Source organism: Falco rusticolus, chromosome 5 (assembly GCF_015220075.1).
Source record: "Falco rusticolus isolate bFalRus1 chromosome 5, bFalRus1.pri, whole genome shotgun sequence".
NCBI lineage: Eukaryota > Metazoa > Chordata > Aves > Falconiformes > Falconidae > Falco > Falco rusticolus.
The window spans coordinates 82,784,834-82,842,684 of NC_051191.1; the positions used below are offsets into that span (position 1 = coordinate 82,784,834).

General features: G+C 38.7%; 2 protein-coding genes across 4 annotated transcripts; one reads left to right on the forward strand and one right to left on the reverse strand.

Annotated features, from left to right (window-relative positions):
- Window positions 1-6,750: 6,750 nt before the first annotated feature.
- C5H12orf4 (chromosome 5 C12orf4 homolog) lies at window positions 6,751-29,219 on the reverse strand. Of its 2 annotated transcripts, none has more exons than XM_037388376.1 (14): window positions 29,107-29,219; window positions 27,609-27,803; window positions 27,202-27,347; window positions 25,677-25,858; window positions 23,948-24,047; window positions 23,735-23,856; window positions 21,428-21,534; window positions 20,499-20,696; window positions 16,978-17,085; window positions 15,777-15,845; window positions 14,011-14,213; window positions 9,212-9,269; window positions 7,942-8,009; window positions 6,751-7,001 (listed from the first exon to the last, which is right to left on the reverse strand). In XM_037388376.1, exons 2-14 carry the CDS (start codon window positions 27,784-27,786, stop codon window positions 6,909-6,911), a joined length of 1,632 nt encoding a protein of 543 aa, XP_037244273.1. In that variant the 5' UTR covers window positions 27,787-27,803; window positions 29,107-29,219; the 3' UTR covers window positions 6,751-6,908. The 2 variants fall into 2 exon arrangements, with proteins under 2 accessions (XP_037244273.1, XP_037244274.1); XM_037388377.1 differs by lacking the exon at window positions 29,107-29,219 and adding an exon at window positions 28,681-28,698.
- An 80-nt stretch (window positions 29,220-29,299) lies between these two features.
- On the forward strand, window positions 29,300-36,820 carry RAD51AP1 (RAD51 associated protein 1). 2 transcript variants are annotated; one of them, XM_037388378.1, is made up of 10 exons: window positions 29,300-29,374; window positions 30,180-30,229; window positions 31,588-31,729; window positions 32,483-32,592; window positions 32,915-32,989; window positions 33,641-33,790; window positions 34,947-35,102; window positions 35,642-35,788; window positions 36,332-36,517; window positions 36,689-36,788. In XM_037388378.1, exons 1-9 carry the CDS (start codon window positions 29,355-29,357, stop codon window positions 36,466-36,468), a joined length of 987 nt encoding a protein of 328 aa, XP_037244275.1. In that variant the 5' UTR covers window positions 29,300-29,354; the 3' UTR covers window positions 36,469-36,517; window positions 36,689-36,788. The 2 variants fall into 2 exon arrangements, with proteins under 2 accessions (XP_037244275.1, XP_037244276.1); XM_037388379.1 differs by lacking the exon at window positions 36,332-36,517 and having other exon boundaries at window positions 29,308-29,374; window positions 36,689-36,820.
- Window positions 36,821-57,851: the final 21,031 nt, after the last annotated feature.

A 57,851-nucleotide genomic window follows, 5' to 3' on the forward strand; every position in this document is an offset into this window, starting at 1 on the left:
TTTCCTATGGGTATTGATAATTATCCCCACTAGAGAAACTTTCTCCACCTTTTCTCAGCCCTGCATAGGGCTGGTTGAAAGCACTGTTCTGTATCCGTTCTGAAAGCAGAGAAAGCCAGTGAGATAAGAGCTATGCATCCTGTAGTTAAGACCATAGTGCATTTTCCAATAAAAAAACAAAGAAGTGGTGAGAAAGAAAAGAAAGAAAGAAAAGAAAGTGACCAAAGGAAGCTTTGCTTGTTAAAGCTATCTCATCTTCCCCAAGCTGTGCTTGCCACCCTGCTCTTTATAGTGTCTTCTGCCACCTCTGCAGTCTTTTTTGTGGCCTGCTCAGTCCATTCTGCTATATTCTACAAAACATACAGCGAACGTTTCATGGTTGCAAAATTACATCCGTTATTTCCCGGCCATATCCTTTGGCCTTGTCTAAATCATGTTGCTGTTCCAGCTGACTTCCTTGTACTGTCACTCCTCTGCTGCCACAGCCAGAGACTGTTAATGCGTTTAAGTTAGTGAAGTTCGGACTGTTAAGTGTTTTTCCTAGTTCAAAGGCATTATTAAATTTAACAGAAAGAGAGCTGACCGTTCACGGAGGAGAAGTTTCTCTGGGCTGTTTTACACTGCATTCTTCCACTCCGTTAATTTTCCTTATGCTTTGCCCCTTAATACCCTTATGAGACAGGGTTAGTGGGTGCCCTCTCTTTACTGCCCACTCAGCCCAGCTGTTCCAGGTATGATGCCTGTTGCTGTGTGAGCTGCCATCATCTCTGCAGGTCATCCACTTTCCCAGCCTTCCCACCGGCCTGATGACAGGGGCCACCTCCCAGGAGGCTGGTAGATGTTCTCTCCTCCTCCACAGACAGCAGCTGTACTTGTTCAATGGGACAGAGGCAATGGACTAAACACCTTTTCCCTTACCCAGGGTACACTGATATATCTGTCTGAGCTGATAAGGGGGTCACTCCTGCTGTAGTCTTCTGCTGTAGATCCTCTATAATGATACTGTTGGTAGGTCCTCCTAAGCCACAGACTTTGGACGTGACACTTTGTATGGAGCAGCTCAAATAACTAGGCAGAGCTTGCAAGACTTACTTCACATCTTACGTTGACTAGTTTAAATGCTTTTTCTCTTTCAGAACCTTTATTAAAAAGGGTGAACACTGTTTTCCTCCCTTTCCAGCTTATTCTGATGGATGCGGGAATGGAAATAAAGAACTATGAACCACCTTTCTTTACCCAGAATCTGGTGTAATCTCCAAGAAACAATCTTAAAAAGAGCTTGACAATTTTCTTATGGGTTCCTCTATAGCCTAAAATCACCAGGACAGCCTGGTGATGGGGGAGCACAGAGTATGGCAGATGAACTGATCCCACCCGCTGACCATCCTACCTGTAACGGCCCAGCTTCCTTGCCCTCTGGGCTTGGTCCAGCTTTCCAAAGTAATTTTGGAAACAAATAGCTTAAGCCATTGGCAGGACAGGCTGTGCTCACCTAAGGACTCCTTCCCGCACAGAACACCAGCCCGTGGCTGGAGGTATCCCTTTCTCTCAAGGGTAGGAAGTTTTACCAGGGTACTCGGTTCATCACGGTCTTGCTTCTGGTGACTGTTGTGGCTGGTCTCCAGGTGCTGCTCCTTGTGATGTGTATTTGTTTTGTTCCACTGCTAAATGTTGGGGTAAGATTACAAAATAGTGTTTAAATGCTATTATAGCATAAAGTCAAGCCCTTCAACTTAGACAACCAGAAATAAGGTTGTTTGTACTTGTGCATAATAATATATTCTTCCAATTCTGTGGTCACACGGGACCACAGTTCTGTGGTTGCTACTGATTTCTGCCACATCCAGTACACAGTATGAAGTAATAAATTTATTTTTATGCAGCACTGATGGTTTGCCCTGATACCTCAATGTGCCAAAGATACAAGAAGAGGCCAGGCATCTCTTTACACTTCTGACCTGGTGTGAATACCAGGGAACAGCACTGTATTTTTGGATATAGTACAGGCAAGAAATAGGAGTAAATGTGGAAATGTAAGCTAACGTTCAAAATACTACACAAGCATAGATTAAACTTTCCTCTGAGGGGGAAATGAGGTACAGGTCAAGTAAATTGATCAACTTCTAAGCTTGCACAAATAACAGGACTGGGCTAGAACACGTAATCTTTGTTGTAACTTCCTCCTTTAAATTATATCCCCTCTCCATAATCAACTTCTGTGGCTTCACTCATCTCTCTTACAATAGGAAAAGTTATAAAATAAGGTTTTTCAACTGTGCTTCATTAACACAGATTCTGCTATCCAGAGTGAACTATTGCAGAAGGGAAGACCTCAGATGCAATTCTTACTCTCCCAACAGTAACATCTACTAACAGTGAAATTTTTGGAATTACAACAGAGTAAAAGCAGTCTGGTCGGGACAAGGTCTGTAAATCTGCTTCTCAGCTGTTTTCTTTCTTCTCCTCCTGTTTGTCATCAGTCACCATGTAAGCAAACGGATACAGATCATATAGATGAAGACAATAGTCTGAAGGTTAGTAAGCTATGTCCTTGACAAATTGAAAATCTCTACTTTTCCTTTTTTCTTGTAATAACCTCAGTTCAGATTCTGTAAAGGGCACCTGCAGTTCCTACTGGTCACCATGGGCAGTTTAAAAAAAGTTACAGTGGCATCTGCTTCTCATTTCTTTTAGTGGCAAGAACAATTTATTCAAGACAAGCCACATGTACAATTTTACACATTTTCAAGGCATTAGACACTGTCACCCTTCCAAGGGATGCTGCACTGCGTATACAAATAGAAAACCTCATGCCTATTGAGTCATTTTCCCCTTAATCTCAAATAGCTTCTCATGACCCAAACAGGATTTCTCACATGGCTGTACTCCATAAATTGCAGCCTGTACACTACCGTCCTGTACAGCTGCCAGGTACAGATCAAACAGAAAGTACAGTTTAGGTCATCCCATCTCTATATTCTGTTTCTCTACAAAGACAGCTAAAAATCTGCTGTTAAGCACTACTTCCTTGGGAACAGATATGAAAACCAAGAACAATAGATAGATCAAGAATCCTTTAGACTAAGATTCAGTCTGGCAAGTCAATCCAGTGTTTACAAGCGCCAGGCTTCAGTACAATTCTAAGCAGAACTAATAGTTTCCCCATACCATTCCTACCACTTTGATTTTCCAAAACCTCACCTGAGAGGTGTCTGTCCTTTTTAGTATCAAAGACCAATCGGTGATCATGCTGAAAAGTTTATACGCAACCTTCTGGGGATTGCATTACACACAGATTCAAAAAATGAAAGGCAAAATTATTATTTTCTTAGAAATTAGTGGCAGTTTTACACAAGTGGTACTAAATGAAATGGTGTTTTTGCACTCTGGTAAATTAACAGGAGAATTCAGGCATAATTTTTATTAACAAAGGATCTAAAAATAGAAGCAAAATTATTTACTCAATTTTTGTTCTGTGGGCTACTTGTTGGTAGATGCACTGAATGAAAAACAAAATAAAATAAAAGGATCAAGTATGTAACACAGACATTTTTCACAACATGGATGAGTTTAAAAACTTAGGAATACTTCTGCTGCCGCACCTTTCACAAACAGAATAGTGGTTAGCGCACTTGCTTTTCTGGGACCAGAGTTTGATTTCAGCTTAAGGCCAGCAATGTAAAATGAGCTCTAACAGGATTAATCCAGCTCCTTCTAGATGAATTTACATCCTTCTTTTCTAGAACACCAAATTAGGTCACATTACGTGCGTGATTCTTCTAAATTAGAAGTTGCTGGCAGAGGAAGAGAAAGCGTTTGACAGTTCAGCAATAGATGTTTGCTGGGTCACTTACATGGCTTCAGTACAGCATGCAGGACCTGATAAAAATACTAAGCTAAGAGTCTGTTAATTATATAGTGACTTTAAAAACATCATGAACTCATTAATATTTCTTGGATTCACAGTGAGAGTTTTAAATTGTGCAGTATCCCCAGAACAGAGCTTTGCAATCTTCACATTGATCAAACTAGATAATAATAAAAATTATAATTTAAAAAAAAAAATCACGATGAAAATAGATAATAATTTGTGGGGTTTTTAGTTGGCTTACAGGATCTCCAGTTTTCAAGCGCAGAATTTCAGCAATACATAGGAAAAGAGGAAACAGAGCCCAGATTCCAAGCCAGCTCTGCCCAGATCCCTGTGCTTCCTACCTAACGGAACTGGGGACTTCAGGAGGGTCCCCCTCCCCGCCCCACTCCTTGCTGAGAGCCTGACTCTTCTGGCAACCCTGAGAATCCCAGTTTCAGACAAGATTTTTCCTGTGGCCAGTCTCTGCACTGAAAGATTGCCTCCAGCCTCCTGGGTCCACAGCTGAGTTTAAAAATCCTCGCCTGTCCAAAACAGGGGAAAAGCAGTTCCCAACTTAGCCCTCACCCCCCATCATGGGGAGGCAAGGGGGTGTGGGCTTTTTTTTGTTTTGCTTTTTTTTTTTTTTTTGAGTGAATTCAAGTTTGTCTCAAGAAATTTCATAGCTGCATCTTGACCTGCCTCCCTGTCATCTCTGATTAGATTGTTTAGTCGTGAAACATTAAGAACTAATAAGCAGCAAAATACACCTGTACCACACTCCAGAACATAATAGTTTTCTTATAAAGTTGTTCATGTGACAGACTTGTCAATGTGAAATCTCAAAATAATGCAAATACTTAACGTACTAAAAGAAAAAAAAAAAAGATAATAATTAAAAGTTTTAACTATTGTCACAGGTATGTTATTTTGATTATTTTTTTTAAACTCTTTTGTGGGAAAATTACTGAGGAGGTGGGGGATTAGAGAAAACTGGGACATAACAGAAGCGTAGTGTTACAGAAAGCTTTTTAGGGTAAAATAGAGCTATCACTTTCAGGATGGTTGGCATGCATGGAATCTACTTTACCACGGCTCCCTAAGCAGCACACCCTGCCACCTCAGCATGTGCTGGCAGGAGTAACGGAGGTGGAGACGTCGCAGCCAGGCTCTGTTGTGCTCCCTGCAGGAAGGGGAGTCTGATGGTACCACACAGCTGATAAGCTGCATGGCAGCTGTCACATGAAGAACCTGAGATGTCTGCTGCTGAGCCGACCATTGTGGTGAAATTACTTTCCTCAGATGAAATAATCCATCGTAATACCAACGCACACCTCCATCCCAAAGCTACCCGCCTCCAAGATACCAACACCTCACTGGGTACGTGACACCAATCAGTAACAAAAATATGTATGACTACAGTTACTCAAGCTCCACTTAAATGTAAAGAAAACGGACTGGTGTTGGGCTAAAATAAGTCCAGGAATGGGGAACTGCTGTCTAAACTCCCAAATTACCAAACTCTGATTTAGTGTTTAAATGTATGTTAAATCAATCTGTGCATAAAGCTCGGTCAAGTTGACCCACTGTCTAAAGCTGTTATGAACGAAGTGACTTCTAACCAAGGGAGTCAGCCTTGGGAATGATGAGGAACAAAGAACAGGGAGCGAAAAGACGACCATTAAGTTACACAGAAAGAAGCCTTCAAGCGAGGAAAGTTCTGGCTGTAAGAGGAGACAAGCTGATAAACTGTCACAATCCACTGATGCCAATAGCAAATTAGTTGAAAATAGGGGAAAGATAATTGTGGCAATGGAAGATCTCAACCTCTGACTCAAATAGGCCCCCCAAAAGAGGGCACGACCCCACCTAGAGAACATGCATAGCTAGTAACGAACTTCAGCAGTGCTATCTGAGGATGCATAATAATTTGCATTGGAAGTGAGAAACTTTAACCCAACCCGTGTATGCCAATGAATACACAACATACTACGAAGTATAAAAAGCGAGCAAAGGAGGGGAGAAGTTAGGGAAGACTCCATCGTAGCTTCTGGGATCAGCTGGCAGGCTGAACCTGCCTTCTACCCCGTAGGGCCACCTACTGGGTAAGAACTTCAGCCTCTGACTAGCACACGCTAGCTGTTGTTAGGTGTATCGTTCTAAGCTTGTTTTGCAATCAGTGTATTATCACCAGCAATCTTCAAAACTTACTCTGCCACCAATACGTATTTTGCATAATAAAAAATCTTCATTTCAAATCTCCAGCTGAAGTTCATTTTGTACAAGTCTCTGGAGGTTTGAGTCATTGTTGTAAGGGATTTGACTGAGTGACGCTGTCAGCGGGGGTCCCTGAATAGGTTGGTCACATCCCCTCCGATACAGCGGGCTGTCACAGCGCAGGCAGCGGGCAGGCTGGGCAGGCACAAGGGTCTCATCTCTCCTGGGAAATGGACAGGCTGATCTAACATAAAGGGTTTGAGGGAACCCCCCTTCTTAACATAACTTCTGTGATTTACAAAACATAGCACGTAAAATGCTTGTTTCATGTCTTTGATTTTGTAACAGTAAAATGAGGCAGTAATACATTTTATTGTGCAGTCACCGTGACAAATTACATCAGTTATGCTAAGGAGACACCTGACATCGTTCTTTTTTCTTTTTTTTAAATGTCACTGAACAAATTAATAAAGTATGTTTTAAACTCAACAACCTAAAGACCACGCAGAAGATCCTACTCCTACCATAAGCTCTTATTCCTACTACACAAGAATCACCTATATTTCTGTAGATAACATACGATAAGTTATATTTGAATGTCTTTCAGATACAGGTGAGGAATTCAATATTAATACTGTGCTGAAACAAAGCAAAAGGCAAAAAATCAACTGCTAATACCCAAGTACAGACAGCATTTATCTTTTATTAGGGTGACATGATTCTTGAAACTGCAACAAATAGCACTTCAGGGTCATCATCCCTCAGAAGAGAGACATTCCAGTCCAGAATCTCTGTAATCGCATGCTTTGTCAACAGGATACGTCTCACTGCTGCACATAATTCAGTGCTTAGAGGTAAGAGTCAATGTAGAGGATACTCTGAAGATTTGTGGAAGCATATTACTGAGCTGGTAAAACATTTCCTCAGAAATTGTCTGGGAAAAAAAAAAAGAAAGAATTAGAAAAAATACCCCAGTAAGCTTTGGCTTTTTGCTGTAGTTGGGAAGAATTAAGTGTCTCTCAGCTCTTGACAGTTAAGAGAACTGCTGTTTTCTCAGAAGTTCACAAGGATTGTTTTCAAACTATGTGTTCTAATTCAATCAAGAGACTGACCTAAAAATACTGTTTGTGTCCTATGTGATGTCTCCGTTTCCAGTAATTGATTATTTCTGCCTAGCATACGCAGGACAGTGCTGTTTCTTATCTATAGGACTCCTACTCTCTGAATTCCAGGATTAGATTCAACTTCAGCACTTATTCTTGGCTTCCTCCTTGCCCAGCAGTTAACATGTATTTCTTGATAAAGTAGTGATTTCTCTCCTAAAATAACTCTGATTTTTATATTATTTCCAGTACTGTTTTTTAAAACAAAGAAAACTTAGTGCTGGCCACCTTTGGCAAACTGCCTGTTTCTGAAGATTAGCTAGAACTCCAAATTAAATCATTTTGGAATCTTAATTACAATTAACTTCAAATTTCTGGAGTCATTAATGACTCTGTGGAAGCATGACTGAACTCAGCGCATTGCAACCTTCCAAGTTGCTGGACAATATGATTACTAAATGCCTAAACTTATGTAATGCAAGGTTAGCCCACCTCTTCAGAGTAAATAATAGTAAAAAATTATCTTTTTCAAAGGTGATGTATTCACCGTTTGTAAAGGTGAACCTCCCAGTTTGAAATGTTAGCATCCTCAGAAGATACTACAGGACATCAAAAAATATAAACCCCTCATTCCTGTTTTATAGGCAAGGAACCAAAACTACAGTAATTTAAGCTTACACAAAAAGAGCAGGGCATAGCAAAGAAACAAAAACTAGATCTGCTGACATTTAACTTCAAGTTAAATGTCTGCTGGAACAAGGTTTAACCTACCTGTGGTACCAAGAATTGTACAGTCCGAGAAATTCCTCCATCCCACGAGGCCATCTCCATCATGAAACCTAAAAACCAGCATTCATACTGTATGCATTACCAATGCAATCTTCCCTGTCAATGACACTGTTAGCAAGCAGTGAGGGAGCTTTCACGTACAATTAGGATTTTAACTGCTGTAACTAGGGATATCGTTAATCACATTTAAATCAGATTTGGCCAATGTCCTGGCTGAAATCTGCTTCAACTGGAAAATCTAATGAGGTGTTACAGAGAAAATCAATATACCCTTGAAGAGCAGAATAACCAGTGCTAGCCAGCAAAAGTGAGAGGTTTCTCTAAATATACGTGTTATGAGTTCTTTCAATGGCCTGCTTTCATTGAGAAACAGCTCTTTCCTTTAGCTCTGATGTACTCATTAATGTGGATGTGGTCACAAGTCTGTTGCCAAAAGTACGCTGACAATCTGGCAGCAAAAGAAACTACCTGGACCTACTTATGTGGCAAAAGCTCAGCGCTCGTTTGTTGCTCAAGTTATGATATGGCATTTTTATGCTAGCATATCCTTACAAATGAACTAAATGCGTGTCCACGGAACATGCAGCAAATAAAGATACTCAGAAAAATATTTGTTTAATGAAAGTGGCTACATGGATGATATTCCATCGTGAATTAATAAAGGTCACAATAGAAAGAGGTTCCTCAAGTGGGTGGTAGGAAAACTTAACATTACTGACATTTTAAAAACTCTAAATGACTGGTTCAAGTATTTGAGTGCAGCACAGAAGAATGCGGTAAGTAATAACACCACTTGGAAAGACAGAAAACCAAGATGAGTCATGAGGACTTTCCAGCAAAGAGATTAATTAGTGTATAAAGTAGTCTTGGAAAAATGCAGGGAGTCTCTTTGTCTGAAAAAATAAAACTAAAAAGACGACACTGGAAATTATACTGCAGAGAACCACCAGCTCTTGCCTTCCTTCAGAGACTGCTCAAGGCAGCAGTAAGGGCTTTTCCTTCTACTGTCTACATTGTAAAGATCTTTTAGAATAGAGACTAAAAATGTTTCGAAGTGTCTGAGCCTATTTCCTGGTTAACAGTTAACTAATGATAGTTAGCAATTTTAAAGAGAAAATGTAAGTGTATGTTTTAAACAAACAACACCTTATTGAAAAACACCTTTTTAAGAAAATACACAACCTAAGCCAAGGCTGGATGTCACCACATGTAACACAAACCGCCCCCCTAGCTGAAGCACCCACTAACATACCTTTGACACACTTGAACACAAGTTCCGCCCTCTTCAGGCACCACGGGATGGTCATTTCCTAAAAATTAATAAATGAAGACTCAATGCCCAATGATCTAACCAAGAGCAGCAATAGGGAAGTTACTAAAAATAATACATTTCTGCCACAGAACCCCATTTTCCAAGCAGGTATTCAAGCAACATTACAGGCCATAAAAAGGGATTCAGTTTTCCAGACTACTCTAGGCAGGTAGTATATACCCTATAGGTGACCCTAAAAGCATGCCACTGCTTATTGGTAGGACAGCCCACTGTCAGAACAATCTACAAATTTTTAAGCTGCGATATTGAATAAAAATACTGTTGACAATCTTACAACTGTCATTGGAAACAGGGTTATTAAATTCCCCTACGGAGCTACAGAAAAATGTATAATGTCCAACAGATAACTGTCAGATTCACGCTTCAGCTAGCCAAAGAGGAATCATCGGTTACTGCTGGGAAGTGCGGCCAGGAGCCTAACTGTTCTTGGTGATTCTAAGTTTTATTGACATACTCACTGCCTGCCCGTGGGGCAGGGACACCTTCCACTAGACCAGGTTTCTCAAAGCTTCACCCAACCTGGCCTTGAACACTTCCAGGGATGGGGCACCCACAGCTTCTCGGGGCAACATGTGCCAGTGCCTCACCATCCCCACAGAAAAGAATTTCTTCCGATTATCTAATCTAAGTCTACTCTCTCTCAGTTTAAATAGTACCTATTTGTTCTGATGTACTCTCCAACATGAAAATCAGCACCTTCTGGTCTGAATGCAGGAATATAGATGTGGAAACAAATTTATCCATTCTATGTACCTTCTCAAATTTAAGCTTTAGATAATTTTCTATTCAGTAAAGCCAGCCTTTTTTTTGCAGCACCAAACACCGTACAATCTGTCAGTATCAAAGAGCTTAATTTCAGGACTCAAAATAGTTATTTGAGAAACAAGGTTATCTAAGCATGCTAATTGATAACACTGCAACAGTGCATTGAACATGGCTGCATTAAACAACTACTGAAAGCCAAAAGTTCCTACTTAGGTGGGAGTATCTCCTGCCATCCCGAAAATGTGTAACAACTTAAAAACAGAAAACAGCGTAAGTTAAAAATATCTTTTCAGAAAACTGTCTTTCATTATGTAAATCACTACCATCAATAGACACTGCTTTTAGGGTATACAATACATTAATCTGAACAATGCTGGACATATTTTTTTTTTTCATTTCTAAGCTTTCTGGAAGAATTTATCTACTTATGTGTGCTTTCTGTCACAAGTAACGTAGGCATATATTGGTAGCTTTGATCACTGTTTTGGCTTAGGCAAAAACCAAACATCTAAAAAGGTCCTGTTGCTCTGAAGGCAACTCAGGAGTACCTTACGTAATCAATAAAGGGAACTAAGCCTTAAAAGGATTAAACCAGCAGGATATGACACCATTCCTTGGGCTATTTCAGAGGAACATAGATGTTAAATCTTGCGGGCACACAGGGAAATAACAGGTTGGATCCAGAATGTCACTCCATGCAAGCCACAAGAACTGAAAATGACACAGTAATGTTTCAATTCTAATCCATGTTTGAAAATGTAAGTTCTCATGATTTTGCCATGTTATTTGGATTTTTCTCTACATGCAAACTAAGAAACAGTTGTGGAAACGATGAAGTATTTGTTAAGTACCGATTGAAATTACAGTGCAGGAGACAGGATAAAAACAAACAAACACCCCATCTCCTATAATGGGTTTTGTTTAATAGTATTCAAGTAAAGATACACCTTGGACTTCTGGTTTTATTCACCAGCACAGACCACATCCCAGCTACTTTTTAGGATGCAAGTACTTGTTGTCAAATTAAGATTTCTTCTGCTTATTTAATTAAAAAAAAAAAAAGAGGGGGTCAGCATCACTGATCAGAAAAATGTGTTGCAAACCTCTTCATTCAAACAAATTTGTGACAGACTCACTACATGGGACTGCTGCTTTTATAAAGCTAAAGACTTATGCCTTTGCATAACCATGTCATAACCAAGTAATGTAAACAAAATCCATAAATGTCTCATAAGACAAAGATTTCAAACCAAATTTCAATGTTAATTTTAATAAATTAACAATCAGCAAGATGTTTACTCAAAGCATATCTATGCAAACCCTAAACACTGTATGAGCAGCTATATATTTAAAAGGTGGGAAATTCAGACAAGAAATATTTGAGGTTAACACACCCACCAATAACCTCTCTATATACATAAATAGTGTTCATAAATATTTGTTACACGGCTTATACTCCCTTAATTTCTACTTTTTTCCCAAACATTTTTCTCTTAACTTATGGTAATAGATACAGCTGACTGAGATCCCTGAAAAGTAACATTTTTCTCAGTGTAGCTGAGCAGACGGCAGCAACGGCTTCTGTGCTGAAACTACCAAAAAATTGTGCCAGCTCTAACATTTTCAGTTATGCCATGCTACTGGAGCCATTCTGTTCCCCAGTTTATATTAGATCCAGAACAGTGATCAGACAGTAATGCCTCAGTTGTCCTGAATTTGGACAAACCCAGTTTCTTTCCTTCGTTTAACTTAACAATAAAAGCAGAGAAATGTAATCTATTTTTGTTGTTCTCATCGTAAGAAAAACTAAAGAAAACAGACTAAAGAAAACTAAGGAATGAAATGTAATAGCTTCATTGAGATAATACACTCGTTACTTCTGTGAGGTTATAAACACCACGCTTCCATCTATAGGAAGGAGAAAAACTTTGGGAAAAGCACAGAGAAAACTCACGATGGATACCCGTCACATTGAAGCATGCAAACATCTCTGCAGCTGTGCTCCTGGTTAACCACTTTACAAAACTGTTTTTATGTAGGTGGTAAATGTGTATTCAAAACTGGGTCTGCAGAAGGCACCAAGTTCAAGTTAACTTTCAGAAATCTGTTATTCACTTTTCCGTCAACAACATTACATATTTTTGTGTTTGAAATGAGGTCAGCCAGCTGCAAAGCACTGTAATACACAATGCTGCTAATGCAATTCACACAACAGAGTTTTGGCCAAACATACACTTATCGTACAGGTCACTTTCTGCTTACTCTACAGAGACGTGAAATTTAATATAAAAGGTAAACTGTTTTACTAGGACCTTTTAAGAATCCAGTGCTAGACAAGAAGGTAATTCTTCAGCTTCACACATCCAAGCAACAACACACTCAAAAGCATGTGAACACCTGGTCTTGTGTTTTATTTGTATTTTAAATTACAGATAAGCAAATGAAAGCTAAAACTAGCAAGGTATAAAGAAAAGAGAAAAAAAAAAAAGGAGAAAAAGAATATAGTCAAATGGCAACTTAAGGAAAAAAAAAGGTCAATAAATTTATGAAACACAGTAACTGAGTCACTGGGTCCCACGAGTAATCCAGGCTGCTGTCCTGCAAGCTGGTTACTTGCATTTGTGCCCCAAAAAAGGTCTTGATACCAGAAATGAAAAATTTCAGAACTAACATCATCTGTTCCTAAAAGTCTACTTTTATGTATGGAACTATATCCTTTAGGAGCTTAATTAGTGGACACTTAAGTTTTGCATTGCTTGCACTTTCACAATAATAGACTCCGATCTTGTAAAAGATCTGGAACTGCGTTCCAATCAAATTCTGTTATTAAAAAGTCACTGTTAGAGGTAATCCACTGGCGAGCTTTTATCTTGCTCTAAGTCAGGCATTTTCAAAGGAGGAAAGGCAGCACTGAAATTTACAAGTGAAAAATCAAAGGGTTATTTAAAAATCTCCTCACAACAGACTACAGTTATCCATGCAAAGGTATTGGTAATATCATTATCTTATTTTTATCCCCCCCCCCCCCCCCTTTTTTTTTTTTTAAGTTTATAGACTTTTCACCTCCTAAGGAGGTGAGGCATATGGCTGTACTACCTGTCCACTGCTTCTCTCCCTTCCTTCCCATCCCCTTTCTTCTCTGCTAGTATCTTGTGAGCCAGATGTGATAGAGGAAAGAGGTTTTCAGTGGTATTACATTAGTGTGCACTGTGAAAAGTTACAGTTGAGTAAGAGGCAAGCGCTACATTAGTGTCCCACCGAAAAAGAGAATACAAAAGCTCAGCACAATAAGTAAAGCACACTTGTATCTACAAAGAGCCTCAGCAATATGCTGCTTCTTGCCTAGTCGGTATTTGGGGGGCTTAGGGAGGAAACAGGGATAGGAATTAAGGATGCAGTTGATTAGGCAATGAAGGAGACAGTTCACAGCAAAAGGTGGAATTTGGGTGCTGCTGCGTAGGGCTGAGAAGGTAAAGAGTAGTGTTCGGGGATACAGAACTCCCAGCCAAGCTTTGCTAGTTCTGCTGCTCATAAAACTTACTGTTAAGGTTTTCTAGCTAGCAACAATTAGTTGGGGTTCTAGTATCACTATCACATCAGTGACTCTGAAGTCTTAGTTTCTAAGAAAGAGCTGCTGCCAGAGACTTCCAGGCATGCGGTCCCATCTTTCATTAATACTGGTACAATTGAGCTGGATCAAGGAAGTGTCCAAAATGAGGGGCAGGAATAAAAAAAACTGAAGTGATTCAGCTGGCTGAAATGTTTTTAACTGGTTTAGTTCCTTAATTTGGGTCACCATATAGATATGAGGGCCAGCACAATGATGTGGCAGGAGTATGTGACTGGGATAAACTGTCCTATTTGGCCTAAACCAGCATGAAACACCCTTTGAGAAAATCTCTTTTGTTGCATCCTAGAAGATAAAAACAAACCAAATCTTTACATTTACTTACTTCTGACATATCATGCACCAGTAGCAGAGGAATACTAATGGTAGTAATGTCGTGTGTGCAGCAAACTTTGAGAATGTTTCTCAGTCCCATGATTGCAGGATCCCGAGCAGTTACGTTACCAGATCTTACGTTATCATCCACACAGAGGTGAAAAGCAACATGAATTTCAGAGAGATTTGAATGGCGCGTGATGTAGAATTCTCCTACACAGCAACATAAACCAAGAAGGCAAGTTATCATGGTAGTGACCTGTACTGAAATACAATTTGTTAGGTTATGTAAGGATAGGGTCAGTTAAGACAAAGGCAAATACAAATATACAACAGAGATCAGAACACATACATAAGGAGATAAAAAAAGTTAGAAACCAACTGATCTAAAATCTCTTGGAATATCATTGTTTTACATTCATCTTACACTCGCTTCCCTGCTTTGATGGGTTTCACTGGCATCAGGGACACCTGGTGTAATAAGACATAACAGTGCCAGTACAGGCGGATATGATCTATATATAGCATGAAACAAAAACAAACAGAGAGGAGGTGTAATACTCAAAATATATAATGTAAGCACTGAATTGCAGACAGATGTGGGAGGCGGAAATAGCAAAAATGGATGGGTTAAAATAAAGGATGCAAAAAGTCTGTGGAAAAAAGATAGTGGGTTACATAACAACTGAGATACGTACTGGAAGACTAACGTATCAATAAATTATTTTAAATTCTAATTATTAACAATGGCAAGATTAGTTACAGAGCTGTTTTCAAAAAAGTTACCCAAGACATCTTGGTGAGGGCATTTTTAGACTTTATATTCATTTATTAAAGGTAGAGAAAGAGTAAGGGGCAGCAAAATGCAGGTGTCTCCATCTCACCTTTCCACTGGAGATCAAAATTCTATACTAGAGTCAACAGAAAAGCCAGTATGCAATATCCCTACTGTTTCAGTGAACAGACAAACACCTTTCTTCAAACCCATTCTCACTGGTCGTTTAAGTTAAGATACTACCTTTGCACAAGGACAGCTGAAGAATAGATATATATGCTTTTCTGATGACTGCTAAGGAAATAGTAATGCCCAGCAATGATCATCTAACAGTAGCAATACACAAACCACTGCAGCAAGATTGACCTGGATTTATCTGTTAAGGACCTAAGCCGATTTATAATCCACTTATACTAACAAGATCTAAGACAGTCATGAAGGCAATTTTAAGAAGCCCTCTTATTCGGCCATGGGTTGTATGGATTTAACTCCTCCCCCCTACAACTGTGTATTAGTCTTCAAATTCCACAGAAACTTTCCTTACTGAAAATCACAATACATACAGAAGATAATTCCTCTTTGAGGGGGACAGATTTGTACATTCTCAAAGTTAAAAAAAAAACTTCTAAAACGCTTCATTGTATCACAACAGTGATATATATATAATTATTTTCAAAAACAATATTAGTTGCTAGTATTTCAGTTTCACCTTTTCCCCAAGATGCTCAGAGATTTTTTTTTCATCTTCAAATTCTGAAAAGAAATTTTAGGCATAGAGAAGTGATTTGCCCCAAGCCACATGATGCGGTGGCAAAGCTGGGAATAGAAACCAGATGTCCTGACACCCAGTTCCCTGCCTTAGCCACAAGAACATCCTTCTCCTCTGATTGAGGTCAACTCAGGTTTAGTTTATGATTTATATTCTGACTTCAGAGCTAAAAATGTGCATCTATAAAACACAACTTGCTTTAAGAAGAGGGGGAAAATGCAACAGAACTCACCTGGCAAAATATTTGACTGGTTTCGTTCAATATTCTTCAGTTTCTCTTCATTTCCACTACTTTTGTTTTCTGTATATAAATACACAGCACATATATTAAATACACTGTCTGTTAATTGTGCTTTGGCATGGAACTTCGATATTCTGAGATGCTATCTGGCTTGAATTTTTACCATGAAGTCCCCAAAAAGCAGAGGGATGCACAGGAATTGTTTTTGCTGTCTTTAATAGACACTGAACCAAATTCTATCTCAAAGCAGTAACTTTCTTAAATCATCCTACGATACCTCTTCATTTGGATAAAACACAACATTCTCAGATGTAATACTAAACTTTCCAAATTGCCCCCACAACAATGTAGAACCTTCCCATTGCTTTTTAAATAACGCAACTATTTTAAACACATTTGTTCCTAGTATTACAAGAAAAATTTTAGAGATTTACATGTCAACAGTATAAAACCAGCTTTCAGTTACTTCCTCAAGACTACAGCAATATGCAGGTTCCTAAGAAAACTTGTTTTTCTATGTACTCTTATGAATCTATTCACGTTACTGAGGTATTTAAATCACATAAGTAGTTCTCTGCAAGGAAAACAAAGTTTCATGATGTACAAGTACAACCTTAACACCATGTGGTCAGAAAATTTCACAGCCATTGGTAAATATAAATGCAAAGTAAACCATTCAGAAGGATTTGGTTAGCACTAAAAAGCATCACATTTAGTCAATTTATTATTCAGTCTTTAGTGTTCACTTTTAAAGGAAGGGAAAGAGTCATAACTCCTTTCCTGCAATTTTTAAAGCTTTACTCTTTTATTTCTATTTAAATGTAAAGTCAGATAAAGTCTATGTTGCTACAGGCAGTTTAAACTGCAGAGGAAAGCACAATAGCCCTATACACTTCCCATGCTGTGACAGTGTGATCAGAACCTAAGGACTCAGAATTTAATTTTTTTTTTTTTTGTAAAGTTACACCTGTTATAGCAGCAAAAACATCATGTGAACATGCTGTCCATGAGGAGAGAATTTCATGCAGATTTCTCAGTATATCAATAATCTTGATCCTTCCATTTTATAGGTCAGGTAACTGAAGAAGAGTGAAATCAACTTGCCCATAACCATAAACATTCAGCTGACCACTATTCTATTTCAAGGAAAGTAATTTTGGTTGTCACTAACCACAATGTCTTTTTGACTTACTGCTACGCTGTGCTCTGGCCTTAAGTACAACCTTCTGGACAATTTCAAGCTGTTCTTGAATTCCAGGAAAATGGAAGTCTGTGCATTCTTGGCAAACAGTTGCAAAATCTAGGAAAAAATATAAGATTAAAATCCATGTTGAAAGGCTGTGGTTAGGAACATGACATAATTCTGCTCTACTGTTCAAGCAAAGCCAGTTACAAAGGCACCCCCACCCCCCCAAACCAGATAAAGCCCTGCTATACTCCTCTTTAAATTCTAAAATAATTACAGCAGAGCCAAAACAGTTTTTGAAATAAATTAATTGCTTGGGGAAGAAAAAACCCAAACCTTGAGTGTTGCTGCTTTTCAAACAAAACCACCCAGACCAAAAAATTCCCACCAAAATAAGAGCAATAATATATGAACATTAAAATGCAATTGTGCTTTACAAATGCTGCCTTATTACTAACAGTTCTTCAATCTGTGATATTTTATTAAGATATACATAACAGACACTTCCAACAGCAACAACAGCATTCCAGTTTGTTTTGAAAAATGAGAGCTATTAACGAAAATCATAAATAGCGTATCTCAAAAGCTGGAATTACAGTTGTTTCCTTTTAGTTCCCAAGACACAGATCTGAAAGTTAAAGAAAAGTGTCATCAGCTGAAGAGAGCTGCAAGTTCCTTTTGCTGATAAGTATTACGTCAGACTTGGAAATATTATACTGATAATCAGGATCATAACATACTGCCTCTGAGATTGGTGTTCTAAGCTTCTTATCCTAATGTCCAGCCGTTTCTCCAAGCAAGTCAATGGGAGCCAAAACAAGCTATTAGCAATGAGCTGGACTATACTAAACAATTGCTACTTACTTCCTGCTTTGAGGTACCTGTTCTAATCCTCCTTACAGTTCTTAATGTATTCTGATTGCCTATCTGGAAAGCACCATATACTCCTGTGAACAGGCTGCAACTGGAACAGGCAGGGCAGAGAGAAAAATCTTAATGTATTTTATCTTTTTACATGCAGTCTCTTACCATAAAATCTATTTTCAAAAGGCTTTATTAAATTATGATGTCCAAAACCAAGGGAGGAAGAGGCTCATATTCCAGAAGATTGTATCTTCCGTGTGTATAGAGATAAAACAAGGTCACAAGACATTTTAATTGAAACTAACAACTGAAAAATCTCTGATATTTAAATTAAAATTAACGTTAGTTTTAGTTTATCATTTGAGTGTGCTACACCTACTCGAAACCTGAGCCACAGTAGCCCCACAAAGTCCTAATATTAAAGACTTGAGCTAGGCAATGCATAAATTATATAAACTATTTATCTAGCTTAGAAATTATAGTCTGAATTAAATTGGCATGTTGAAAGTTCACATGTAAATTCAACCTTCTGTTCAAGGCTGTTTTCTAGAGATGTGTCCAAATTAAATTTCAAAGGTATATTTTGATAGTTGCTTTTTACACGTTACAAGAAATACAGAAAACATCGTAGCCATGGTTTTCAATCTTGCAAATACCCGACAAACATCCTGAATTTTGAGACAAATTGAACCAAATGGGTAACAGATTTACCAAAGATGCAACCTCAAAACGTTTGCCAGACACAACAAAACTAACAAAGTACACTAAACAAAGCACATTCCTAGGCTTCCTCAGGCCAGAGCTAAACAAACAAGGTTAACCAAGTAAATTGCAGGACTTCATACCTCCATTCAGTGCTTGCTGAGTGATTGGTGTTGCTCAAAACAATGTAAAATGCTTGGATAAGTAGCACACTCACATGAAGTTAATTAATTCCAACCATCTTTGAAAATCTCACAGAGGTTTGAGGGAGCTTCTAGCCCATCACAAAATAAAGGTTATGATGTTTACATTTTTCCCCAGCTTTAAAACAGAAGCAGAAAATTGTGTCTGCACTTTTGCAACCCAGAAATTTGGACTGCACAAGCCACCAACACCCTACTTAAACAGCAGCATCAATTTATTATTTAAAGGTCTTCTGTATAGCAAATTTATGAACCTTTGAACCCCCTAGCATATTTATCTTTTTAAAGAGCCTTTTAGGAAGGAGAACTGGTTCCGATTAGTGCTCTTGCAACAAACAGCTCTTACAATTTAAGAGCAAAGTCTCCTCTCAAAGGTGTTTATTACTGCTCTTCTGTCAGAAGATACCACTGCCACCACAAAGTGGATTTAACGAAGTGTACCCAAATGTCAGTTGCCACCTATAGCAGTTTAGGGTCTCAGTACAACCAGACATTCACTGATGGTTTAAAGTAATACATCCAACTAATTACGTGAGAGGAACTGAGACATGGACACATTCATTTCTGCAACGTTTTTAAAAAGAACAGTGGTACAGAGAGCTGTGGAACGTGCCCACAGTGAAGTCTGTCAAGTTCCTTTGGAACTCAAAGAAATGAAAATTTATTGAGGATTATATTTTAGATTGTGATACAGTTCCTTATTTTCCCCTCTACTGTGGCTGCAAGATCTAACTGGTGTCTAGAACATGCAGTTTTGTGTTTAACGGTATTACTTCAATGTCTGTCTTATCACCTTTATCAAGACATAGCATAAAATAAATCTTCTATTTGTTATGAATTTAAATATTTAAGCAGAGAAAAAGCAACTTAAAATTAGTACAAGTGTGAAACAAAACTGTCAGAATTAAGCAGCTTGGAAACCATAAACAGCACAAATACAACTGCAGTTTTTACTGGTACACTTCCCTTTCCTTCTTGCTACAAGCCTCACTCCGCACTGTTTTCAGAGAACATCAACCCAAGTATTTTTTTTACAGTACACAAGAACAGTGACAAGTAATAGTGGCTCCAGTCAGAAAGACATTTCAAATGTAAATATTTTGGTATTAAACATCAAGAGGAAGGTGGAAAAGTCAATAACGTGGCCCAGAGAAAGCCTCAGTAACCAAAACTGGAATGAACACATTTCATTGGTTAACCTTGATACAAACCACCTTCATCATAGTGTCCCATTACTTAAAAGACATGCATTTACAATGGCTACTAATTAAGCTTTCCAGGAATAGGCAAGTAATATTCCTATTGTTCATTTTAAATTGAATTAATAGTGCTGCAGATACTTAAAGCACATGGTATTTTTATACATTTACTTATCGATTTAAAGTCTTAGCATATTTCATTTTCATCTTTGCAAATAGGTTTCAGCATGCTCATCTGACATTAAAGCGTTAGAAGCCCCTATAAAAAGCCAGTCTACGGCAAGGAAATCACCATTGAAGCGTTCACTCTAAACGTTCTTTACTCAAACACAAAACCTAGGAAAGAGATGAGAGAGATAACAGCATACCACAGCACAACACTGTCCCCCGTCCTTATCCATCTCTTTCTGCATTTGGACATGGTATTGTGAAAAGGTAACAAAACATTAGGGTCTTCAGTAAATTTTAATTATACAGGGAATATGTTTTTTTGAGAGAAGGCAGCAAGTAAAGTAACATTAGTTTTCACTGACACAATACACACTGTTAGAGGACTCACCTCTTTTGATGCCACTATATGAACTGATACGGTTGTCTACCAGTAAAACTAGGCCACAGAGAGAAGTTGAATAGAGAGACATTGCAGTTTGAAGTCTGTGAAGTTTTACTCCGCTTCGATGGCTGCGCTTATGTTTACAGAAATCCAACATATCCGCTCTCAGTAATCTCAAGTTATGCATAGTCTTCAACTGAGCTCCTGTATGGAATATAAAGGATTTTAATACATACAGTAAAAGAGGAAACTCAGGATTGTTAGTAAAACACAAGGATCAAAGTGCTCCCTTGTTTTGTGAAAATATCTAAGGGAAATATAATCAACAGTACTCAAAGAAAGTTCTTAGCCATATATTCAGTTTTACATACATATCAGTAATTTACAAAGTATGAGTAAAAATGAAGTATTTTCACATGCTGTCACAAAGCAAGGCTTATCTGTACCTGAAATGAGCCTTGATCCCTATTATAAGGCTACAGATGAAATACTAATGTAGTCAGAACAGACAGCACAAGAAGCCTCTATCGTATAAACAAAAAAACCCCAACCTGTAAGTATCTGTTTTTCTGTTAATTGATCATGGGAAATGAATTTAATACCCATGTTTTCTTACCAAACATAAGTTAAAATATGATTTTTAATTGCTACGCCTTCTGATGTTAGTGTGTTTTCTATACTAGTCACCTTGCTAGAGTGGACAAAAACTTGCCTCTAGAATGTTTTCCTTTATGTATATTTCAGGTAGCTAATACTGTTTGATACAGTTTACACACACTGTACTTCTCTTACAAACATAAAGAGCAAATACAAAACAGTTACAAATTGTATACACGATATACATTGACAGTTAAATACTGTAAATAATACATAGCTAAAATACATTATTTATTAGCATCCTTTATCATCTTTGGTTTTAGTGTCAGTTTACTTACCCAAGTGAATAGTAAAACTTTCTTCCAACAGCCTTTGCTCTTCATAAATTCTTCCATTTCCTTCTACAGATTCTCTCAGTTGGCTGGGCTGAACCTTAATTTCATCACTAAAATAATGAGAAATGTATTGAGAAGTTCATCCTAATTCTTTTCAAGACCAACAATATTGTGTGAAAACCGTCTAATGTTTTCTCAGCTGCTTTGTGGAAACCAAGAGACAACCTATTTGCATGAACTCCATTCATGGGAGGGTTTTCTGGCATGCAATACTCCAGGTGCAAACCAGTAGGAAGAATAGACCCCACTGTTAGATTTACATTAACTAGCTCATTTGCAAAGCATCCTGAGACTGAAAAATAAAAATAAATCACAGTACCTAGTTATAAGATAATAAGAACATAAGAATAAAAGGAAAAAAACCCACCTCTTCTCAGCCCATTTATAACAGCCAAACCCTTAATCATGAAGTGACCAGATAAAACATTTATTTTTTCTCTATACAAAATGGAAGGTTAAGAAAAGCTAAACGAAACATGCCACAGTGTTCAAACAAGCAGGAAGTATTTCAGACATCAGTTTTAATTTTTTTTTCCTAAACTAATCTATCTGGTATTAAGTAACATAAGTAATACTGTTTCTGTGACACAAAAGAACATGAACATCTCTCCTATTTGTTTCTGCATTAATTAAAAATTTATCTGTTTTCAAAGTGCCTCATCTTCAAGTGTTTTATAAATTTGCAAGCAATTCCACTAATTCCAAATGCCCAGTGGTGAGGCAGAACTGAGATACACCATTAATAAATATATATACACATCCCTAAGCAACTAGATGCATAAAGATGTATATAGACATAAAAGGGAGAGGTGTATGGAACACATTTTTCTATCTCTCTCAAGTTTCTAGTTGCCCTACTATAGGCTTCCCGTGCATTATTTTCAAACGTACTAGGGGCCTACAGTTTTCAGGACTCGACACAGAGATATCACGCTTTCTGCTACTGTATGTGAGTACAATGACTAAAATACTATCACTTCACATCTGTTATAAGCATCCAAAATTATGAAGCTTGACTCTGGACCTCTAGCAGTCCATTTCTTCTAGCTTTCAGCTCCAAGCAGCTTCATCTTGGTCTTATCACAGTAGAAGGCCAGCACATTGGAAGAGGTTCACAGTGGTAAGTATGAATAGCCTTTGTAACGTCACTACCTTTAAAGATTCGTGGAAAAAAACCTGACAAAGCTAACAAGAAAATTATGTAGAAAAATATTTTAGGATTTGGCTTAGAGCTTGAACAGACTGTCACTACTGCAGTAATCTTTTACCTGCTCACTAGGTTAGAAAGAGGCCAGTTTGCTTGTGAGCTATGCAGTCCTAGAACATTCTGGGATAAACCCAAGAACTGCAAAAGACTTCCAAAACAAATTTCCAGACAACAAAATTCTGAGGAAAGTAGTGAGAAATCTATACAGCATCATCTTCCAATATATTTCCCCTCCTCTCTCTCTTCCCTCATGTTCCACACATTCAGCTTCCTTCACCCAGAAGGAAATACTTAAGTGATTAAATACTTCATGCATTATGATCCATGCCTTTTCCCTCTTATCACTGGCATCCACTTTGTTCAAAGGTGTAGTTTCCCTTGAAATTCTTTACTGCATCCACCTAAATCTACTCAGACAGGCTCTTCTACTAATGTGAGGCATGAGAAAGCATCAGGTTTTACTTCTGTTTTCCTATTAGTAGCAAAGATGGTTACTAATGGTGAGGGATCTCCCCAAGTTACAAATTTTGATTTCCTTGCCGTTTCCTCAATCAGAAAGCTTTTCATTCAACTCTTACAAGCGTTCACACTAAAAATTGCCATTGCCATTTTTTAGCTGTCCAGCGATGCATACATGAAAAAAAACAAAAACAAACAAAAAAAAGAGGCTTGTTAATTCAAAACGTGTGATACTGTTACTATTTATCAAGCTACAATTATTCTACAGAACATCCTTAGGTAGCACCAGATAGCCTTGTGAAATAGTGTTAAAGCTAGGTATGGTAAATAAAGGCAAAATAGGAGGAAACCGTATTCAGCTCAACTTGTAGTTCAGTGCATTACAACACTTTCTGGTAAAGAAAGGCTGTAACATTAAACAATGAATAAATGCCTACAAGTAAACGGCTAAAAATAAAATATTTAATTATGATGGTTTATGTGCTGTGACTATCCTATTTAAATGGCTAATTTGAAATAAAGATTATATAAAAGCAAATCCTTTGAACTATGACAGACAGAAGCCTCTTGGTTTAATTAAATACCTGACTGAGCTGTTGTTGGGATTCTTTAGGTCCTGATGAAGCTTTATCACCCACTCCTGATATTCTTGCTTCTGGATAGCAGTTGACTGTTTTAATTCGTTGGTCCATTTGTTCTCCAAATCCTAAGAAAACATCAGTGATAGTTGAGTGTTTTGGGGTTTCTTTTTAAGACAATTATTTGTATGACATTCTAGTTCACTGAACTTAGTTTACCTGCTGAGATTCAAAATGCTGAGCTGCTAATGAATTTACATCTTGGTCTGTTAGCGATTTCCCTAGCTCCTGCATCACCTTATCCATTTCAGCTCCTTGTCTGAAAGAGAAGCAAATGCAACAAGGAACCTTTTCAAAAAAACTGGCAGAAGAATACCCATTAACATTGATACAGCTACCAACAGAATGATCCTTTATACCAGTCAGCAGGTCAACGCTCATCACAAGCAGAGATACAACTGAACACATAGCTGAAAGATATGTCATACATCACCTTGTCCATCTGCTCATTTTGGAATTGGAATTCATGCATTTAAAGCCTGCACTCACAGATACTCAAAAGATGGTATGACAGTACCTCCAGATGCTCTAATGTAGCACTTTGCTATCCTTATCATTAGGAGAGTTTCTGAAATGGACCTACTCAGTCCCTTGCCTTCATCCCACCAAAACCACAGTTGATGCAGACAGGTGAACACCAGGAAGTAGGATAAAACACATCTATTTTTAATAGTCAGATAAGCTTCCAGCTCAAACAACACTCAACAAGGGGACCTGGATCTGAAGTTAAAGGGCTGCCCTGCTATCATCAGTTCATCCAATACCCTGTCCCTCCTTAGCCTTCTTAATCCCTGGCTTCACTTACTCTTTCACACACATTCAGCCCTTTCTTCAGCAAGGAATCGATTTACCCTAACACAGACTTAGCAATGAGTATCCACAAAACAAATCTGAGGGGCAGGGATTCCAAGCCAACTCCTGTGTAAACAGAACACCACCTACGTTCATCTGGGATAGTCTCAGCTGCCACTGACCATATGGAGTTTCTCAATTATGACAAATAGATATGATAAATGCCACTGGAGTCAATACACAGCTATATCACAAAAGAGCTCTACATTACTGCTCTTGGGATTAAGTGCTCTTTCTTCTATATGCATACTTGAGAAGAGTCAATAAGCAGCAAAAATGTTTGCTAACATTATTGATAACATTTATCTACAAATTAGAAATACGTATGACTCAGTCTAGAAGAAACCATATAAGCAGGTACACACTGTATAACGTAAGCTTAAACACACACAATTCAAGAGAAATATTGCCACCTACATTGCTAAAACAGACCTACTCAGAACACTCAGGCACCTCACAAGCATCTATACTATATCTGTATTTGGGTGCATTCATTTTCCTTAGCCTAGTCACCCTAACAAAACAAAAAAAAAAAAAGGGGGGGTGCGGGGGTGGGAAAGAAAAACCTGCATTGTATGTGTTCCCTCTTGTGGAGAAAACAGCTACCTGCAACCATTCAATCAGTCGGAAGCACGTGATCCTGCAAAGGCTTTCCTAAACTGCAAATTCAACAGCTTCTGACTTAAGCTGGTTCAAGTCTTTTGCTCATCTTTTCATATACTTTATTTTCCAGATATCCCAAGCACTTTACGTTGCCACACCACTTGCAACGTCGACAGAATAACGGAAATCAAACCTTACAGTACTTTGATAACCTTGGGTTTTATTATTTTCAGTAACTGAGGAAATATAGGATAGCTGACTCTAACAATACAGACTAAGTATTAAACGACTTTAAAGAGGGAAACACAACTAAAATAGGTTTACACAGACAAATACAAGTTGTCACATGCTGTCCTATGAGTTGTATACACCCAGTGGCATGCACCAATATTTAGTAAGATAGAAAAAATAAAAAGAAAAAAAAAAGGAATACCTTTCCCGTAGTTTTTTCAGTTCCACATCTCTTTCACTTATTAATTCTGAGATGCTAACAAAATAATTGTGTTCCAGGTTTAACAGCATTTCAGAAGCTGGAGAATGTATCAGATCATGATAAACATCTGCAAAGTCTTCATCCCAGCTTGTTTCTTCAGGTTTTGCATATTCTAATGTTGTCTAAAAGTTACAAGAGACTTAAAAGCATATGGTACCTTTTAGGACATAGAAAGATCCCGTGCAACAGTGGGGCAAAACCAACTAAGCATGCACAACGTTCAACATACATTAATTATCTTTCCTAATTTGAGCTTTTTGTATTCTGCTTGAGCTTTAACATTTTCCCCCTTTTCATGCTTTTTTCTCTTTCAAAGCAACTAACAGCAGAAACATTAAGGTTCTGACTGCAATAAGGAACTACCAATTTTGAGCCATCACCAACCTGGAAAGAACAATAACATCTACAACAATATTTGTAATTGATGAATTTTAGATAGGGCCCAAAACACCAGCTGTGTAAACAAAAATGTTTTGCTAGAAAGCATGACTAAACTGATGTCACTAGAATTTGATAAACAGCACCAATTTAAGAAAAGCCATTTCTATTGAACAAAGAATGGCCCAAAGATGCTAGTTTTGCAAGCTCCTTTATACTGAAACACTCCTTACTTTTGCAATCATTTCCATCAGATTCAGTTGACGAACTGAGATTGTATCATTGAAGTGTAGACTGGAAACATCAAGAAATCATCTAATCCTAACCCTTGCACTCAGGCTAACCTGTTCACAGAAACTGCTAGCACAGAAGACTGCAAACTCTTTCGGTGTTTTATCATATGTCCATGCTCACCCAATACAGATTTTTTCCTTCTTAAAGGCTAAGCTAATTTCATTTTGTTAACATGCATTAACGTAGATGATTTGCTTCCAATTCTCTTTATAACAGATGTGTGCTCTGGAATTTTTCACAACATCCTTCTATATACCATGATAAGCAAATTCAATTCCTATAAACGTTTCCTCAGATGCTGCGGTTTCTGTCATTCTTTTTTTGTGTTCACTAGGACCCCTCCAGTCCTTTTGCATTCCTATATTTTGAAGAACACATGCAAAGCCTCATCACTGCTATAATAATGTAAAATAGTCACATGAACTTTGAAAATGAGCCAAAAAGTCTCTCCGAGGGGAGAGAGGGGTCTTCATTGCTATTACTGAGACTTAGAAGTAGCACTTTACTATCTCTTGCTTCGATTCCAATGCACTAACCCTCAAGTCTATTTTTGTTTTAATACCACTAGCTACATACCTCTCAATTATCTATCTTTTGACTCAAATTCAGGAAAAAACTTGACTGAGAACTTGTTAGATAAAGACTTAATGATCACTTTCAGATAGAAAGAATTGATCAGCAAAAGTGAATTTCAGTGTAATTTTTCATCTTCACAGATGCGATTCTGTCTGTACCTAAACACACACACTCACAAAGCAAGTCCTGAACATTAACTTTTCAGCCTTAATCTTACCTCTTTATAAGCTTTAGCCCAAGTATCTGCCAGCTGGTTTATGTCTACTTTTCCTGATTTCACTGCTTCCAGAGCCATTTCAGCTTCTCTGTCATAATCTTTTATAGTTTCCTCTTCTATGAACTTATTAAGAGATTGCTTCAGGTCTATTGTAACAAGAAGAGAATGGTCCATCAACAAAACATGTCAGTAGAAGCATCATTAATCATCTAGGAAACAGAACTGAAAAGCTTTTTACTTGGATGCCTTACTAGTACTGACAGTAATTTTATTTAACCTTTCTTCTGTTTTAAAAACAATTTATTAAAGACTGTTCTAATAAACACCTTCTTTTGGTTTCTTAAAACAGGTTGTAAGACACTTGTGGACATGGATATATGACACTAATTCAAGAAATCAATTCTTACCATTTTCTATAAAGCATGGCAGATTGTGCAGGAGCATTAGACGTCCATGCAAATGACTAATATTCTCTTGCACTGGGAATTTGAGAGGCACAGTAAGCACTAAATGTTGATTTCCAGCATTAAATTTGTACACATAGTCTCTCTCCCCAGTGCAGGTCTTTCCTTTATTAGGCTTCATCTTCTTGAGTTGATTTCCTGCATTGGAAATGAAAATAACATGAGTTACATTCTTGTAAAAACCTAAGTAAACAATGCTCACTAAAAACAATGTTGTTGATAGCTTCTGGCAAGAAAACTTAAACACTCAAATTTTTCATAGATACACTTCTCAATTTTGACTTCCAAATACCTATGTTGAGGCTGAAACATAAATACCAGTTTTCAAAACACTGAATGCTAAGCTATAATTGAGTGTATCCAATATATGAATTTGGATAATAACTCTTACAAATTAAAAGTCCTAAGCTTCCTGACTTAAAAGCAGAAACAGGACAGAAGGAATCCTCACTAAATAACAAACTTTAACTGACTCACTGTAACTGCTGCCATGCAGGTCTCAGAATCTGAAGTCCTTCACGGTGCCCTAGGATTTTATTTTGTCCTTTCTGCAGGTGGTAGACTTTGGGGGGGAGTGGAAGTTTGCAATCACTTTCAGAAAAAGCTTATTTTGGCACTTTGTAACCTGATTTAGGATTTGTCATTATTTTTTTAAATAGTCCCATTAGAAATAAGCCAAAAGAAAAGCAAAAGAACTGTCTACAGAATGAAAACACAGGAGGGGAGCACATACCCATATCAGTAATTTTTCTCTCGACTAGGGCTCCTCATCTCACTTAATTCCTCTTTTTTTGAGGATTACCTGCAAAGCTAGACATGTTACTCCAGCTGGATCTCCCCAGGGAAACCTCCCCAGTGCTAAAAGACACAGTCCAAACAGAAGAAGAGCAGAAACCTAAAGAAAAAAAGCATATTTCCTACAGCAAAAGTCATGGGACCAGTTTATAGTTTTTTGTGTGGTGTCTTTCTTTGTGAACAAACCTAAATCGCTTCACGCTAACAACAAAAATCTCACGGTCACCAGAGCGGTCTCCTGGCCCATCACCGAACGGGATTTCAACTTAGAGATGTGGCGAACGCCTCCCTGCTGCTGCCCGACAGAGCCAGGTGTAGCGGGGAGGACACGGGGGGCACCGGCCGCTGCCTCAGCCCGCGGCGCAGCCGAGCAGCCCCGTGCCCCTGCGGGGAGGGCCAAGCCCCCCGCCGAAACCGGCGTTCGCGGCCTCAGCTCCACCACAGGCTCAGCGCCGCCACACCGGCGGCCCAGGCCAAAGAAGGCAGACAGAGATGCGGCAGCAAAACCAGCGGTGGGCAGGAAAGGCCTGCAGGGTCCCCTGCGCCTCTATTCCCCCGGGAGGCGCCAAGCCCGCAGAACAAACGCAGGGCCCCCGGGGCCCGGAGCCGCTCCCCCATCGCGGCGCCGTCCTCCCGCTTCGCTCACCTGGGTCGCGGGCGGGCAGGTGAGGGGGCGCGGCGGGCAGCGGCACCGCTGCAGGGCGGGGAGGAGGGAGGTGGTTCCCGCTTCCCCGTTAGAGCCTTCACGTCCGGAGCCGCAGATTCGGCACCCGCCCGCCTTGTGGCGAATGTGCTGGGCCGCGCCCGGGGCGGAGGGGGCGGGGCAGCCGTGTCGTCACCGGCGCGCGTACCCCCCCCCGCGGGCGGCGGGTGCGGGCGGCGGCGGCGGCGGGGATGGCGCGGCCGGTGAGGAGGTGCGTGCGGCGCCGGGATGCGCGGCGGGCGCGAGCCGCTGCCGCCCGCCCGGCCCCGAGGCGCGCGGGGTGCCGGGAGCTCGCGCGGTGCCGGGAGCTCGCGCCCAGCGGCGCTGCGTGACGTTTCCTCGAAAGCCTCAGGCGCGCGCGCCGCGGGCGGCCGTTGCTCGCTGAGGGAGCGGGCGGGTCCCCCGCGGCCGCCGGTCGGGCCGGACCCCTCCCAGCCCGGCGCCCCCGCACCGAGCTCCGCCGTGGCGCCGGGCTTGAGGCGGGCCCGCTGCCGTCCCCCTTCCAGCTGGAAGGAAGCGCGGGGGCTTCTCCCTGGGGCGGCGGCGGCCGCGTCCCGCGAAGAGCAGCCCCGCCGGGTGGCGGCCCTTGGGCCGATCCCTGGCTGAGCGGTGGGCTCGGCAGTGCCGCCCGTGCCCCCCCGCCTGGGGCAACGCCAGCACCCGGGGCCCCGCCGCACAGGGCACGGCCTGGAAGCAGCACGGCAAGCGCGTTTCACGTCCCCGAAAGTGACCCAGGAGTTAATTCCCTGGCACGGTAGCAGCTCTAGGGCGGTGTGTACATCGGGAGAATAGAACGCTCCCACAGCGAGAACCACAAAAAGCACTGTTATTTTCAGATTTAAAAAAATCTAGAAGCTATTCTTAATAACTGTATGGTGTACGGTGGCACTGGCTCTACGTAGGTTTGAAAATGTGTTGCTTTTTTCTTGTAAAATGTGATTTACCCCAAAATCAAGTCTTGGCAAGTCAAGGTGCTCAGGCTGAAAAGATTAATAGTGTGTGTTTTTTTGTCACAGGAACAAAAAAAATGTTGATTATTCTCAGTTTGGGGATTTGGAAGATGACGGTGAGTGGTGTGTTCTTATATGAAAACAATGTACGCTAATTAGTGGCCCAAAATATCATCTAAGTGTCTTTAATGAATTAGTTCATTGAGAAGGCTGTTGCAGTTTTCACTGGAAGTACTCTGGGCACAGCGCTAAATTTCCTAATTCAAGGAGACTATGATTGTTGTAAGCCAGAGAGTATAACCACAGTCTGTCAGGAACCTGGTGAATACACTGTGTCTTGCTGCAGGAAAATCTGTTTCTCTCCCTGCCTCAGTTTTCAGTGGTAATTGGCTGGTCCCTGTCCTCCTGATTATCAGTTCACAAGAACCTGTAAATGAGAATATAAAGAAGGTGTTGAATCATCTATGCCTAGATCTAACCCTTCTCGTATAGGGCTCTGTCTTGATGGGGTTTGGGTAAGGACATAGCAGTCGAATTTTGAGTTCCATTGATAAGAAAAATAGACCGCAGGCTGTTTGTTTTTGTAACTGGTCTTCTAAGCCTTAATGGGTGTGATGCGTTTTTCTTACAGTGTTTGTTTGCTTTCATGGGTTTATGTTCTGTGCTGTTTGCAGGATCCAGGGAACAGTTTGAATTGGTGGGAAGGGGAGGGCAAAAATAGGTAATGTTGAAGGTCTTGTGTGAATCATGTGGATTAATGCAGATTCTTAGTGTAAAAGTGGTGCATGACTTTTCTTAGTTTATAAGTGACCTCTTGTAATATAAAAGTGTAAATCCTAAGAACCATTCGTGATCTTATCTAAGGTTCTCCATCATATAGAGAATACTGAAGATTGCTTTTTTCCATCTTTTGCGCTGTGATATGCAGTGTCCTTAGTTGGAAGAAAGACAGTTTTCATGCATTCTAATTTTCTTTGAAAATTGCAGAAACGCATTGTATTTGGTAAGAGGCAATATGCAAATGATAGGAAAAGGGGAGCAGCCTGCATTTTTTTAAGAATGGGAGTCATTAAGGGGAACAATTTACCAAACACCAAGAACTGAAAACTGTTTAATAACATATATTACTATTATAAGTGACAGCTGTTCAGCATATCAAAAGGTGAACTTCTAGTTACTGAAAATCTGTTAACACATTGGACATTGCAGCTTCGTTGCCTTATTAGTAATAAAAATTGGAATCATTACTACTTGAATAAAAGCATATGCGAAAGAGCTCTTGTTAAATTTTCATTTAAAATACGTTTAAGGATAGTATAGCAATAGTAGTTGTGTTCTTTAAAAATAGAATTTGTTTCAAAAGTTCTCTTTGGCATATTTGCAGTGTGCAATGAAATTAAGTTGAATGACTTCTTTTGGCCATATGGAAAAATGTAGGGAAACTCATTAAAGCTTGTTGCCTTTTCCCAAACAGATGAAGACTTTGCCTGTATAGCTGCACCTTCAAGCAAAAAATCCAGAACACAGCTCAAGGAACCAAAGAAAGAGAAAAAAGAGAAGCAAAAAAAGCCACACAAAGAATTGGTTCCATCACAAAAGCAGACACCTGGTAAAAGGTAAAAAATGTTGAAATGTGGTCAACTCTGTGTAAAGCTGGGTTTCAGCAGTTGAGAATAAACAGCTAATATATTAGTGTAATAAAAGCTTTCAACTTTAATGGTACAGTTGCAAATCAAGGGTAACATTATTACGCAGTTGAGAAAACTTGCCTGAGTTCGGTAGTGGGCTGTGTCTGTTTTGCTACAGCTGTAAAAAAAACTCCAGCAAGAGCTCAGCATAGGTGCAGAAACAGGTTTGCATGTCTGATGTTGTCGTCTTCTGTCTATGGTGCAAAATAACGGTAACAATTCTGAGTTACTTAAGTACTCATTAAACAGAAATATAAAGTCAAGTTTGAGTCTTTAAAAAAGAATGTATTTAAAGCTTGATAGAAAATATAAAGTCAATGAAAAAAGAAATCAGATTATTTTGGTAGTAAATGTGTGTATAAATATTACATTTCAGTTTGGTATTTCAAGCAAACATAATAACTTTTTTCTGTGATAATGCCGGTTATTAGTTTATATATATATACACAATGTTTTGCAATCATAATACTTTCCAGTGTACTGAGCTTTAAATATTACTGTGTACTTTGTCTAAATGGTTTCAGGAAGTGATATTCATAATATGATACGCTATGAGTATGTATTGAAATATCAATTTCTTTAAAAGTATTTGAATTTTTAAAAGTTCAGCAGGTCAGAAATAGATCTATAACACTCATGTCATTGTTTTATTATTTAGCATGTTTGGGGTTTTTTTTCCAGGATATCCTTGGATGACAAACTTTATCAAAGGGATTTGGAAGTTGCCTTAGCCTTATCTGTCAAAGAAAAATCTGCAAATATCCTGGAGGTGCAAAATTCAGAAGAACAAGGTTACTTTACAGTTCAATGCAATACTCTTTATTTATATGTAGTGAATTCAAACATGACAGTTTATTTTACAGTGAAATAGGTTGAAAGTTTTATTTCAAGATGTCATGAGAAGGAAATGAGAATTTCTAGGTAGTGCCTGTCTTTTTATGGTCTGTGCGAAAAGATAACTCTTCTGTAAGATCTTCCAAACATATAGTTTGATTAGAGACAGATAAAAATGTTAGTCATTTTCATTTCTTAGTATCATGTCTTTTTATAATGTGGTTTTGTATACTAATATTTTAAATTATATTTTTTTTTGCTTTCTGGATCCTAAAACAGGTAAGAATACTGAATCAGAAAATGTACACAGGAGACCCCTTTTTTCCAACTGCAGTGTAGACAGTGAACTTTTAGGTAAGTTATTCTCATACTCTTGTTTTTTCAGAAATAGCATTTCAAGATACATTTAAGTAGCTTATCTCTTCTTTGTTTCTATTGGTTTCTGATTTTCACTTAAGTGGAAAAAGAGTCTTTATCTTAAAAACTGAAGGATGCATCAATTTTTTCATTAAAAATTTGGTTGCAGTTGTAAAATGGGAAAACCTGTGGGTTGCTACATGAGATTGTTACAGATCACTAAAAGTTAGTTGGAAAAAGCAACAGACATGATGTTTTTAGATGCTGAGTTTATTTCTTCAAGAAGTTACACTTACCCCCAACTCCTTAATGGGTCCATAATGCATAAGCATCAAATAAACATGACTAAAACATTTGCTGTGCCATTGGAAACAATTTCATTTTTCCAGTTTTATTTTTGGTCTTCTATCATTTTGTTAGCTTGATTACCTATAAATATTTGATAACTATCACAACCAGAATGTACAGTTTGGTCAGTTAAAAGAGCAAAATGCCAATCACATGAAACCAAGTGCTGATGATATGCTTCTCTATAGTATACTTCAAAATCACAGATGAATTCTGGGGACTCAAACACCTGCTTCTTTTTGAGAAGGAGAACAGTTTTACAGTGAATTTGAATTAATTAGACCGCCTTCTGTTTTCTAGGTCTCAATCAGGTTATGGTTGATGACATACCTAGGGGTGATGGTAGGCAGACGACAGCAGCAGCTAAAATTCCAGCACAGCAGAAGTTACCGACCATTGATAGTGATGACGGAGAGCATGCTGCTGATTCTGAGCCAGAGTCTGTAGTCAGTAAGTTCTTCTTTATAAGTACACCCTCCTTAGATGAGCTTTGAATGTGATGCCTTATATTTTATGTTGTTTATATTGTCAGTGAAATGCATACTGCTTCTACTGTATCTTCTCTCTCCTCCCTTAATGGATCTTCTAATACTACTTTCACTTTGATACTAAATCTAAACTTATTAAATAAAAGTATTATTAATAAGTTACAGGTTATATATACACATTCCCCAAACTGGCAAAAATGATACTGCTTCTCTGCATTTGCTGCAGTATGTCAGAACAAATTTCTTCTACCCTTTTTGTCCAGGAAAATTTCATGTCTGTATTCTGTCTCTTAATTTTTCCAGTTGTTGACTGGGGTTTGCATCAAAACAGTGACTCAGGACTAGTGTCAGGTGTTAGTGCTTTCAGTATTAGCTTTGTTTACTAAAAAGTATGTCGCCTCCCTTCTTTCCTTCCCCCAATTCTCCACTCTCAGAAGACCATGCTACATATGATTGGAGGTCAGTCTAGCATCATACTCTTGCTTCTGGTAGCAGCCTAGTATTATTGTATACCTGCAGAATATGATAGACTCTCTATCAGTTCCCCAATGGTTAACATGCATGCATCCATTCTTTTATTCCTTACTGCAAGGTTTATTGGAAAGTGTTTTTGGAATTGTCAGTGAAATAATTTTTCAGGGGAATAATCCAGATATTTCTGTTGATAGAGAACTATTTTTAAGATTTGCTAATGTCTGGGGTTTTTTAATAATAAATCTATAAAATATTTCTTACAGCTGAAATTAGATGTAGTGTTTTTTTCACTTTAAGTAGTTATGACTAAGAATATGTAAAAATCAGAAGCCCTGCCAAAAAAAATTAACTTTTTCATCTTGCACACGTGGAATATTGACAATTCTGCTGTTAAAGTCATTATTGTATGCAGTTTGTACCAGGGTGTTCCATTATTATAGTACAGAACAAGAATTCTTTAAATACAAAATATTTTATAGAAGCTATTTCTTTCTTAGTTCAGCATACAAATATGTGCAAATTTGTTCTACTGTGTCCTTCAGATATCCTGGTTTTTTATGTCTAGAATGTGATTAGAAGGCCCTGCAGTGTAATAGTAAATTGTATTTCCTGTACAACGGTGACATCCCTTTTCCTTGCTGTAGGTGTGGAGTCAGAAGAAGATTCAGATTATAGTGGAGGTGATGATGAAGACTTTGCTCTGGAAAAGAAGAAAGCCAAAGGGAATAAAAAGAAAGCAAGAGAGAAGATGCTAGCTGCAAGAGAGAAGAAAACTCCCAAATCGAAGATTAATACTACAGGTAAGTTTGTACTATGAATTTGAAATAGACTTCTTTGTAACAAAAGTCCCTTTTATTTTCACTGAAGGAATAGACAGATTTGACTGGCAGACTGAATGTGCAGGATTATGATGAAAGCGCCTATATAAAGGGAGGAGAGTAGGAAAACAATCCTGAAAGAAAAAACTCTTCATAGTAAGCTAACAGTCCTTACAATAAGAACAGACAATAGTGAATAGGAAGTTCATTTCTTTTTATATAACTATAGCTTTTAAGAAAAGGTTAAATAACAATGAGTGATCTGAGATTTTTTTTTTTAAAAAAATTATAATCTCATACTCTCCTCTTGCAGTTCCACTTTTCAAAGCAGAATTGATATTCCAGAGTGTAACGGCACTGACTGTATTAATGTATAGTTAAACATATGACAATCTAGTAACAGTCATTATTTCACTCAGTGCAGAGAGTTTGTGCTGTACAGTGATCTATCATTTTATGCAGTGTGATGCTTTCTCTGCTCAAGAGTATCTTTCTAAGGTTGCTTTTATTTTCCAACTAAGTATCACCTGTAGTTTCTCCTTCACACGTAACGGAACAAAAATCTGAGCCGACGCAAAAGGTGGTGTGCAGTTTGTCAGAACCAATTGGGAGGCCTCTACATACATCAAGTCCTGTAACAGACAAGAAGCCTAGATGGATACCTCCAGGTACCTGTAAGATTGTAACTATAAACAGATACATTAGTTGACTTAAGCTTTTAGCAGTCTCTCCTAAAAGCAAACAAGTAAACAAACAAATAAACAGTATTTCAGAAAAGTGGCTGCCCTTTTACAATGAAAGGTATTATTTTGACCTTAGATTTAAAAAAAAAAAAAAAAAAGAGAGAGAAGAAGAAAGAAAAGCTATCTCTGGCTTCTTTTCCTCTTACAGCATTATTCTTAACTTCTTTATGTGGGGAGGTTAATACAATATTTTTCCAGAGTGTGGATCAATCTTAATCAAGAGATTGTTTTGTGATCATTTCTCTCAATAAGAGCTTGCTTTATCTCTGGTATATGCTGCATTATTACCTATTTTAACAAATAATATTAGAAATATGTTGGAGTGTTTTAACTGCTCTAGTAAAGGAAATGCTTAGAAGCTTTCTTAAGGTGTTTGAGCATGCTGCTGATGACTCCTGCCTCTTACGTTGCTTTTCCTTCATATTTACTCTTCTTTTCTGGATGTGTTTGTTTCTGTTTGGGTCCAAGATTTCTCTCAAGCCTTCTTTTCCCACGTGGAATTGTGTTGTGTGATTCTCTGTGGAGCACTTGGAAATGCACAGTACACTGGGAACAGTTTTTATGTGCTTGTCCAGCGTTGCTGCAGTGTGTTGCTGGTTAATTAAAACTGTGCACCGCACCTGCTGCATTGGCTCCCAAATAGATTGATTCCCAGTAAGTGTGGTGATTTTCATGTGCTTCTATGGTGTGGTGTTCAGACCTTTTTGCAATATCTTAGAATACCTTTTTGTTCTGCTGTGAAAACTATGAAAAAACAACAGTCATGTGAATTATTTTTCCTTCTAAACTTCTTACACCTTTTTTTTGTTTTAAAATTATTTTCAGCTGCATCAGGAAGCAGTAATAACTCTATGAAATACGTCTCTGTTAAGTCACCTGCTCAGTGTCTTAGACTTGGCCTCTCCAGACTAGCAAGAGTCAAACCATTGCATCCCAGTGCTGCCAGCAGTTAAATGGTTAGTGACAAGGTGCCACATGAAGGAAAAGATTTGGGGAAGTGTTTTCCTTATAAATAGAGGGTGGCAACAAAAGCTTCATGGCATCATTCATTTTGGAGGACTGTCATTTATGAATGTGTCTAATAATGTAATGAGTTTTTATTCTGCAAAATGCTAGGCATCCTTAAGTGCTAATGAATAATATTATTTAATCAAGGTGATATCTGGGTCACCACCTTTTTGATATGGTTTTCTGATAATTTTAGCTCTCTGGTATATAAACTCTTGGCATTAAAATAGTTTAGACAGCACTATGACAGTTATAGAATTCGATACCAGAAATGAATTCTTAACAGAGGTAAAAGTCACAGTTTAAAAAGTATTTCTTGGAAGAGTGGTCACTATCCGCGCCCCCCCCCCCCCCTTCTTGGAAAGTTTGTCACCACTCTCAAAACCTGTTAATGTTTGCATATCTTGTATGTGGATTTTAATGAATTTTTATGTATTATAGTTAAAAAATTTTTTAGAATGTTTATTTTTTAAAAAAACTAAAATAAAATATATAATTAATCAAATTTATTGACTTTTCACTTGTAAATTTTGGCTACAGTCCAGCAGATATTTTTGCATGTGCATACTTATGCTGGAAGTCAATGGCATTAGTCAGTCTTAGATGGTAAGGATTTTGCTTTGAGCTCCTTGGTCTTCACTGAAGACCAGAAAACTGTGCATAGTTAGGGATTTTGTAAAGTGTTGAAGTGGTATGTTACTGAGACTGAGCTTTCAAACTTATTAGTCCACAATGTAAGTAATTTCCGGTCTAAGCATACTGACTATGTCAGATGACCCAGCAGATGCGTTTTTCCTTGTCTTGCTTAAGGGAACTGGTCATGACTGAGTGCATTGCGTTAACAAAGGAATATTTAGCCTTAGTCAGAGTAATTACACAGACAAAAGCATGGTGTGGCCTAAAATAAAACTATGGTATAACAAATTACTTTGTGACAGTGTAGTACTTAGATTATTAAAACAAGATACTAATAAATACGTATTTATTAAAACAATATGCATTTGCCTTATGGAAAGATATGAGAAGAAATCTATGGATGAAAATCTATTTTCCAGAAACAAGGAAACATGGGCATTGTGGTATATAATCTCGCATCACCCACATTTGGGATTCCTGGCATGGAATCACATAGCCCAGAGTGAAGTGTGATCCAGTAAGCTGGGCTGAGCTCACTGAGGGGAGGGGGGCACGTGCCTGCTGTCTTCTAGTGCTTGTCTGACTTGATCATGAGTTGTCATAGCCTGCTAAAATGACACATCAAAACCCCAGAAGTTTGCAGTAGGTTGCGATCCGATGAGCTTGAAACTGCTTCCAAACAGGATTAAAGCAGGAGTACCCACAGGACAAAAGGTAGGCATCCAAGAATAATGCTTGTGACAACTAGTGTGGAGTGTGTATGTTATGCTGTTCCTCTCCTTGATTCCCTTTCTTTGTGCCTACTCATGTAGCCCCTTTCTGAGGAGTAGGGTGGGTAAGTGACTGCAGCAAAACGGGAAGCACAGAGAGCCTTGGGCCCCAGGGTGGTTCAGTGCAGCATCCCAGTCTGCTGGCCCCCAGTTTTGCTTCAGTCCTTTGCTTTCCTGTGAGAGTGGCTGTGCAGAAGAGCAGCTCCCTCAATGTATCACAGTTACCAAGTCTCTTTCTACTGAAATCAAACTGTCATCTTTGCTTTTATATTTTTTCAGGGATAAATATAGATTTCATGTGGTTGCGTGTTTTCTTGCCACAGGAAAATGTATGTAACAATGCAAAGTATTTTCTCGATGCGGTGCTTCAGGAAAGTATTTCTACAGCTGGTAGTTTTAGTAACCCCTTTTCCTCCACTCTCCTTTCATCACACTTTTTTTTTTCCATGAAAAATACGTTTGAGATTTGTGTTCCTCTAGTCTTAATCGTGACATCTTTCAAAAATTACATAATTTTCAGTCTGTCACCTGTCCTTGAGCACTTCCGTAAAGTTCAGATGGGTTTCCAGTTCATGAGGATTTTCCAGTATTTCTTTTTTTTCTTTGAGTGAAAAATTTCACATGGGCAACTAGAAAAAAAAGTCTTTGAAAGGGAAGCAGTAAACGTTCGTGACTGTATGCTTCAAAGCTACTCTGTACCTGACCTGCAGAAAACAGGTCCTGCTCGTAGGTGGAGGTTATTGTTACAAAAGACAACTTCTTTTGTGCCCTAGGTTATTAAAGGACATGGTCAAAAGCAGCTAAATGGAATTTGGGGCTGTAATTGTTATGTAACTCTTTTTTCCCTGTTAATAACAGAGTGGTGGTCTGTGTTATTCCAGCTGTTTTCAACCTTGGAAAATTAACTTTTGCTGAAAGTAACATTTACAGTTCCCTCATTGCTCTAAATTTTAAACAGTGCTGCACAGAATTGGAGAATGTATAATTTCTCCAAGGGTTGCACAATGATATGACATGAAATGTATTTTGGTTTCAATTTGTAAAGCAATCAGAAAGCTGAGGCTGCGCTGGCTCTAAATACAATGCAACTCTTGACCCTGCTGTCTGTCAACCAGCACGCCCAGGTCCCTTTCTGCAGAGCTGTTCTCCATCCTTTCCTCTCCCAATTTATACTTATGCCCAGCAATACTCCATTCCAGGTGCAGAATCTGGCATTTGTTCTTGTTAAATTTCATGCCACTGATGATTGCCCAGTGCTTCAATCTCTTGTGATCCCTTTGCAAGGCCTCTGGTCACATTCACGAGAATGAAAACCAAGCTCTTGGATCCAGCTTCCTCATTTATATTCACTGACTCTTTCTCGCGCTCAAGAGCTCCATTGCATAGTCTACATTCACAGTCCATGGAAAAGTCACATTTATTTTCTGTTGGAGTTTTCTTCACTAATGAGATCTGAAAGTGTGCTAAGAAAATCGGCACTGTATTGACAAAGCATGTATTTGCACTGACTTTGAATTCCTCTGTGGTGTTCAGAGAACATGGTCACAGATGATTATTTCTGTGGTGTTGAAATATCACAGTGGGGTAAAGGGGTTAGGGATTTTGATTTGGAAGAATAAGTACTCTTCCTCAAAACAGATTTTTTTTATCCATTTTATCAATATGATTTTTCTTTATCCTAGTTTTCTAGTACATAGGTACGAAAGTAAATAATTTCATGACATAAACAGAAAACATTAGGAAAAATATAAATTAAAGTAATTGTATACAACAGTAATTGAGGGAGTTGGGGATAGATAAATACTTGGTTATAGTGACTGATGAGTTGTAAATTAGCGGTATAGATAACATAATGTGCGAGTAATCTTTGTGGTAAAAGCTGGTGTTTAGTGTTTGAGATGCTTACTATAAAATATATTTCTACTTACTTGTAAGTTCCTGAAAATATTTTTTAGGCTTTTTTTTTTCTATGCTGAGACTCAGCCTTGCACTGCATTTTAACAAAAGTTATCTAAGAACTTGTAACAGAAACTACCTGTAAAATTTCCTTTCCTGGGGATTGGTTGAAGTAAGTGGGGAAGAGATTCTGAGCAGTTCATATCCCCAGGAGGAGGGGAGGGAGGGTCCGCTAATTGTGTTCTGAGAGTGGTGGACAGTCCCCAGCTTCCTTCAGTGATCTGTTCCGGAACCTGAGTCTAGCAGGGCACACTGTTAAGAAAGCTTTTCGGTGGTGGTAATGCAATGAGATCTTTTGAGGCCTGTAGGCCTGTTACACCCTCCTACATCTGCGGGTATAAGCTGATCTCCTCAGACTTGGTGGAGCTGGAGTCTAGTCAGAGTTTGATGCTGGCACATTGTCATGTTGTTTGAACCTCTCTATGCAGTATAATTTTTCTTCTTCCTCAAAATGTTAATGAAATAATGGATATTCTCTCCATACAGTTTTATCAGTCGTCTTCCTTTGTGTTTCTGGTATCATGTGGGAAGCAGCGTGTGAGAATATAAAAATTTTGCAGCTGAGAAATTCATGCAACTTAACTGACTAGCAATTCTTAATGAGCAATCACTTCTGTTCTTTAGTATTATCTTATAGAATATGGTATGTGCAGAGGGTAAGTGTCAAATCTCTGTGAAAGATGCAAAATCACTAGCTAGCAATAAATATGTAGTCAAATACATGTGCTGCTACATCATCCGTAATCTATACCTTGACAAAGCATTTATTTGATGGCTTAACTGTTTTTTTGCTTGCAGATTGGCTGTTTATTTGCTCTTGATACATTATCAGTAGGTTACCATCACAGGGCAAAGACCACTATTTCAACTTTCATTATTTCTGAAGAAAACCAAATTTAGTTTTAATTTGGAATCTCTTAAGTTTGTGAATAATTCATTATGTGATTCAAAAGATCTGAAAGGTAGCCTTCATCTCCCCAGTCTGTATTGCTTATTCTCAGATACTCTGTTAATGTGAAATTCTGTAACTTTTGAGTAGCTAAATAAAAGATGTGACTTAATGCTTATTCAGAGCCACGGAATTTAATAAGGGAAACAAACATTTTCCCATTGTTTTCATAACAAAAATTCCCAAATGATATTTCCTGGCATGAACTGCTCTTTAATTTTCGACAGAGGGATTTGAGTGTAATTTACACAGATGCACTATCTCTAAACAGATAAATGTAATCTATCACATTTGATCACTTTTGTTGTCTCAACTTTCTTTTACCCAACAGACTAGTAAGGTATCGGTGCAAACCACAAAGATGAAAAACGAGTGTTACCGCTTCCTGTGATCCTCTGTGCGGAAACCTGCTCTTTGCATTTTAAAACACTTTGTCCTGCTACTTAAAAGAATTACTGGTCTGTCTCCACTCACGTGTGGCATCGTTCTCTTGAGAGGAAGCCAAAAAGCTGTGAAAAAACCACCTTATTTGAATCAAGGTTGTTCCTGCTGTGCTGAATCTTTCCATCCTCACACACCCAATATTCACGACAGTTGTGTACATTTTAAACTAAGACTTTGAGCATGCATTGTTCCCATACATTTGGGATATTGAAAATCTGAAATTTCATTTTCTTTTGGTTTTTTTCTCCCACTGTTTATTATTTTAAGTGCTTTTGAATATACATCTAATCTCTAAAACATTAGAGATTAGTTTTCCCTAACTTTGACTGAAAAAGAGCATGAAAGGACTTACAGCTTGAGTAATTGGCGTTGTGTGTAAAAGGCAGAATTTACATATTCCGCAGAGTATTTAAGCTTCTATTTCTATGCTTAGGCATCTCAATTCCTCTCACCAAATTCTTTTTCATAATTACGACAGTCCTTAGGGCCAAGGCAATCTTATTCATGATGTCATTAAAAATCATAAGACAGATGAACAAAGAAATTATGTGACACATGAAACAATAGAACTGATCAAACATGAAAGAAAGATGATATTCATCTGCTTGGAGATAGGCCATCTTGGAAAGTAGAGCCAAAGATGACAGATGATCTTTCTTTTTTCCCTCTTACTTGGGTATTTAATGGGTTTTTACTTCTAGTAAATGTGTGTAAATCTTGCTTTCATTCTGTTAATGTTGCAGAATTCATTAAACTGAAGGATTCTGAAGAGTTATAATCAGGTAGTTCTTTTAGAAATACCTTGTGAACCCCATCTCAGCAGAAATGTTAGATGGGTGCACATTTCTTAGAATGCAAATGGAAGCTTGTAACAATGTAGGAAATAGACATTAGAGGGCAGTGCATTAAGTTACTGTTCCAGTACAGCAGAGCTGTACGGTTAACATTTTTATTTGCAAAATGGACTTGTATCAAAGAGTTGGATGACATATGTGAGCACCAAAGAATGTAAATAGAAATAATGCACTACAATGAAATTAGTAAAATAAGATAAAAACAGACAGACTATTAGGTGATAGTTGCTAGTGTAGTTAGATGTTCTTCAGGTCTGGTGTAGATTTTTTGAATGCATGTAGTATTTTTGCAGAAGGCAAAATATGAATGAAAACATTCAGATATCTATACTGTACCTGCATCAGCAGTGACTGGTGCTTCTCTGTTATCAACAACCTAGCATGTGATTATCCAGAGACAATGAGTCTTAGAATGAGATTAGACTCTTTTAATTCCTGTAGACTACAAATTATTGATTTGAGAATGAACTTCTAAATCTTTTCCATATTTGATGTTTATGATTCTTTCAAAACAAAGAATTTATTAAAAAAATCAATTATAACTTTAGACAATATTACATTATATTACAGTACTAGTGCCCTAAAGAATCTTGCAATCTTAAACACCCAGTATATTGCCGAGCAGTGAAAAAAAATAACCCAAAGGTATTCTAAGTATCTATTTTCCAACTATTTCTTTTGAATCTGAAATAGCTAGAATAGAAAAAAAAATAGAAATTTAGTAAGTTTTAACCATCTTACCTTTTATTGAAGTATATCAACAATACAGTTTTCTTTAATGTATTTTCATACATTTAGTGAGTAATAATATTAGTAGGTATTTCCTGGATTATTTCATTGTTATAAGCTTTAATGTATAGTGCTTTTCCAGATGTTTGCTATAATTTTTCTCAAGCATAAGTCGTCAACCCCTACCTGGGTAAAAATCATATTGGTGTAATTTATGAGTATGGTCTAGCTGATTCAGTTTCTCTGTCACTATTTCATACGAACAAAGTTACCTATTGGTCAGAAAGTATAAGAATAGGCAGATCTATTGTATTCTCCAGCATAGCTACATCGGGGAAAGGGTTGCATTCAGCACAGCCAAAGGTAAGAGAACTGCATAGACCTCAGAAGTTGGAGGCACAGGTTTAACTTACCAGTAATTCCGAATGCCATAGTGCTTCCCTGTATTGAAATTAGGTAGCAGTTGGCAGTTACTGTCCAGATCCAGATGGTATGTAGTCATTCATTCTCTCTGCTCCTCTTACTAAGGCCGGTTGCAATTATGCACTTGTGCTTGAAGCAGTGCCGGGAAATCTGTCTTCCTGTGTCAGAGGCCCAAGGCCCCTACAATGGCAGGGTGAACCGTATCTTAGCTTGGCTTGCTCCTTTCCCCTTGCTCATTTGATTGCTCTCTCAGGACAGCCTGTTCTGTCTGTCAGTAGGATGTTCAGAAGAGCACTGCAGCTGGCTCCCACCCTCCTTTGCAGCCTGGCACCTCATGTTGGTGCGTTGCACATCCCAGCTTCCTCTGTGACACAGCCAACATATTCTGGACCACCTTCTACCATTGTTGCCCAAAGTTTGTCCAAAATTTTCAAAGATGTGTTAATCTGTCTCCTTGATGGCTGAAGACCTAGAGGTGTACTGGTCAGGGGAACTGCTGACTGTGTGTTCCCTGTATGAAAACAAAAAGTGATAGTAATAATGCAAGATTTTCCAATAATCCTTTCTTCCAAAACTGGTATTTTTTTCTAACTCAGGGCTGCACAAATAATAGAAAAAATAAAGTTGTCACTCTACACAATCATTTATATATTTTAACCTGTGCTAAAGCGAGCCGTGTTTTGCCACATTTCAGCATGTCTTGGATTATTATAAAGGGGATTGGAAGGCTTGTGTTTTGCTGGAAGACCATGAGCAGTGTGATGATCCATATACAATATGGGGAAAGTAGTCTTTTTTTTTTTTTTTTTTCCTTCTAAATGTTAATGACAGTGAGGGAATCTGTCACTGTGAGACTCGTGGAGGTAGCACTAGAGTAAGAATGAGATAAAAATTCAAAAGCATATCTTTTTTGTATTAAATGTTTGTTCCAATCAAATTTGACGTAAGTACAACTTCCACGTATCAATAGTTTCACAGGTGTCTGAAACAGACTGCAGAATAGCTGCCTTGCTCTTACGTGGATTCAAGTAATCACAGTACTCCTGATGTTGTCAATTCAGTCTCAATAATAAGTCATTAAATGTGGAATTAGTAGCTGATTTCACGATACTGTAATTTCTTTTGGGTGCTACTTGTGTTTTTTACTTTTGCTGGATTGGTCCTGATTACTTACTCAAATTTTGATGATGCTGATTCTTGTCAAGAAAAAAAAATCTGCTTGAGTGTTGACAATTATTCTTTTAATTATTGTCAATATTTTGGCATAGATTTTGATCTGTTATTTTGGTGCTACCAGGGAAAATCAGTTATCCAAAGAACTGACTGCTGGAAGTGTTAATGCTTGTGTGGACCTTCCCACGCTTTATGGAATATGAAAAGAACACAACATAAGATACTAGAAGCTAAACAAGTTCGTGTTATATATAACGTGCTGTATGGTCATTTGAAAATTAATTAAGAATGAAGATTGTTAACAGTGCTTCAACTAGTGTTTCACAGCTCTGCAGAGCAGGGACACTTGCTTTTACTTTCTTCCAAACTGAGTAGAGAGATAGCACTTCAATATTTAATAAAAGTCCATTTAAAAATAATAAAGTGGTCAGAGTTTTTAGGTTGACACAGAATTAATTCATGGCTAAGAATTATTCACAAGCTACAAGACAGTATCTGTTTTTCTCTTTTCCACCTGACATTTATCTTTCTGACCTGGTATGGCTGCCTTTGAGAACATGAGCTTTTATGAACTATTATTAATTGTTCTACTTTTAAAAACCCAGCAAAAGAGGCCACAGCTTGCTGAGATATTTCTGTGCTCCCAGTTTAAAAGTCAGGCAGCAATGGGAGCATCAAAGCACCACAGATGCTACCAGCAGGGTCGTTCCATTGGCACGGTGAGGCAGCACAAGCTGACCACCGCTGCTGAAAGAGGCACTCGAACACCTCCCTGACCTCCATCACTTGTCCTTAACTGCAGGGAACATTTCTGCCACTGTATGGTTAATTGGAGAACGACCGATGCAGGTTGAAACTAAGCTGAGTTTGCTGGTTTAATTTTAACCTGGGTTATTTTTTGGATCTAATTTATTGTAGGACTTAATGAACGTTGGTGCTGGCATAAAGAAGGGGACAGCTGAGGATTAAGAATAAATAGCAAAGGGAGTCGCAGACTTCCCCCAGCCTGTGCCCAGCCCCCTTTTAGCAACAGTGCTGGTTTAAAATGCTCGTGAAACTACAGTGCTCCTCTCTGTCTCAGCATGCGTGAAAAGACATCTTGGACATCTCCTTGTTGTTCTTAGTCTGGACCTTTCCAGACTGCTGTTATTAGTTCTAAGTCTTAGTTTTATCTATGAAAGAGTAACCTTTTTTGAAATGTGTGTTATTTAAACCCATGGTGGAGGAAGAGCAGACAACAGCAATGTTGGATATATGCAGTTTCTTCTATATTTGGCATTTTATCTGTGATAAGATGTCCCAGTAGGAATATATGTGGTATGTGAGGGATACCTGCCAATTACCTACATTTTATCCTCTCAGAATATGACAGTGAATTTTATCTAACCTAATTCAGGAAATTCACTCGTAAAAATAGCAACATGATTTAGGCCACCAGGTCCAGAACTTTGAAGTTTGCTTCAAAACCAACTGAAAATGTGATCAGCAGTCTTGATTTCAGAAGGCTTTTTGGTCAGGTCTTTTGAGGATAATACACAGTAATAACTAAGATTGTAAATTTTTTCTTTTTTTAAAAAATAAATTATTTTCTGGTGACCTTGGAAAAGCCCAGCAGAATTCACTGAATGGAGCAATTCTGCGTTGACCTATGGTGGTTACCCAAGGGAAAACGTAAAGAAAGGCATTGTTGTATGCGCACTGCTTGGCATACAGAGACTTAATTTTACTTGTGATCTTTTGCACTTGGTCACTTTGGTTTTTTAACAAGGTGGATAATTTCTCCTGGCTGCTTTTTAGGGTGGCTGAGCATTTTCTACGTTCTCTTCAATGTAGAATAGTTTGGCTGAGCATTAAATACGTCTGTTTAATCAGGTTATGGCAAGAAGACACAAGGGCTTTCAACACTGAAAACTGCTTTAGTTGCAAATGTAGCAAGATAATAGACCTATCCCAATTTAAGCTGCAGAGTTTCTCACTTCCTGCACTGGTGTCCAAATAGTATTTTTAAAATCCCTTTAAGGACTATTAGTTGAAGACTTACAGGCATTCTTATTTCTCCATTTTCCATTCATAATGATAGTTCATACTTAGTTGTGCTTGGTCATAAGATTCCAAAATTTAAAAAGAGCAATTTTGGTAATCATCTTTCCTTTCCCAGACCCCTATCTCAATCACATAAGCTGGAATGCTCCAAAGGAAATGCTTATTTTTTGAAATCTTTCAAGTGGTTTTTGAAATACAGTAAATATTAGAACCTCATCCATAGAAATTCTACTGAAATGGATTACAGTCACTGCCTCCACTGTACAGTTTGCTTGATTATGTGTTACTCGGGCTTTAACAAATCTTTAAATATTGCTTGTTAAAGGTTATAACTTTTTCAGGAAATCGAAGATAAGATGGAAATCGTAATGGTAAGTTTATAATAATCTGTAACCATTAGCGCTTTAAAATTCTATTTGTCCTTGACCACTTCAGCTTTCATTGAATTTAGTCATATCTTGCATCAAAGGCATTGATAATCTGCAGGACATGATGTATGCTAAAGCTCGTGTCCACATGTATGAAGGCCCAGCAGGTTCATCACAATAATCTTAATAACATCTAGTAGCTCTGTAGTGGTTTTAAGTAGAACTAAATTCCCTTGTAAAAGATGTTCTCTTTGGTTGTGTTCACATGGCTGTGCAGAAGTAACTGTGAAGCCACTGCCAGCCTGCAGGTTTTGGAAAGGCAGGCCAGCTGGTATACTTGAGAGAAAGATCCTTAAATGAACACTTCTGAGCTCGTTTTCCTGCCATGTGGATGGGTCTTAGTGCTCTTGTGCCTTGCCTGGCTATCCCCACCCATTCCATCTGCCCTTCTGACAGATCCCTGCAGCCAGCACTGGGCAGACACGATAGCCCGAACGCTTTTCTAGGAAGGTTGGAGTGTGCCCATAAAGTGAAGGCAGACAAGGTATGTTTACTAAGAGCTGACTGAATTTAGGCTACCTGCAAAGGAACTGTAAATGTGAAGTGGAGAGCTGCCAAAGCTCCTGGGAACATTTAAATCAGCAAGATATAGATACAGCACTGAATAGTTTTGAAACCATCATTTAAAGAAAAAATATGGTCTAGTGGGATATGTTTTCTACCTCATTTATGCAGTTGTATATAGAAAGCCTGATTCTCCTCATCACCTTTGTGCACTATATCTTCATTAGCTCCACTGAGGTTTAACAGTAAGTGTATATTCTCTGCTGAACTGTGTATACTTTAGAACATGAGTGAGCTCGTCTCTGCTGAGATCAGCTCTTGCTTCCCTTTTTTTCATTTGCTTTGATTCATCTTTCTTGCCAAAGAAATTTGGAGGCCGATTTTTCCAGCTGCTCCTGAAAGAGTGGGGAAGTATATTATTAAAGTGATGTGAAGCATTCTGTCCTCTGCGCATCACAGCCAGCCTGTTCCTAAGCAGGAACTGTGCCTCACTCCCAAATTTTCATCTGCATCGTTCCTGAGACATGTTACCCAGCACATACTGCAGTAGGTCCTCTGTACAATCTTCATGCTTTCTCTGCATCTTTCTGTAAGGGGAAAAGTTTTTATGAGCAAATTTTGGTTTTGTTGATGTGATAGGATTTGGTTTTGATTTATTACTGGTTATGACATTTTACCCTCTGTAGTTGAACGTGCAGGGGTATCTTTGACACAGGGTAAGAAAATTAGTGTTATTGTCCAAAGTGTGAGGGAAGACTGGTAACACCAATAAAAAGACAGGTCGGCACAACCTTTGTGTGTATGGTAAGCAGTGATACTGCAATATGACAGTCACAGAACTGTTCAGGTTGAAACACACGGTGGAGATCTTCTACTTCAACCCAAATTATTCTTTGTACCGTAATATGTAACGGTTAAGGAAATAGTTCTCCTTTGAAATCTCCCTAATATTCTGAGTGTTTATAATGCATGTGAAGAGAGTATTATTAAAATATTTTACTCAATTAATAGGAAAGCTCTTTTAATAAATACTTGTATCTCCTGAAATGCCACTGGGACATGATCTTTAAGATGTTCCTTCTCTCAAAAGACAAAGTGAGGCAAAATACATACTTAAAATATTTTATTTAAATTAACGGTAGCAATGCACATGTGCCAGGTACGGACTTTTTGGCACATCTGTCTTCAATACAGTGAGATTAATGTATTAAAATTCAGCAGGTGTACTGAGATTGTGTCAGTACCTGGATCGAGCAGACTGCAAGCACTCGCCTTTGAAATACATAAAATCATAGAATGGTTTAGGTTGGAAGAGACCTTAAAGATCATCTAGTTCCAACACCCCTGTGACTTTCATACTTCAGACTAACTGTGTGCTGAAATCTCTTACTGAAGCAGTGCCTCAGGCTGCTAATTAACTCATGTCTTCCCCACAGACGTGTTGCCTTAACCACGTGTTATTCAAGTCATAGTTGACTGCTCCGTTTAATAACAGCACGTGAAATGCAGACTGCAGTCTGAATTGCTGGGGTTTCCCGTGGTGTCCAGGCACTGAGAAACATCTCACTAGGCCAGTGGTTGCCAGCTGATAATGCACATCAACATCAGAGGTGAATCAAGGTCTGCAGGGCTTGCTCACTTGGTCCCTTTGCCAAACACAGTGCTGCCAGAACACCCTGAGGAGGCTGCGGTGGGGCTGGTAGTGCTGCTAGTATGGGAGGCAGTTCGGACCTTTCTCGTGTCTCGTGCCCCTTCCTTCTTATACTCCAGCACCTCTGTACCTCTGGCACCAGTCACAGTCCCGTGCCCCTATGGATGCTCAGTGCTGCTGAAGGTCTGGGGAAGGAGGTGGACATGGACCCCTAAACATTGCACCTTCTCGACACCTCCACATTAATTTGGCATGCATTGTAACCTAGACTAAAATGATCAGTTACTTGGCACTTGTCGTGATGGATTTCTCAGTGCTTGAATGAAAGCTCACATTTCTCATGTTGACTCGCTTAGTTCATAGTGACTGCGGTTCAGGATCTGGGGTATGATCCATCTTCTGCTAGACTTCATAAAATTCTTATTTGACTTCATACAGTCTCTCCATTTTCCATCATTTCCTTTTCTCCTTTCAAGCTCTAAATTTGACTCCCAAACCCAGAAGAATACTTCACTGATGTGAACTGGAGCAGGATATGAAGTCAAAGGCAGAAATTGTTCATTATAGATGTCATAGTGCAAGCCCTTTCATTTATTATTTTATTGCTGTATTTCCTGCCGTGTGGAACAAACTTTTTTTGCTGATTCTCTGAAATCTTTCTCAAGCTTTGAGATTCTGTTTGTTTTGTAAGGAAAGTTATGGTCTTCAAATTTCATTGTTTGTTTCTTTGGGCTTTTTGATTAAAACAGTTTCAGGTTTTGACTTTTTGGTATTTATGTTTTGTCATCCAATTGTCTCTTTTCACATCCTTCTCTTTCCTTCCCTCCTCCCTCCCCGCCCCATTTCCAAAGGAAATGAATAACAAGGTAATGTGATTTCAATATCTCGGTGGTCCTGAACCCTTTTTTTGCATGAAAACGTTTTGAAGTAAGTATCAAATAATATTAGTGTTTGTAAAATGATTTTTTTAACATAAAAAACATAGGAAATGTAACTGGTATTAATTTCAGTCTTTTCCAAAAAGCAGATTTGGAGATTTTTCTCTTTTTATTTCCAGACCTACTATGGCTTTATTGTTGAGCTTGTGTTGCTCTTCTGTTTTTTTAAATCTTTCTTTCGCTTTGACATAAATTGTGTCTGCATTTTTCTGCTCTTTATGAAACATGAATTGTTTTTTTTTGTCGTGGTTTAACCCAGGCCAGCAACCAAGCACCACGCAGCCGCTCACTCACTTCTCTTCACCCAGAGGGATGGGGAGGAGAATCAGAAAGGAATGTAAAACTCCAGGGTTGAGATAAGAACAGTTTAACAGGTAAAGCAAAAGCCGTGCACGCAAGCAAAGCAAAGCAGGGAATTCACTCACCAATTCCCATGGGCAGGCAGGTTCAGCCATCCCCAGGAAAGCCGGGCTCCGTCACGTGTAACGGTTACTCGGGAAGACAAACACCATAATGCCAGATGTCCCCCCTCCCTTCCTTCTTCTTCCCCCAGTTTATATACTCAGCATGACATCATATGGTATGGAATACCTCTTTGGCTAGCTTGGGTCACCTGTCCTGGCTGTGTCCCCTCCCAATCTCTTGTGCCCCTCCAGCCCTCTCCTGGCAGGGCCTGAGAAACTGAAAAGTCCTTGACTTAGCGTAAACATCACCCAGCAACAACTAAAAACGCCAGTGCCTGTCAACATTGTTCTGACACCAAATCCAAACCACAGCACTGCACCAGCTACTAAGAAGAAAATTAACTCTATCCCAGCTGAAACCAGGACAGTTCTCAAAAGAAAAAATAATGAATTGAGACGTAAGTGTTAGCTTAGTCTGTCAGGAGTACAAAAATAGATTACAGCATGCTGAATAAAGGATCACTGAAGTCTGTTCCCTTAATATTCCAAGCTAAGGCTGCTCCTTCTGCAAGTATTTGGTTTTCTGGTGGAATAGCTAAAAGGCTGTCAGGGCACATAGAGGATTATAATTTAAGCAGAGACAGGAGTACGCAGAAACAGTCATTCCAAGACTGCAAGTAGTTTTGAGAGCTAAGAGGAAGCTGTGAGTGAAATGCTTGGGGGTACTCTTTGGATTCTCAGTAAAACTCTGAATTACCTTTGAATTACCTTCATTAGACAGTTTATGTTTGTAGCAGAAGAGCTAAAGCTATGGCTGTGTCTTTGGAAAAAAAAAAACAAACCAAACACAAGAAAGAAAAGGAAAGCAAATGATGCACCTTGTGGTGCCTCAAGGGATGGTTTTGCAATCGTGCTGAGCCTAATTGACGAACATGTTGTGCTTGTGCTAAGTCCTCAAAGATTTCATAGCACGTCAGCGAATATGCTACTATTCACAGTTCAGTTTGATATTATTTGGTTTGTGTCAATGCTGTGGAACCATAGTAAAACAACATGTGATTTGATTCCAACCAGCTCACCCATACAAATCATCAGTCAGCCCATGCTATTGCTCATAGAGGGGCACCTGTGTGGCCAGATGGATTAGATGAACAGTAGTGTCAGGTTTAAATTACAAGGAGAACAATTTAATGGAGAGATTTAAAACATGGAGCTTTGTCATTATGGGGAAAGAAAGAAGCAGCAAGAGTTGCTGTGATTTCAGCTTCTTCAATAACTCTTGTTTACGAATGAGAAGAAATAGAAGAATCGAGCCTAAGGTAATAGTGGTTGGCATTTGTTTTTATTGTTTGATGTACAAATGTTTGTATTAGGTTGTGACGTATCTGTTGTGAGGAATGGAAAATTGTTATTAGAAAACAGAAAGAAGACAGTTTGATCGGTTGTGCCATCTACCATGAATTCCATATGATATTTTTATTGGATTAATCATTATTTAAATTTGTTTGGAGAAGTGGAATTAAGATGACAATTTCTAATGAAACCATTAACATTATTAATGCTGCAAAGTTAATAACTGTTAATGTTTTTAAGTTACAGGAGTATGTTACATGTTTCTGCATAAATGTGAGCAAATAGTTAATTTATAGATTCCCAGAGTACATAGGATTCTGCAAAAGTTTTCAGATTGACCTTTATATTTATATGAGAGGCTTTGTGGTTTATTTAAGATACATGTATATTGTAGACAGCTAGTCTACTTTTTATTTTAGAGGAAAAATTATGCTCTGTAGAAATGCCAGTGAGTTGTATTAATCTGAAATCAAAAGTTTTGCCTTTTTAAGAATGAATGTTTTTTAGTTTAAACCTAGCATTTGATCATTTTGTTTAAACTGACTCTCTATAGGAAAATCAATGTGAGGGGTCATTCATTGATATGCTACTAATTTTATACTATTATAACCCCTCTGAAATAATGAAGTTGTGAAACAATGCCCCTGGGTTTCCTCCCCAAATGGCACTATTTAGGAAGTATATCTGAATGCATAGGTGAATGTTTGATGTCGGTACTATTTGGGAAGGTTATTTAGCAAGTGTAGTTAGGAACTATACAAGGACCAAGAGGCTTTGATTCTTCTGGACCAACCTCCGCAGCTTCCACTTCCAGTCATGACAGGGTAGCACAGTTGTTTCCCAGATCTGACCTGCAGATTGGTAGAAACAGCTGGAGCTCTTTCTTGAAAGGAAAATCTTGCAAGGCTTTCAGGGCTTGATAGAAAAGCTAAAAATTCTTTTCCATCATGATCTTATTTGCCTATCAACTTCTTTTTGCCCATGACTTTTCAACATATCTAGGGCTTCGTTTCATCTGTGCACCCCACTTGATTTAAATCAGTTTATCTGGTCCATGTCCAAATCCTGCTTCTCATGTGATTCCTCTTTAGTTTGCGAGTCCAGGAATAACCATATTTTCTGTTCTTGGAATAGTCCTAAGAACAGATTGATGCTTTGGAAAAACCTGTTTGAGCACTGATTTCTAGGCTGTCCGTTGTTTTCCCAGTTGATGATGTGGCTAAGGTCCTGGTGGCTTTGTACAGTCAAAGAGCTGTTTGGAAGATCCCCATTTACCCAAATTCTATTTGAATTTGGTTGTGGATCCTTGCTCAGACATTAGGAATTATCTCCCAAGGTTATGGTAATTATGTCCTTAGCTACGCAATGCCTTAGTTTCCTACGATGTAAAATTGCATTCATGATTCTTACCTAGCTTTTGAGCCCTTTTAGAACTGAACACCACTATTAATTTGTTTTTCTTGTTTGCTAGGAGAAATACCAGATCCTAACCTCAAATACTGTGTTCAGTTTTGGGCCCCTCACTACAAGAAAGATACTGAGATGCTGGAGCGTGTCCAAAGTGGAGCTGGTGAAGGACCGGGAGCACGAGTCTTCTTATGCCGAGCAGCTGAGGGAACTGGGGTTATTTAGTCTGGAGAGGAGGGAGGAGGCTCAGGGGAGACCTTATTGCTCTCAACAACTACCTGAAAGGGTTGCAGGCAGGTGGGGGTTTGTCTCTTTTCCCAGATAACAGGCAACAGGACAAGAGGAAACAGCCTCAAATTGCACCAGCAGAGGTTTAGATTGGATGTTAGGAAAAATTTCTTCACTGAAAGGGTAGTCAAATATTGGAGCAGGCTGCCCAGGGATGTGGTGGAATCACCATCTCTGGAAGTGTTTAAAAAACATGTAGATGTGGTGCTTAGTGACATGGTTTAGTGGCGGACTTGGCAGTCCTGGGTTAATGGTTGGATTCAATGATCTTAAGGGTCTTTTCCAACCTAAATGATTCTTCTATTCTAAAGAGCCAACTTCCTAGCAAATAATTTAAATGCTTTAAATGTTAGAAAGTTGACTTTATAATATAAAGCTTTTGCTTTTGCAGTCTTCTGTGGAAGATACATTCTAAAGAAGTCAGAAACTGTGCAACTGGCTTTTTCTTTTCTAGCAGATTTGGGCTAATTGGTTGATCTGATGGGATCTTAGCCCAAGTAAATGTATGCAAAACCTTAATCACCCATTCCCTTTGCACTGATTTTGCAACAGTCTTGTTGACATAGTTCATATGCTTTCTTACAGCAAATAGAGCAGGAGTGATTTAAGAAGTTTTCTCACAACTCCACTCGACTTTGTTCTTTAGAGGCTTTTCTGTTCACCTTCCCTGCTCCAGCCCGCAGTGGCATTTGACCTCCTCCATGGCACCGGCCAGGCCTGTATGCGTGCCACAGCACAGGGCTGGAGACGGTGTTCAGTTCATCGTTCCCTTCCATCCTTTGGCTCACTGAGAACAGGATTGAAGTGCAGGAGGAGCACAGTAAACAGTATAAAGAGTAGAGTTAATCTAAACTAATTTTAGGGATATAAAAATTTGGGATAGCTAGTCTACATTCTTCTCAAGCCAAGCCAATAAAAAGCCAGGGCCACTTCCACAGGGAAATTTGTTTACCTTGAATATTTAAACTAAGATGGAATGAATCCTCTTCCCACTCCAGAATGCCTGTTCCTTTGCATGGGAAGTTCTTTCATTTCCTTTATCTCTAATACTATTCTACTTCGTAGAGATGTTGCCAAACAATAAATTTGTAGTTAATGTTTTGCCTATGTGATGATCACAGACAGTGATCACATCCACAAGGAATTTATCTACCATTGCACTAAGCTTAATTTAATTAAATATCTTTCAGAAACGGGATTTCTTTTATATTAATTACAAAACCTGTAAATATTTTCTCCAAATTTAATAAAAGTGCTTGCTAATTTGTAGTTGAAACATTTAAAATATTGCTTTTTACTTCAGTGTATCATGACTGAAACTTAGTAGTAATCCTGAGAGCTTTTTCTTGCTTTCAGAGTATTGTTGAGAAATGTAGGAGAAAACTTTATACAGTTTCTTGTGTTGCCAAACATTGGTCCGTCCTCTTCAGGTATGAGAAAAGAGTCATCCTGAAGATTGTTTTTATTCCTGCATGACTTAGCACAGCAAATTTGTATATGCTTACAAGAATGCAATAAGATGAAATGAGGAGAATGGACAGCATTACAAAGAAGAAAAACAAGTCAAAGAAAATTAAGTAAAGGACATTCTTCTTGATGGGGGACAGCTGACTGCATGGTCAGCTCTGTCCTTCACTCCTTTCTATGTAAACTGTCCTGGGACTGTCCGTAGTTTTTCAACAAGAATCAAAACCTAAGAGGGATGGCCCAGAGGGTTGTGGAGCTATATAAAGCTGTATTTTAAATCTTCAACTTCAAAGAATGTCTGCACTACAACAACCCAGAGGGAATGCAGTGTGCAGCTTTCTGTCAGGTCCCCCACCTCGTATACCTAGCGCAGCTGGTGGAAGGAAGAGTACTGAGTGCTATCAGCAAGCGCCAGTGGGGATCACAGTACCTCCTCATCTGCATAGTACATAAACGTGAAACCCACGGTGGATTGCACGGATCATTTCCAGTATGACAAATCTATATTTTCAGTTAGAATATCCGCCACACACTACGTCAGTTAAATCCCTTCTTGTGAACCTTGGTGAAAATTGCTCAAAAATGCTTAATTTACCTATGGGAGAGAAGAGTTGGAGTGTTAACTACCTGTATGTCCTCACACATGGTTGTTTGTCTGCATATGTTTGCGTGGGAATGGTTGAACTTAAATACAATTAATGCGTGTTTGTTTAATTTGTATTCCAGCACAAGGCATCTCCATGCATTCCCAGGGCTGAACCTGCCCTGCTGGTGTGGCAGTCTCTGGTTATTTGGCTAGAGAATGAGAAGGTTCTCTTGTACGTGAGGTATAATACTGGGGAGGATTTTTGTTGACTAGAGAATTGCCAAGCTGGTAAGAATGGAAAAGTGGGAGTGATGTGCCTTTTAGGATGGTGCACCTCATCAATTATATTAGACAAGGGCACTACGTGGACCACCGTGAAAGCAAAAGAACAGCTGTTCGTCCTTTGACCACACTGTGAAAAGTGGTGCTTGTTCCAGGAGGATCAGTAAAAGTGGCAGCCTTCTAAAATAGCTTCTGTGGGTGAGCATGTCTTTCTTCTTTGAAAGCCCTGCTTTCTGAGTGAAAGTAGAACTATTCTGGGTTGTCAACAGATTTAAGACCAGCCGAGAACATGCCATTCCTTGGCTGTATGAAGGAGGAAAGCACATCGTATTTTCAGTTTTAGATATTCCCCTAAGATGGTGGAGGGATAGGGACACCTCCACCAGTGCTCCATCACACATGCACAACACCCAAAAGAGGAAAAGGAAAGACAGGGCGGCAGCTGAGCTCTGCCTCACTATCCACATCAAAAGGAAAGCCTCGTTATCTCACAGGGCAGAAGAGCTCTGCACTGATGCCTACAAGAACACACACCAAGGTGCTTTAGTGTAGTCCTCAGTAAATGACACATCATGTCCAGTGAGAAATCAACCCTTGAGGTTCTGATATATTTTCATTCTCCAGGCTGGCAATCTTGGTGAACGGATTTTACTCACTGTATAGCAAGGTCTCTGCGGCAAATTTTGAAAAAATACAAGTTCAAGTGTTTTTGGTTTCGCAAGCACATGAGCTCAGTGAGAAAGAACAGACTGAGACAGCAAGGAGAACAGCCAATCCTGTTATATTTGTCTTTCTTATTACTGACTTGCCATGATAAATATGGAAAATTATATTTGGCTAGAAGGAGGCTGAGAAAGGGAACAGATGGCCACCAAAAGAATACTAGAGCAGCTAATAGTCACTGGCATATTTCCGGGATAAAAATTTAAATCTGAAGCCAAGCAGAAGCGTTACCCATTTTTTTTCTGATCAGGGTACTGTGTATGAAACTGATCCTGCTATGCTCTGACTAGATGAAGGTGGGCTTCCTGAAATGCATTCACCGTATGGAATAAACAACCTCTATCCTGCAGTTAACGGCTCTTGCAGTTATGCTGACAGAGATAGTTGACAAGGTGGGGAAAATGTTTATGTTCCTACTGTATTTTGAGTGAGTGACAGTGCATTTGCTATGGCTTTTTGATATATTGCATGATTTAACACCTACATTGCATTCTCTCTATGTATTCTGCAGGGTTTATTCAGCTTTGAGGACAGAGAATAGAGTGCCCATTTAAATGAGGAGACAAGGGAGTCTATATTTTATATAGTTGTGTATTTTAATATTTTCTGAAATTTTGATGCATCTCTGATTTCTGTGGTCAAATGGGTACAGAGAAAAATAATTTGACATTCTGGGAATTATGGTAATGTGTAACAATTTCTGATTTTGCAGGATGCTGTATTCTCAGTACGTAAAACTCCTTATGACTGCAGACTAGGTAGTGAATGAGGATATTTTTCTGCTTCTTGAGTGATAATTGGAATTAGCAAGGTAATACATGATTTGAAGGGCTGGAATAGCAGGACATGATAGTTTGGGATTGAAATGCAATATTGGAGCTGTAGGACAGGCTGTGTGCTTTAGGAGCAGGACAGCCAGGAGTGAAATGGAGAGGAATAGTAAGAGTTGCTGCAGTTTTTCATTAGAGTGCA

Coding starts and splice junctions, on each gene's coding strand:
- C5H12orf4 (XM_037388376.1), bottom strand. CDS start 27,786: ATGAAGCCTAATAAAGGAAAGACCTGCACTGGGGAGAGAGACTATGTG. Junction 23,857..23,947: donor AGCATTTTGAATCTCAGCAG/GTAAACTAAGTT, acceptor ATGTTTTCTTAG/GATTTGGAGAACAAATGGAC. Junction 8,010..9,211: donor TGTGTTCAAGTGTGTCAAAG/GTATGTTAGTGG, acceptor GCTGGTTTTTAG/GTTTCATGATGGAGATGGCC.
- RAD51AP1 (XM_037388378.1), top strand. CDS start 29,355: ATGGCGCGGCCGGTGAGGAG. Junction 32,593..32,914: donor GCAAAATTCAGAAGAACAAG/GTTACTTTACAG, acceptor ATCCTAAAACAG/GTAAGAATACTGAATCAGAA. Junction 35,789..36,331: donor GCCTAGATGGATACCTCCAG/GTACCTGTAAGA, acceptor TTTGGGTCCAAG/ATTTCTCTCAAGCCTTCTTT.